This window comes from Cynocephalus volans, chromosome 4 (genome assembly GCF_027409185.1).
Source record: "Cynocephalus volans isolate mCynVol1 chromosome 4, mCynVol1.pri, whole genome shotgun sequence".
NCBI lineage: Eukaryota > Metazoa > Chordata > Mammalia > Dermoptera > Cynocephalidae > Cynocephalus > Cynocephalus volans.
The window spans coordinates 143860847-143932935 of NC_084463.1; the positions used below are offsets into that span (position 1 = coordinate 143860847).

The following is a 72089-nucleotide window of genomic DNA, read 5'->3' on the forward strand; positions in this document are numbered from 1 at the left end:
TCATTAGTCCTATTTTACAGATGATGAAACTGAGGTTCTGAAGGGCACTGAGAGCAACAGAACCCGGGAATCCTGGTTCATGGATGAGTATTATATCTACTCAGCAAGGCTCATATTTTGGACTCAATCAACAATGTGGACATCTTTGTGGAATAACAAGGTAGGAATTCAAAACCTGGCTGCTGGTTGCTTACTGATTAAAGGGTTGGGTCCTGAAAATGGAGGGAGGGAGGCACATTTGCAAAAGACCTCATTTCCTTCTTAAAGTTATCTTCCATGTCCACCTCCATGTAGCCAGATGTAATAGACTCAGTTGTTACCTAAATTCCTCCTGGCATGGCTGGAATGCTGACAAGGGACAGGTCTATCTCAGAGGGTCACTTTGGTGATGCTGGTGAATGGGACAATTAGTACTCAGAATCCTGTCCAGTGACTAAAAGGGGATCCCACCTATACTTTGTCAGGGAAGGTCTCCCCAAGTATAATATAAACTGATTTTGAGATAAAACAATAAAGTTCTTCAATAAAAAGCACAAAAAGCAGGATCAAAAAAGCACAAGTTAAAATATTAAGAATTAAAATAATTAAATAAAAAAAGGAGGCTCAAAATTTCACACTGAGCATTGAGGTGTCCAGTGTTGGAACTGGCTACCCCATCAAGGACTGTGGCTGAAAACTTGTCTGGAATGTTCTAGAAGGAATTTCTCCAAACGCAGCACTCTGACCTCTGCATTAGTGCTTGTTAGCAATGAAGGTTCCTGGATGTGGGCCAGGAATACTGCTTTGGAATGTCTGCAGGTGGGCCAGGAGTCTGCTGGTGCTTCTTCACATACTGCAGTTTGAGAACTGCTCGCCGCGGCCTTGAGAGGGGAGCTTGATTTAATGCTGGCTAAGGTTTCGTCGTATCCGGACAATCTCTAATTCTGTGAGTTGATCCAGGATACTTTCATTTCCTTCATTTTTTTAAATGCTTATTTTTAAAAAGCCAAATTCTTCTTTGCATCCATTTTTCCCCTAATTAAGCTTTCTCTCCATCTGGCCTAACCCCACCTGTAAAACCGACACATGAGTTGTATTTGACAAATGTCTCTTTCAATAACACAGATGAGCAAAATGCATTCCTCAGTGAGACCTGAATGTCCCTTTTCCATGCACTGCCCTTCTCTGCCTTGTATTTTTTTTTAGAAATGGGAGTGTAATGAGACAGGAATAGAATCCTGGCCTTTGCAAATGCGTCTGTCTGTCTTCTGGGCGTCAGAATGAGGATGGGCACAAAAAGGAGGTTGCAGAGGACAGCTGGTGCTGGAAGGCCCAGGCAGTGCCCTAGAGGGGAGTGGTCCAGGTGCTGGCTACAGGTGCAGCTGGTGCCACATGGCGATCTGCCGGCGTGGGTTTTTGAGCATCTCCTCCCAGTGGCTGTGCTCGGAGCCTGAGGCGTGCAGGCCCAGGCTGCAGCGGCCGAGAGTGCAGCTCTGCCCTGCCTCATCCTGGCCCAGCACCTCCAGCTCCACGCTGGAGGCCCGCAGCAGGTCGTCGGGCAGCTCGAACATGATCATCTCATTCCACACGGGGTTGATCTTGTGCTTGGCCCGTTTTGTCTGCTTCTTCTTCAGCTTCTGAGCCTGGTGCTTCAAGGTCACCTTGACAGACACATCTGGGGAAGGGCAGAGGGGAAAGAGAGACAGGGAGAAGGGCCAAGAGTGAGCTTTTGGGGTCTAATGGGGCCCAGGATGATGCTCTCTCCTGAGGCCCCCTCTGTACTCCCCAGTGGACCACGCATTCATTCAACAATGATGGACTGCCTACAATATATGGTGGGTACTGGGCAACACACAAGGACACAGCAAAAGGTTCTGCCTCTGCAGAACTTACTGAAGTGGGAGAAACAGACAATACCATAATAAATAAGGTTGGTCGTGGTTGGGCCATATTGGGACATGTTCAAGTGCCACCAGGGAATGACCCTTTGCTATGACCCCTTCCAAGAGACTTCATATTCTCACAACAAACCTGGTCCTGGACAATGACTCAGGTGTCCTGCAGCTTGATTTTACACTCAGACCAGAAAAATGAAGCCATCCCCATGTCTTCATCCCCTTGATTCTCCATTCAAGCATTTTTGTTTATTGTTAAAATAATAGGTTTCCTGCTGGTCTGCTGGGTTCTTCTCATCTGTTCTTTTGAAAGTTTTACTTGAGGACCCTGATTTTGTGTGGGGAAGATGGGGACAGACTACGGCCCCCCCACCCCCACCCCAACCCCACCCCAGGCATTGTACTGCAGAGCTGCCCTGCAGGAAATCCTCGAACAGGTTACCAGACAAGCTTCCATGTACACTGCAAAGCTCAGGACTGGATTACTCTTTCGTGAGACAAGGTTCCACAAGCTAATGTGAGAATAATTGTTACTTTGTATTTATTGCTGTAATTATCACCCCTGGGTGTTTAGTTTGTTATTTTGGCAGATATCTTTGAGAGGCAAAGTGTTACATTGTAATTGTCCTGACAGGAGCTATAGAAAAAGAGCAAGAGGCAGAGAATTGTCTGGAGCGGATGAGAAAAAAGCATTTATCTCTGACCTTTGGCTCAGGAATCTGCTAACAAGACCAACTCTTCTGATTTCATTAGCCCCAAATCTTTTGCTCAAAGATTCTCAACAGTAGCAATTCTCTATTATCCTGCTATAAACTGGGATTTATTTACATCCTGCTCTGAGCACTGGGCTCCAGTGCAACTATCATGTGACTAACCAAGGCTGCTTTCCCTGCTCTGATAGGAGAGCCTGCTCTGGTCCCCAAGACTTAGGACCTGTGCTGGGTATCCAGAAGGAAAATTTGAGGCTCCTAGAATGTCAAAGAGATGCTTATTTGGGTATATGGGGCACAGATGCCCTAGACCTCAGGCCTCAGCCCATGCGCCTACATACCTTCTGTCATCACCCACACTCGGCTGGTGTGGGGGTGGCTGTTGGCAAAGACTGAAAAGAGAGAAGAGACTGGGCTCGGTGTGAGGAGTACAGTGGTGGCTAGCTGGGCTTCCTGACAGCTGCCAGAGAGATAAGTCCAGCCGTGTCTGGGTGGCAATGGCTGGCCCAGGTTTTCCTACAGCCCAGTCACTCCACTCCATGGCTGTAGTCTGGCCTGTGGCTTCCTGAGATTCATGATTAAGGCTTATTATTATCGTGGTGGGTCTCCAAAGCAGGGATCCCCAGGTAGCTCAGACCTGGGTCCTGATGGATGGGTTTGGCCCAGGCATGAATGGACATGAGCTCAAAGAAGAGAGTGTGCCCTTCAAAATTGGGTTATGAGCTTGGAGTAGAGGACACAGCTGAGGGCAACTCCATAAATATGGTCATGTTCTACCTCCCTGCTCCTCTGTCCCCCTGCCTCCCAAGTGCCACCTCCCAATGCACATATTCCCAAGCAGAGGGACCCTGGCTCTGTCCTCTGACACCTCACTCACCTTTCCCCAGGAGCTCCTTGGACTGGTTAGAGTGGAGGTTCTTGGCTTTAATCAGCACCACCAGGAGGCGGTTGGCAGCTGGGAGGTAGCTGATGGACAGAAGGACCTCTCCAGTTCCTGCAGACAGTTCCTGAAACAGCCGAGGGGACACAGGAGGGGAGTCAGACTTGGGGGCGGCTGCTGAATCATCAACTAGTGCTGAGGCCGGGGTCGCCCTGGGCTTTCATCCAACAGGCATCCTAGAAACTATTTGCCATCAATGCTGCTTTCTCACCCTTGCAGAAGGGAGTAGGACACAGAGGAACTATTCATGACATGTGCTTCAATAGGCGTGTTTGGTCTGCCACAAAATGTGATTTTCCCCCTATTACATATTCAAACCCAACATATAAAACAGAGCAAAGAGATGACATTCAGGATGTGGCAGAGGCAGAGGGCCATGAGCCCCCCTGATCCTTTACTCCTCCCCTCTACAAACTCAGGGGCACCTCTGTAGACCTCTAGGGCTCCGGAGAACACAGTTTGAGAATCATTGCATTGATCGATCAGGTTCCTGGGGCAGTGGGGAGTTGTAATTCATGACTCTGTTTTGAAAGATAATTCCTTCCAGCCCCTGCAGGCTGAGAGTCAATAAAATGATGTCATAATGCTGAGCAGGGACTTGCTTGGTCAACAGTGGCCAACAATGTCAACAGAATGCTGGCGGCATGTGCAGGTGGAAATGCACCAGCAACAACTGTGACGACCGCACTTCAGGGAGGGGCTGATGCTCCATGAAGCACCCAACATGTCTGTTCCTGCATGCAGCTTTGCAGTGTCTCCACTGAAATCCCTGCAAGAGTTTGTCTGGAATTTCAGCAAATTCGTTGAGGGACAAACGACTACCAAAGACTGCCCCCAGGAGGTGGGTGTTTGGTTGCAATGAAAGCTCTGGGGAGACCTAAGAGGGAACAGAAGGGATAAGCTGAAGGTCAAGAACTCCCTTGTTTTGAGCAGAACGCATATGCCCTGCCCTCAGAATCTCAAGGAGGAGGCAGGTCATGCAGCCTGCTACGCCAAGATGGAAAGTGAGCTGGGAAAGGGGGAGGGACCATGGAAGCTCATCCCACTAGATGTCACAACTTTCAGTCCTGTCCCCCCTTCCCTCCAGCTGTGTTCTTTCCCAGCTGTGCAATGAGGGTAATCTGGAGAAGTCGTCTCTACTCTGCTCCTGGTACCAGGCACTGTCAATGGCCACCATGGCTCCCTGTGCTTTCTCTCCTCCTGTCACACCCGGTATGTATGATGGTGTCTGTTCACCTCCACCCTGGACTGTGAGCACAGAAGGGCAGAATTCAGTTTTTCTTTGCTCACTGTGGCCTCCCCAACACAGGGCCTGGCCAGTCGCTGGTGAGAAATGCCTATGTGCTAAATGAAGAAGGGGCCAGTGCAGGCCATGCCCCAGCTCCACCACTCCCTCACTGTGTGATGCTGAGCAAGGTACTTTACTTCTCTCTTAGTTCCCTCATCAGAAAAAAAAGGATTCATTCATTCAGCAAACATGCATAAAGCACCTACTATGTCCCAGATGCTACAATTAAAACCATGAAGAAAACACAGTCGGCCTCCAGGAAGCTTTCAGTCACATGGGGAAGACAGACAGGAAGTGATTTGATTAAATATACTATATCAGGCAGTGTTAAATGCTATGAAGAAATATAAATACCAGCAGGGCTGGGATGGGCACTAGCCTCCCGACTCAAGGTCATGTATCAGAGGTCCACGGTTGGCCTGGGGTGACCAGGCTTGAGCCCTCCACTCCCCCAGGATCAGGTGACAGGAGCTTGCCTCTGTCAGCCCCTGAAGGGCTCTTCCCCTTCATGTAGGGTGAGGCTCTGGACTAGCCCAGGTGGCTGAGTCACAGCCGGAGAATTTCAACAGGAGCTACCCTCTCGGCGCTGCTGCTGGAAGTATCTGCCAACAAAAGAACTCTGGTTCTCCATGAATCATTCCAAGGCTGCCCTCAGAGTGGGTCTCTCTCTAGACCCCTAGAGATGCCCATGCCATTTTCGGCTGAGTGTCTTCTGGCTAAAACTGGGGCACTGCTGGCACGTCCCTGAACTCATCCTGGCCTAGAGAAGAAAAACATCTGGGCTACATCGACTGAAGGTTCCACCAACTTTGTTCAAGTCAGCCACACCCTCCAGCTGGGGCGAGGGGCTCCTAGCCTGGCCTCAGAGCTCTCTCCTGCCACATACACCCGGAGTGGCACTTGCTACTTTTGACTGCATGCCACTCTCTGACGTGCTCACATTTGTGGTAAATAGGCCAGAGGTCAAAGTGGATATGAGAGTATATTTGCAAACAGTAACAGCTACAGTGAACACGATGACTCAGGATGCATGAGCCGTGAGGGCAGGGCTTCATCTTAGTTACTAGTGCTGTGTCCCCAGCTCCTGACACAGTGACTGGCACATGGTAGAAACTGGGCAAGGTACCCGTGGAATGAATGAATGATTTCCACTCGTCTAAGGGGAGGGATGGAAATGGGTGAGGTGCCTGAGATTTCAGCCCTTTGGGGGCTGTATGAAAGCCTCAAGCCCCAGCAGGGGAGCCTCTACATCTCCAGAGAAAGCTAGTTTACTATTTTAATAAACCCCAGTGTTGGTTCCTTCTCCCAGGGCCCCCCTCTGTGTCTGCAATTCCACACAAGTCCCAAATCACACGTTAATTAGAGAGCGTGCTTTGGAACAGCCTAGTTCCATCAGAGAGTAGCTGTAACTGTGATTTTTCTATCAATTTTCCAAAGCTGGGAAAGAGAGAAAAATGGGGCAAGAAAGAAATCGTAGCAAAAAGAGGGGCAAGTAGGGAGTGAGACTGTACCCTTCTCTCCTGCAGTCTAGGTGTCCATTAGGAAAGGTTCCTTGCTATGGGTCAAATATGTCCCCCAAAATTTCATGTATTAGAAACTTGATCTCCACTGTAACAGTGTTAAGAGAATGGGAAACCCATTATGGTGTTTGAAAGGTGGGGTCTTTAACAGGTGATTGGATCATGGAGACCGTGCCCTTATGAATGGATTAATCCATGAAGTAATGAGTTGTCACGGGCGTGTTTCTGCTGGCTTTATAAGGACAGCATGTGAGAAGGTCAGCTCATCATTCTATCCTCACCATGTGATTGCTGGTGGCATGGTACCCTGTGGTGAGTTCCCACCCGGAAGAAGGTCCCCTGGACCGTGCACTTCCCAACTTCCAACACTGTAAGAAATAAATTCCATTTCTTTGTAAACTACCCAGTCCCAGGAATTCTGTTAATACATACCTGCGGATGGTGCTCATACTTGCCAGGTGCCTGCAAGGCTGGGGGTGAGCAGATGGCACAGGATTTAGTTAGAACGAGCTCTTCATGTCCCGGCTGGGTGACCCCATGTGGGTTCCTGAACTACCATAAGCCTCAGCTCCCTCATCCGTAAATGGGACAGTCATGGCATTTCTCTCACTTGGTTGATTTGGGGAGTAAGTGGAAGAACTCAGGTCATGCTCTAAGCAAAACACCTGATACGTGGTGAGTGCTCAGAATAGTGCCCTGATGAGTACATTTATTTCTCTAGCACAGGGGCTGGCAAACTTTTTCCGTTAAGGGTCAGATAGTAAATATTTTGAGCTCTGCCAGCAACACAGCCTCTAGATAAGGCACTGCCCAGCTGGTTGAGAGACTGGTCATCTAGAAGTTTCCCTCATGGTACCACAGTAGAAGGCTCTTGGCTGAGGCTTTGACCCAGGGGCCTAAATAGCCACACACCATCCCGCAGCCCTGACATCCCCTGGCTCCCTTGCTGTCCTTGACTGTGGGGAACAACAGTTTGCTTTCCAAGGATCCCTCTGGGCACTGGGTCTGCCTCCAGCCCCAGTCACCCCTTCAGAGCTCAGCACAAATACCGTGCTCACCAGGCCTTCCAAAACTCTCCATGAGAGTGCTTTGGTTAGGCCCATCTTAGAAGTGTTAAGATTACCCACAGGTCAGATATCATCATCATTGTCGTCGTCGTTATTGTCATCACTGTCATTTGTCTGTGCCAATTCATCCCTCTGGTTTGTACACTCTGTGAGTGGTGGGGCCCTGCCTTCCTTCTCTTGCATTCTTCTCCCCTGGCACAGTAGGAGCACAAGGAGTGTAAATGGATTTAAATGGGGATAATACTGTCATAGCACCAGAACCAATAAACCCACAATGGGGCATTTTCCATGATGGCAGGGGGTCTTTGCATGGCTGGCTAGAAGCAAGAATAGGAGCAGACATCAGGAATCCCAAATCCTAGGCTAGGATCCAGCCCTCTTCCCTGTTCACGACTGCAACCTTCCTTTAACTCCCATGCTGGGAAGGGCTCTGAAGCCTGGTTCATAAGCCCTGGCCCCTAATTGCTTGGAGGATGCCCATTTCTGCCGTCCCCTGCTCCACTCACAGGTTTTACCTTTCTGGCCGAGAGGTAACTCTACCTTAGCTGAAGTCTTCAGCTCACCCCACTGGGCAGCCCCCAGAGGCACAGACACCCCATCCAGGCCCAGGCGGAGCTCCCCAGCCACACTGTGACGGGAGAAGCGATCGCAGGTCCTCAGAGTCAGCGTCAGGGTTGCTGTGGGGAGCTCCTCCTCTGCCAGGGGGAGCACCAGGCCCTCCTCCCAGGTGGTGTGCAGCTGCCGCTTCTTCAGGGTCGTCTGGGCCTCCACAGAGCCAGTTCTGCTGGCCACGCTGCCTTGGACATAGCAGTCACAGCCTCCATCATGGTCACTGGTCATAGCTGTAGGCAAGGAGACAGTGACACATACATGGGCCTTCCTGAGCACAAGGGGAGGAGAAAAGCACGCCCTGTTTAGGGCTGCAGAATCCAGCTTAATAGTCATGACCTTGGGTGTCTGAGAGAACCCAGGGCTGACCACCCCAGACACTGTGGAATCACTTTGCAGTAAGACATTTAGCAAAAGCTATCATTGAGGGGCCGATGTCAGCAAACGCTGGTCTTCCTTGGAGAACATGGACAGGCTTAGTGCTTCCTAGGGCCCTTCCAAACTCATGATTCTGAGATTTCCCCGAAGTGTCAGGGCCCACTGCTGATGACCTTTATTAGTACTGCTGACACTGTAATTCACTTGTTCCGTACTTTAAATATTTATCATAAACACAACCATTTGTGATGTGAATCAGTTGGCTACTACCTCATGAGTGTTGTTTTATATTCTGAATCCTGGTGTTTCTCATGCTTCATGACATGGATTTACCCAGAAATTTGCACCTGTGGTGATTTTATGACTAGATCCTCAGTGATAATTTCAGAACTGGCTGCTGACATTTCACAGGAAGAGAAGGTGAAGAACAGAGGCCATGAGTCTTAATAGAAAGTCCCATGAGCTTCAAGGGACTGTTCAGCCATAACTCTGTCACTAGCTAGTTGGAGTAATCTTAGGTCATATGAGTTGCCACACCTCAGTTTCCCAATCTCTAAATGGAACTATTGTGAAGCCCAACTGTAATAAAGCATATGAAAGTGCTTAAAAATCTTAAAATATAACCCAAAGGAAAAACACTTACTCAAAAAAATTAAATTAAATACAAAAGTCCAATTCATTGACCCCATTGCTAGCCCTGATTCCCTTGCAACATCTTAGCTTTGCTTCCTGACAGTAAAGTCTCAAGGTGGGATGTCCTGACCCCCTCAAAGAGGCTGCCTGGTTCTTGAGTTGCAGAAGCTTTTCTGACCATTCAGAACACCCTCTGTGTCCCGTACAAAACCCTGTCCAATGTCAAAGTCACATGTGGCAGAGACAGCTGGCTGTTCATTGAAAATTCATTTCCTTTGTTCCTGGGCACCCCACTAGGCTGCATTTCCCAGCCTCCTGTGCAGCTGGGTGTCCATATGACTGAGTTCCAGCCAAAGGGATGTGAGCAGAAGTGATGTCTGCCATGTCCAGGTCAAGGTTATTAAAGAGTAATTGTGCCCTTCCTCATTCTCTTTGTCCTTCCACCTGCTAGAGAGATGACAAAGAGGCCGGAGGGCACTATGAGGCCACAGATGGAAGAAGCCTGGTCCTTAAATCACCATTTGGAGGGAAGATGTCTGTCAGCCAGGAATCCCCACTTTGGACTGCTACACACGAGAGAGAGGGAGAAAAGAAACCTGTGTCTGAGCGTCATGCATTTAAGGATCTGTTTGTCAGAGTGCTGATCCAGTGCTCTCTCCAGCTGCAGATGCCCCCTTCCTGCCTGCACAGTAACTTCAGGGGAGAGGGACACACAAAAACCCATGAAAATCAAGTAAGATCATTACCTTCCAGGCGAGTCACAAACAATTCAGCCTTCTGCTGGTCATAGTCCAGGCAGTAGTGGAGTTTGGGGGCCTGGTTCCAGCTGGCAGCCTTCTCTGGGTTCCAGGTCTCCATGACACAGACATCCTCCACCACACCTGTTAAGAGAGGCAAAGCTGTCACTGCCACCAATGCTGGGGTACTGTTTTCCTGATCATATCTTTCCCATCTCTGCCACCTATGGCACGAATCCAAACCCAAAGCTGCCTAGCTGCATGTACAACAATGGTGGCCATGCCAGGGCCACACTTGTGGTCATGAGCACTGCATTTCAAAGAACCATCATAGCCCAGTGGTTAAGATGCGGTCTTTGATGTTGGACATGAACTGCTACATAATAGCTATGTGACCTTGGACAAGTCACTTGACTTCTTTGAACCTCAACTTTCTCATCTTTACCATGGAGGCAATAACAGTTCTTCATTCCTAGAGTGATGGTGAACATTTAATGAAATAAAGCAGAAAAAGTTCTTAGCCTAGGGCCTGGCCTGTGGTGAGCTTTCAGCAAGGGAAGTGTGACAGCCTGTGTGGTTCTGGAGAACCTGTTTCAGGCAATCCACTCTCAACCCATCTCCAGCTCCACGGTGGATTTAACAATGTCTCTTTATAGTTGCACACACGTCTTGAAAGGGATGCTCCACTTCCCAATGGAAAACTGGGGGCCTGGGAGAAAAGCAAAGTGGCTACGTCAGCAGGAATAAAGGACTGTAACTCTGAGGCCCTGTGCACACCCGCTTGCCCAGTGTCAAGTGCCATGGATATTGGTGCTCTTTGACAGCCCTTAACCAGGCCAGACACAGTATCTAGAGAGACATTGACAAAACACCTGAGTGCTGGCCATGGAGGAGTGAGGGGGCAGGAGACCCCTACCATTCTGAGGAAGGATGAACAGCTCCTCTGTGACCTGCCTCTTGAGGCGACTGTCATTTGAGGCCTGAGGGCTGGTAGGTGCCACAGGCTCCTCTGTGGTCCTCAGCATGTAGTCTGCGTAGTTGATGACCTCTGGAGCCGTCACAGCTGGCCTGGGGCCATACATGTCTGGGAACTTGAGGAGGGCTCGGGGCTGGACAGGTTCCGTGGATTTTTTAACATTGAACTGCAAACACAAATCACTGATTAGTCCATGAGGAGACCTCCTGCCTGTTTTCTACCCCTGGAAGTGAGAAGCTGTGACCTGACCTGTCGTGGGAGGCTGCGGGGAGAGGTGTGTTCCATTCTGCTCCAAAGAGCACAGCCTGCGAGGGTAAAATGCCACCTCCAAACCCACCGGAATCCATGACATCACGTGTCATGCCAGGGCCCACTGAGATGGGGACCCTGGTCATCAGCTCCTCCTCCTTCCACCCTATGGCTGTGCCCACTGCACTATCCGGCCTACTCTGACTGGTCCTGCCTCTGGGGCTCTGATCTGCACCTCTCGCCTCTACATTCTTTCTCCTCCCAGTCTCCCTCTCTTATCCCTTCTCTCCTTCCCCTTCTCCACTTAATGGCTCAAAAATGCCAGTGGCTCCCACCACACTTGGAATCAAGTCCAGACTCCTTGCAGTGACACGTGAGGGTTTGCCTAGCTGATCCCTTCTCATTTGTCTAATATTGCCCCAAATCCTTCCTCCTTCACTGACAGCCAGCCACTGAGCTCTCTGCTTCTCAGACAGGCTCAACTCTTTCCTTGGTCTGGCTTCTAGCTCCTACTGTCTTCCCCCAAACCACCCACCCCAACCTGCCCAGCTCTTTGCATGGCTGGCTCCATCTCATACCTGAAGTCTGACTGAGAGGCTTTCTCTGACTCTCCTATATCAATCAATGCCCTCCCCAAGCCTGTCCCTCCCTATCACCACCTTCTGCTCGTTGCTTCGCAGCACTGATCTCACCCTATATTGTTTTGGTCATAGGCTGGCCTGTTTGGTTGGTCTCTCCAACTGTTGGGTAAGACCCATGAGCAAAGGGATTATGTCTTGTCTTCCACCTGCCTAGCGTAGTGTCAGCTCACAGGGAGCACACAACACCTACCTGTGACTAGGGCTGCCGTGTTCATTTGAGTGGCTTGTGCACTGCACAGAAGTGTCTGGATGAGGGCCAAGCACGGCAGTGAATGCAGCCTGCACACCTCTTCCCAGCTGTGTGCCCTGGAGTAGAGTTTAGTTACTTTGGAAGAAAGGGAATCTTTCTTCACACAAAGACCCACCTGCTTGTCAAGCCTCAAGAGCATGGGGCTGCCTCACACAGAGAAGTGAAATCTATCTTTGCCTCCATTAGGGACTTTGTTCACTCCTACTTGAGGGATTCAAAGTTATGAAACAGGCAGCCATCTGGGGACCTGCCCAGTCCCCAGGAAGCTGGGAACCGATGACCAGATCTAGAGCTTGAACCACTGGCATCCTGGGTGGGCAGCCCACAAAATGGTCTTCAGGCTAAGGCAGTCACAGACCCAGGGCACAGTCTCCCAAGAAGCCTTTTTCCTGCCATGCTGGGCCTCCTGCCACTCCCCTCTCAGTGGCTGTGGTGGACGGGGAGTGACATGGCTGGCCAGGGGTTGAGGTTTCTCTACCAAGGGGCAGGAGTGACCCAGGGCAGGGAAGTGTGGGGCAGGGGTGGATGCAGTCTTGGAGGAGAAGGGTGCTTAATAGTTCACACCATTTCAAAATTTGTTTATAATGCTTCCACCCTCTACATTTAATTACCCCAGGATAAATCCTGGACATTCTGCCCTGGTTGATACTCTGTCCCCAGCTATAGGTGACAGGCACATTCCTTGCTTATTTTCATTCACTGGACAAAAGGATGAGGTGTGCACAAGAAGGCATGGCAGAGCCCCAAAGTGCAAGAAGCAGGAGCCAGCCTCCTCTGGATGCCCTCTTCCTGCCGGCCCCCGTCATGGCGGCATCTGGTCTTCAGAACTCTCCGAAGAGGTAGAGATTATCCCTCTTGGGGTAACTGAGGCTTACAGGGGCTAAAACACTCCATTCTCCTCTCAGGAACACCACCCAATAGATTATCATGCAACCCAGTAGGGACCTGATCCAATCCTGTCACTGCCAAGTGTGCCCGGCACCTGCAGGCTCTAAAAGCACTTGTTACTTATACAGGGTGAAGTTTCCTGGGATCACATGGCTGGTGAGGGCAACAGCAGGATTAAGCCTAGATCAGTCTAGTTTCAAAGCCCACTGCCCAAAGGGCTCTCAACTTTGTTTCTGCCTTCACATCTTCTCCAGGCATGACACCCACCTATCAAAAATATTTGTCATTATCTTGTTAGACATCACAACTGGTTGCCCTGGGAGAGACCTGTGTAATTTGCAAACTCAGGTCCCCTTTGCACCTCCACCCCCATTGAGAGTGTCTCTGGGCACCAAGGGGGCCCGCTTCTAGTACTATCCTACCACTGGAGATGAGTAATTTTTGTAGGTCATTTTGTCTCTCTGGACTGTCACCTTAAGTGATGAGTGATTTTCAGGTTTACCCCACCCCACATTCTGAGCTGCTTCTTTAGGCTGCTAAGAAGTGGGAGATGCTGTGCTTTACATGCAGGTACAGGTGAGTTGGAGAGACAATAACAAACAGGAGAAGTAAATAATGAATATATTTGGTGGTTCAGGACCACAGTGCAGAAGTGGGCAGTTGGCAGTATGTATAAATAAGTGATGGTGACCAGGACAGTACAGGCAGGGGCCAATCAGAAGAATCCAGGAGGCCAAGCAGGGCTTCAGGGAGGAGCTAGGGCATGAACTAGTTCTTGAAGAAGAGGAGAGTTTGAAAAGCAGAGGGAGGGGTGGGGAGGAAGTTTTTGCTCCTGATACCACACAGCCCACAGCCCTGGGAGGAGACACAGAGAGCAATGGCTAGTGTCCCCATGTCTTTTTGCCCTCCACAAAGTCACATCCACCTTCAATATCTCATCTAAGTCTGATTTACATTTGTTATACAATTTCACAATGAGGAAACTGAGGCTCAGGAAAATCAAGTTTATGCAACTGATCAGTGGTATATGTAATTGAGCCCCAGATATTTTGGCTCCAAATTTCATGTATTTCCATTGCCCTGCAGCTGCTTTTTTTAAAAAAAGAAAACCCCTTGGTCTAGGATACTGGATTCTAAGTGGCAGTCACAGCATCCTGGATTTCAGGCCACGGCCAGTCCCTCCTGTTCATCAGGACCAATGAGCTCCCAGAGGCTGCGGGGCCACAGTTCACCCCTGACTTAGAGTCACCCTGTTCTGTCACTTGTTGGGACCAGACGGGCTGTTTGGGTGGTTTGGGGAACATTTTTGTGTTTATATTTGGTTTCATCCCAGTTCAGTCATTTTGGAAAAGGGCTAAGTTTAATTCCCAGTTTGGCCCAATTTGCCTGATTTTGCATTTTCAATGGGGAAACAATCACTGGGCTCGGTTCTGAGTGAGAGTTACTCTGTTGCCTCACGTCTTTACAGAGCCTGGGTCTGTATTCCTCCCTACTCAGTGGGTCTCAATTTGTGTGCCCCTGATAACCTCAGGAGCCTGTTACAAGTGCTTGAAATGTACCCCTAGAGCAATAAATTGAGATTTTCTTCATTGTCCACCAATATCCATTTCCTCTTCCCTCCACCTTCCCTACATCTCACCAGGTTTTCTGGGTTCCACCCCATCCCCAGCTCCCAGAGTGAGTTTTTTGGGTCTGATCCTATCACTTCTTGGCATTATCTTGGTGTCTGTTCGGGCCCAGGGGTTGGCACCCTGCCTTGGAGAAGCCAACCCAGATGGGACAGAAAGACTGCACTCTGTAGTGGAAGAGGTTCTCTCCCACTGAACAGGAAGCATGTGGCCCTGTCTTGTGACCGCAAGGTGAGTCAGCCTTGGGATAAAGTTGACACAGTGGACAGCAGAGTGGAGAGACAGAAAGAACCTGCATTCCTGATGATAATGTTATTAAGCCACTGAATCAACCAGTGCTGCAATCAGTCCTACCTCTGCACTTCAAGTTACATGACCAGCGTTGTTCTTATTGTTTAAGCTGGTTTGAATTGGGGCTATTGTGCCTCACAGCCAAAGATCACCCCAAACTGATGCACACCATTTTTAACAAGAGTCACTAGAGATCACAGATGATCCTGGTATAGAGAAACTCAGCCTGGGGTAGGACAATGGCCCCTCTTGTGTCTCTCTGCATCCAGCCAAAGTCTTGCTGTTTATCCTTATCCTGACTTATCCTCTGTGGCAAATGGCTGCCTTTAGCTGAGAATGATTTATAGCCCTTGCCCAGGCCAAGAGCAGAGTCTGATGACAGCTACATGAGTCTCTTCAAGGAGCAAAAGCAGCAGTGATTACTTATCTCGTACTCTTGTACAATCTTATTTATTGCATTTCAGAACTCTGGTTCCACCACATCTTTCAAATGCTTCTATGTTTCCATTTAAATAGTTGAAACTTCAGCACCCAAGAAGCAGAAGAGAGGTTTGGGTATTGAGGAAGGAAGCCTGGGAGAAGACAATCAGCAAAAAGCAAGAATGCCTGAGAGGAAGGAGAGCTCGGGTGAGCACAGCCCTGTAGGAAGACCTGTGCTCAAGCCCTGCACTGTGCATGCAGGAGGGGCAGGACTTAGAATCAGGATGTTCTGTCTACTTGAGCCCAGGGAAGAGGACCTGGGAAGTATATTTGCAGGATAAGCCAGGGAAGGTTTCCGGTGGGGACGGGCACCCAGCAATTAGGGAATGGGTGCCCAACTATGCTTGGTGCTGTGTGTCCATCTAGACAGGAGAAACACACCCTCACATGGTTCATCAGACCCCTCTGACGTGCCTCCTTGGGGTCTCCCAGCTGCACCTGTCTCCAGAATCTTCGGCCACATATTCCTTCACTGTGGTCCCTCTGCCTGGACCCCAACAGCTTCACATGAGCCCAGCCAATGGCACCTCATGTCATGGCACTTGCTGTGCCCACTCCCCTCCTGACCTGGGCGTCTCTGTGGCTCCTGAGGTGTGAGACATCAGGGACACTCTGTTCACCTGAGAGCAACCCAGATGTGCAAAGACATAAAACTCCATGGGAGAACTCAACAACAAAAATCTAAACAACGTGATTCAAAAATGGGCAAAGGACTTGAATAAGCATTGCTCCAAAGAAGACATATAAATGGCCAATAAGCACAGAAAAGATGCTCAACGTCACAGTCACCAGGGAAATGCAAATCAAAACTGCAATGAGATACCTCACACCCGTTAGGATGGCTACTATCCAAAAAACAGAAAATGACAAGTGTCTCTGACTACGTGGAGATATTGAAACCCTTGTGTGCTGTTGGTGGGAATGTAAAATGCTGCTGCTGTTGTGGAAAATAGTATAACAGTTCCTTAAAAAATTAAAAATAGAATTACCATGTGACCCAGCAATTTCACTTCTGAGTGCACAAACCTTCAAAATTGAAAGGAGGTCTTCGAAGAGGTCTTTCCACACCCATGTTCAAAGCAGCATTATTTGCTGTGATGGATTGAATTATGACCCCACAAAACTCATTGAAGCCTGAATTATGTCCCCCAAGTTTTATGTATTAGAAACTCGGTCCCCACTGTGACTGTTAAAAGGGTGGGAAATCCTATTATGGTAATTGAAAGGTGGAGCCTTGAAGACGTGATTGGATTGTAAGACTGTGCAGTAATGAATGGATTAAAAGTGGTGGTCAAGGGCATGGTTCTGAGGGCTTTAAAAGGAGAGTGAGTCTGTCTGTCTCTCTCTCTCTCTGCTCTCTCTACTTCCACCATCTTGCAATGTGAGACCCCTAGGTCACTGTCACCACCACCAGATGAACTTTGGACTTTCCAGCCTCAGAAACTGTAAGCAAAAAAATTTATTTTCTTTATAAATCACCCAGTTTCAGGTGTTTTATTCTAAGCAACGGAAACAGACTAATACATTCGCAAGAGCTGGAAGGTAGAAGCAACCCAAGTTATCTAAGAACAGGTGAGTGGATAAGCAAAATGCTGTACGTTCAGACAATGGAATATTATTCTGCCTTAGAAAAGAAAGAAATTCTGACACATGCTACAACATAGATGAACCTTAAAGACATTATACTAGGTAAAATCAGCCAGTACAAAAAGACAAATACTGTATGATTCAACCTAGATGACATACTCAGAGCAGTCAAAATTATAGTAAGGAGAAGGGTGGTTGCCAGGGACTGGGGGAGGAGGGAATGGGGAATTACTGTTTAATGGGTACAAAGTTTCAGTTTTACAACCTGAAAGGGGTTGTGGAGATGGATGATAGTGATGTTTGCAGAATGTTATGAATGTATTTAATACCACTGAACTGTACACTTAAAAGTGGTTAAGATGGCAAATCTTATGTCATGTATATTTTACCACAATTAAAAACATAGGAAAAACAAAAAATCACACAGGTCCATGGGTAGAATTTGACCTCCATGAGTGGGAAGCCAGAAGCCTTGGGCTCTGCTTTCCAGTAGTTCAGGCTGAGACAGATGGCATGGGGTGGGGGGAACCTGAATCTTCACTTAATAAACAAATGTTTATTGAGCCTACCACAGGCCAGGTCCTATGTAAATGTTAGGAATACAGGAGTGAATAAGACAGATGCTCTCCTTCCCTTATGGGGCTGATGTTGGAAAAGCAGAAATCAATTATGTGCCTAATGATCTGTAAACAAACGCTTCACTTTACCAGAGACTCTAGGTAACCCCTTTCGTGACATGATTAATTTTTTTCACCTAAAGGCTGTTTATTAATTCAAGATTTCATGCTGGGACATCCCTCTTAAAGTAACATTGTAGCACCCAGGAAGTTTCAGGTGGGGGAAGCAGACCTGGATGGAAAAGGGGACAGGTTTGCCCCTTAGATGTGAACTTAAAAAAAGGAGAGAGCAGAGAGGAACAGAGTTGGGCATAGAGTATTCAGAAGATGTCATACACAGGCCACTGCTGCTGCTGGGGTCTGCAACTCAGCTAAGCCCCTCTCAGAGGGGAAGCTGGACCAGGGAAGGGGGCCTACAAGATTCTGTTGCTCGGGGCTCTAATACTGCTGATTATGCACATTAACATGTATATAAGAGTTTCAATTTGAAAAACAGCCTGCTGGTCATGTATTCAAGCTCTAAAACAAAAGTTTGGTTGGAGTCTGGGCTCTGCCAATTACTTGCTGTGTGATCTTAGGTCTGATTAATTAACCTCTCTGTGCCTAGTTTCTTCATCCATAAAATGGGGGTACTAACAATAGCTTCTATCTCCTCGGGTTAGACTGAGGGTGAGATAACCCACGTAAAGCTCTTAGCACAGGGGCTGGTACAGCAAACCCTAGATAAATGCAAGGAATATTTGTTTACCCTGGGTCTAGATCAGGTACTACACGGAGTGGGGTTTGTGCACTGGGGTCAGTCAATGAACTCTTTTTACTCTTTTGTGATGAGAAGTATAGAAATTGAGTATAGGTGTTAAAACTGAATTAAACAAAACTGGTTCCTCTCTCACAGATATTCTGAGAAGCTCTGGTCTAGACCAAGCCTTCTCACGTAGACCTGCTGAGGTTGGTAGTATCTACAACAGGATCCTTCAGGGGTCCTGTCTCTTGGTATCAACACCCCTGTGTCATCCCCTCCCCCAAATGTGGGCTGGACCTAGTGACTTGCTTCTAAGGAATAGAATATACAGAAGTGATGAGCTATCATCTTTGAGGTTAGATTATAAAAAAATTAAATTCCATCTCATTTGCTTTCTGTCATCTGCTCCCTCTGATAAAACAAGCTGCAATATTGAGAGATGCCCTACGGAGAGGCACATGTAGCAAGGAGCTGAGGGCAGCCCCTGAGGAACTGAGCCCTGCCAATGACCAGGTGAGTAAGCTTGGAAGTAGACCTTTCCCTATTCAAGCCTGAGATGACCCCAGCCCTGGACGAACCTTGACTGCAGCCTGCGAGAGACTCTGAGCCAAAGGACCCAGCTAAGTCACAACCAGATGCCTGCCCCACTACGAGACAATACATGCTATTATTTGAAGCCTCTACATTTTGTGGTGATTTGTTCTGCAGCAATAGATAACTAAAACAGCTGATCATGAGAATTATCCAAGAATACATAAAAAAGTATAGACATCACTACACACCCACTAGAATGTTTAACATTAAAAAGACTGACAACACCCGTGTTGTCGGGGATATGGAACAGCCAGAACGATCGTCTATTGCTGGTGGAAGGGAAAATGGCAAACCACTTTGGAAAACTGGAAGTTTCTTAAAAGTTAAACATATATCTACCCTATGACCCAGCAATTCCACTCTTAGGTATTTACCCAAGAGAAATAAAAATATAAATCCACAATAAAAAAATAAAAAATAAAAAAATAAAAATAAAATAGCACTATTCAAAAAGAAAAAATATATATATAAATCCACAAAAAGACCTATGCATGGCTACTGATAGCAATTTTATTCATACCAGCTAAAAACTGAAAGCAGCCCAGGTGTCCATCAGCAGGAGAAGTAAATGGTGGCGTACTCTTACAATGGAATATTCATTCCTCAGCAATAGAAAGGAATGAATTTCACATACACTGAGCAGTATGGAAGAATCACAGAAACATGCTAAGTGAAAGAACGCAGATATGAGGGTACTTGGCAGATCCAAGGTACCTGGCAGATCAAGGACCTGGCAGATCCGGTGTCTGGTGAGGACCTGCTTCCTCATTGTGTCTTCACATGGTGAGGAGCAGAGAGGATCTCTCTCAAGTCTTTTCTTATAAGGGCACTAATCCCATTCATGAGGGCTCCACCTCATGATTTAATCACCTCCCAAAGGTCCCACCTCCTAATATCATCACTATAGGGTTAGTATTTCAACATATGGATTTTGGGGGGACACAAACATTCAGTCCATAACACCCCTACAACAAAGAATTATCAACCTAAAGTGTCAATAGTGCTAAGGCTGAGAAACCCAATTTATATGAAGTTCCAGAACAGGTGAAACTAGTCAATGGTGATAGACATTAGAACAGTGGTTGCTTCCAGGGAGAACTCACTGGAAAGACACGTAATAGGGGTGTGGGTTACAACCTAGGGGATAAATACTTGTCAAAATTGGTCAAACTGTAAACTTAGGATGTATGCATTCCATTGCATGCAAACTCCACCTCAATTTTAAAAAATAGACAAATATAAATACACACACATACACATGCACATGCACCTCTCTATCCAAACTGCTGAATTAGGCTTTCTGGGGTAGGTGTAAGAATATGAATGTTCAGCAAGTTTCCCAAGTGATTCCTGCATACAGCCACCCCAGAAGCTGTCTGTGGATCTGCATTTACGATCCACCAGTCTCCGGACCAATGTTTCTCAAACTTTCTTTCCAAAGTTGCTTTAGGGGTAGAGGAAAGTAGTGTGTCCTCTAGCGCACAGGAAATAGTCTGGAGCAATTGAGAACCTCCAGTTGTATCTTACAAATTCATGTGACTCTTTGTATTTGATTCCGTATGATTGTTTTAATGTTAAAATGTTTTAAATTACCACCAGGAAGGAATATTTTCCCTTGTTTATTTCGTGACTTGGGTTATTTCCCAGGACACTAGCTGGTGTAGAGGAAGACACATCCAACTGGTTGTGAACTCGCAGACACCCACAACTGGTTGAAACTTCATGGCTAGCAGGCCACTTATTAATAGCCCTGTATTAGTCAGAGAAGACCCACTGCTAAACCTCAGTGGCCGCACAAAATAAAAGTGGGTTTCCCACAGTCTGCACAGGGTCAGCTGGTTCTTCTTCAAACTCAGGGTCTCCACCATTTCCACCTTGCTGTCCTAGCCACCTGTACCCTGCACAGTTCACATACGAACTCACTGAATCCTCATGATTATTCTGCAGAAAGTACTATTATTGTCAACCCCATTTTACAGATGAGAAGGACATTGAGGCAGGAGAGAACTCAGTGTCTTGGCCAAAGTCAGCTAGGGACTGAAAGAGGCTCCATCCAAACCCAGGCTAGTTCCAGGGTCCCACAGGGGACCACTCTGCCGCACAGCCTTCCAGCCACTTTACCTACCTCCTCACATTTCTAGTGATCCTGTACTCCTTGCCCATGTTTTTGTGTCTCTTAGTCTGAGGCCCAGTCACTGCCTGGCCCTACCACCCCCTACTCGGCCCCTGCCCACCCTCTAGTCAGGGGAGCAGCCTGTCAGTGCTGGTTCCCATGCTTTGAAGAGCATCAGTCTCACCTGTGGAAAGAACAATTCAGATCCCCAGGCCTCCTTCCCCCTACAGATTTGACTCAGTCTGTCTTAGGTGGAGCCTGGGGACTCTGCATGTCTAAGGAGTTCCCCAGGGTGACCGTGATGTGGATGGTTCCCGCATCTCCCTTGGGAACACCATGGATTGGGGGAGGCCCCAGACATCTAGGTGGGGTAGGTGTGGAAATGCCCTCCTGTGTGGTGAGCTGCTCACAGACACGGCCCCGCCGGCAGCTCTCAGCCAAGGCCTCTCAGCTCCCCACACACGCTGATTTGTCTAGTGGTTCTTCACCTCCTGAGAAGCTGCCAGTGTCAGGATCCTCTACTTCTTGGCTACTTATGGGCAAACCCAAGGGTTGCATCCCAGGGCGGTAGTATATTTCAAGCTGCAAAGTTGAAATTCACCTTGAGGAAGCAGCTTGTCTTCTAGTCCAGGCGCCACGCAGTGTTTCCACGGTAACCTTACCAGTGCTCCATCTCTTGTTATCCCTTCCAACACCTCCCCTTCTGTTTATTCCAAGTCTGTGTCCCCATGCCTTTCTCAAATCCCCTTACCTTGGGACTCTCCTCTTCCTATTCTCTTTTCCTTCTGTGGTTATTTTAAAATCTAAAAAGGCGGGCCAAGCCCGTGGCGCACTCCGTAGAGTGCTGCGCTGGGAGCGCGGAGACGCTCCCGCCGCGGGTTCGGATCCTATATAGGAATGACCCGTGCACTCACTGGCTGAGTGCCGGTCACGAAAAAACGACGAAAAAAAAAAAATCTAAAAAGGCTAGTTTGTGGTTAACCCAGCACACTCACTGCCCTGTTGCTGGTACCTAATGCAACAGACTTGGAGATGTGTTGATGGGTTAGCCCTGCTCTCAGCCAGGTACATGCACCTGTCCCAACCCAGCAAAAATGAGACACAACTGGCAATAACAGCCAGCCCCAACACAAACCCTCTCTCTGCTGTTATTCATTCAATCATTCGTTCAACATTTATTAGATCTCCAGATGCTGGCCAGCTGCAGGAACGACACTGTCCAATCATTTTCCTCATAGAGGGGACATTTCCAGTGGGGCAAAGAACAAGAAACCAGTAGACCCAAAAAGGCAAATTTCAGGTAGGAATAACTATTATCAAGACTGGGACAGACGGTAATAGGAGTGGGTGAGAGGGGAAGTTGTGTTCACTAAGAATTTGAGGGTCAGAAAAGGCTTCCTAAGCTTAAATTTATTAAAAAAAAAAAACAAAAAACCAAACCTATCTAGCATTAACCATGTGTCAGATCCAAGTCTATGCATTCTAGGGCTTCATTTAAACTTCACGGCCTCATGAGGAAGGCATTATTGTTATCTCCACTTTACAGAGGAGGAAACTGAGGCACAGAGGGGTTAAGTCTGAAGTCACACAACTAATAAGATGCAGAGCTGGGGTTTGGACCATGTGACTGTGGAGCCTGCAGGTTTTACAGCTCGTCCCTCTGCTTCCCTGCCTGGGCAAGGCCAAGGAACCAAAGATGTAATGTTCAGTTATCTTTCTAAGGTCTTGAGTAGATGTAAAGAGAGCTGGGGCTGAAGGAAAGATGTCCCACTTCCTAGCTTGGCCTTTCATTCATTCATTCCATCAATCATCATTTGATACTGAGAATCTGATGGAAGGCAGGGCAGACACTGGTCTTTGCCCTCATGCACAGTCTGTGTGTGTGGTGGGGGGGAGTCAACAGGTGGGGGATTATTATAATAATAACTGCTATGGTGTAGACGAGTAAAAACAGAGTATATAGGAGCAAACAAAGCTTTGCTTGTGGAAGGGTTGGGTGGTGTGGGACAGGATAGGGGAGAAGGGAGAGGAGCAGGAAGATTCACTGAGAAGCTGACTTTAGGTTGGGTGCCCCTGAAGCATGGGCAGCAGTTTGGCAGGTGGAGGAGTGGGAGAGGACATCCTGGGCCAATCCTTATATTTTGGCATGAAAGTTTACAGTGTGTTCAGAGAACAGTCAGTTCACAGGTGCAATGAAGCTGAAGCCCAGCGAGAAGAGGAGAGCCAGTGACTGTTGCCAGAATCCCAACATTTCTGTAGGGAACAGAATTTAATAACAGAATTAAAAACAAACAAACAAAAAACCCCCCAACTCTGTGGGACTAGAAACCACAAGATGGAAAGATCCCATGTAGAGATTTACTTCTTGTTAGTGGTCCCTGCATTGATTTCAGCAGCCACGTCACCATGCCCTAAAGGGCAATGTGGCCACCATGTGTTTAACACTTGCTATGTACCGGATGCTCTGCAGAGCACAACACAAGCTTTATCATATTTAGCCTTCACACAACCCTATAGGTAAGTGCCTAATATTTTCTCTATTTTATATATCCTAATATTAGTAAATAAAATAAATAATCTAATCATTTTCTCTACATTGAAGGAAATTGAGGCTCAGAGATATTGAAGCTTGTCCAAGGTCACACAGCTAATATATGACAGCTTTGAACACAAGCGCACCACGAAGCTGCTGCTGCTAACCACTATACTACACTACACTACATAGTTCCCTGGGGTTGTGCCTCTGGGTACCAACCGTAACAATTAAAAATGGAAAAGCCTAAAGCATTGCTTTGATTTTCTGGCAGGTGCCACATCATGATACTGATGTCCCATCCACCCCCCTGCCCCCACCAGTCATCTGGTTGCTTTAATGAATTGCCTGGATGTTTGGGCATCAGCTTTGTTACTGTTCTCAGTTCTGAATCCAGGTTTGACATTCTTTGTGCAGAAAATGTGTTTCACTTGCAACCTGAGCAGAGACAGTGTCAAGGCCATGTTGTAACCTTATCCATACTCGTCATAAACTGGGATATTTTAAAAGGTTGGTAATCTAGGTCTCAAACAGTCTTCCCAACCCATCCAGCCCGTCCTTATCCTCCCGTCTCCATTGGCCACCACAGGGCTGTTGGCAACGTGTTTTATCTCAGAGCAGTCTCTCAGCCAGCCTTTAACTTCCAAAATTTCCACGTGGGCCTCCTCCTCTGCCTACTGTATTGGTTTACTAAGGACTCAAAAGTCTTTCTGTTAAACTGAGACCATGTATAGAAGAAGGATTTCAGTTTGGCATCATCAATAACTTCTATAAGATAGAAATACACATGTTTACTATTGGTCTCTGTGGTCTTAACCAACTGTCATTTTGAATCCTTTAGACATCTTTTTTCTCAGTTTATTTGTGGTGGCCATTATTTTAATGTTTGTTTTCCTAAGAAAGTCATGTCTGTATTAAAGGTTGAAAAATTTGGTTATATGTCGTTTTCCTTGAGACATTGAATTTAGGATTTGGGGCTGGCCAGTTAGCTCAGTTGGTTAGAGCATGGTATCATAACACCAAAGTCAAGGGTTCAGATCCCCTTACTGGACCAGAAAGAAAAAAAAAAAAGAATTTAGGATCTTCTTCTAGAGTAGCTTAGATAATTGATGAAACTGTTGACTAACAACAATTTTCAGCCCTGTTACCATGCCAGTATATTACAAATGATAGTTAAAGTACTAAAATTTGATATATTTTTACCCATTTAAAAACTGATTAGAGAACATTTAAGGTTATCTTTATAACAATACCTTTTCCACAAGTTTGCATTCTGATAAGCTTTTCTTAGTGGAAGGGAGAGGAGGTGAATTCTGCAAAATGCTTCAAGCATGTGAATATCATCCACCAAGGACGACACAGTGTGGGAAAACAGTGCAGAGAACCACTGATCTAAGACATTCATCTGCTTATGCACACGTAGAAAGCACATCAGTTTCTAACCTGAAAGTTCAAAGAACACCTATTTGGAAAGTGCAGCTTCAAAACAGGACAGAGGCTGTTGCACTAGAGTCTCCTTATATTTTGGTTTAAGCCAAAACCCTCCACATAAGATCGCCATCCAATCAAATAGAAATCAGCACACACTTGCTGCCCACCAACTATGTAGTCACTCACCCCACATACATGAATAAGTCCCTGCCCCCAGGAAGTTTACCATCCAATGGTGGGGATGAGGTATTCCATAACTGGGTAATATGAAGTGCTTCTGCTATAGCTCTCCTACCCTGTGCTCATGGCAGATATGGCTAATCCATCAAATCATTCGTTCCTACTGAGCTCAGACGTATGTGTTCAGCTCAGGGCTCCAGGAAGCCACTACCAATTAATAGGAATTAATATGCAAGATGAAAGCCATTTACTATTTCTGATGCATATTTATAAAAAGATAAATATGTATGAAAGGTAGTCTTACAAGGTCAAATGTCTGGACTGTGTGCTGCAGAAGACCTAAGGAGGAGCTCCGCATCGATGTGATCAGAGAAGGCTTCCTGGAGGAGGGGTTTCAGCCCAGCATTCGAGGGTTACCAGTGATGGGAGACAGGGACGCTCCTCAAATGGGAAGAATGGCAGTAGCATCGGTCCAGAGGGGAGCTTGCTTGGGGCCTGGTAAGTCAGCTAAAGGTTGGGCTTGGAGACTGGAGATGGAAGGGAATGGGTGAGGCCAGGCTGCAAAGAGCCTTGAATGCCAAGCCAAAGATTTTGAATTCTATTCTATAAACAGTGGAGAGACTGGCAGTTTGTGAGTAGGAGAATGACATGAGCAAAACAGTGTTTTCAGTAAATCAAACTAGCGGGGACATGCAGGAGGGACTGAAGCAGAGGGAACTGGAGGTGAGACCAGCCCAGAGATGTGGTGGGAGTAACAGGCAGGAGGAGGCCAGGGACAGGGCAGGGTACGGCTGTCAAGAGTCAAGGTGAACAAAGGAAGGTGGCAATGCATGAGAGTTCTCCAAGGAAGGTTTGACAGTGCTGAGGGGTGGGACGATGTGTTAGGAAAAGGAAGGAATCCAAAAGAGTTGCAGCAAGGAAAAGGTACTTCCATTATTACTTCTCAGGTCTCCCTTTCCAAAAAAGCAGAATCCCTGAGTGTTGTTGGATGTCTACAGCCACAGCCATGTTTGGGCAACGGGTTGGTTCCTCTGTATGAATTTCATGATTAACGAGTAAGAAGACTTCAAGCGGAGGCCATTCATGTGCTGCTTTTAACGTTCTCCTCCTGGCTGCCATTCGGGCAGACTCCAAGCCAGTCAGTGTCGCCCATAGATGTGGCTGTCCCTTCTTTTAAACAAGATGCAAACCTATTCCATTTCCCTTCTGCATCACATGGGCCAACATTCAGTCAGTCTACAAAATGTCAAATAAAACATGATGTGATCATGGAAGGTCAGTGATATCAGAGTACTTGCTCAAAATCACTATAAATGTGAAACATTGTTCCTCAGCTCATTTCAAGCTTTTTGGAATGAGAATAACAACCCCAAACCTTCCTATCACAGGTGTATCTGTTCCACAAGCCGCGAGACGTGCTAAGGACCATGCGAGTTGCGGGATCAAATGGAAAATGAAAGTGGTTTCTAAACAATCAATCCTTGTGCAAATAGAGGTTTTATCATTGGTGGTCCTGATCTTCTCCAGTTTCATTCGCAAACTTTCTCTGACTCACAGACTCTCACTTTTTAAATAATAATAATAATAATTATTATTATTATTATTATTATTAGGGTTATTGTTAGGGTTAACAATAATAGCTAACACTGACTGACTACCCTATCTATCAAGAAGGGTTTTGGCAGGAACAGATGGCACATTCAAACTGGGTAATTGAGGAGAGTCACATAAAGCAGATATTTACAAGATGTGGAGGATAGGGAAACTGACAAGGGATGGTGAGTGTCCTGGGGCCAGCAATGGCTGTGCACTGTTGATACCCCTCGGCCTGAAGGGGCAAGGGCAGGAGAGGTCACTGGTCAGTTGGGGGATGCAGCAGGCCCCAGCAACCTGGCAGGGAGGGAGCCGCAGAATAAATGCCCTCTCACTCTCCTCTGTCCTCAGACTCCTTCAGGGCTTTCCTCAGGCCACCTGGACCTGATACCAAAGGGCGGGGAATCTGTCCATACAGCTGGCAGGAGGGGGCCTCTTGATAGGAGGGGGCCTGCTGGGGCCAAGGGAGGGGTGGATAGGGTTGGCTCAGGGCAGGGTTGGGGAAGGGGTAGGTTGGAGTTAGGGAGGATGATTCAGAGTGGTTCTGGACGCACAAAAGGACAATTTCTAGCCCAGCACTTGCTACATCCCAGGCACCATCCTTGGTGCATTCATTTGATTTAATCCCTGCAACAATTTAGTGATGACAACACCGTTAACAGGTGGCCAAACTGAGGCACAGAAAGGTTAAGTGAGTGGCTGGTGGTGAATTAGACCTGGAACCCAAAGCCGAAGTGCCTCACCTCCTGCACTCATCTAATGTGTAAAGTTGAAACATTTCACAATAGTTGTTTATGGACTACCTAATTATTAATATTATTTATTAATCCAATTACCATTTCGTTTACTCTTGCAATTAGCGCAGCCTCCCACAGACCGCCTGTAGGAGTCACCTGATCTGGGTTTCTTTCTAGCAGCATCAACCAGAACTACTCTTCTCTGTTCCTGCAGAGGCCATGTGCCCTGATGTGCCTCCACCAGGGACAATCTGTGAGTTGTAGACATTGCCTGGATCTCAGGCAGTGGTGTCAATCCACTTTTCCGGACCTTAAGCCACCAGTATAGCCAGGCACCAGCTCACTGCTGCAAGTGCCCCTGTCTGATCCTCCTATTGGCTTCAGAGGTTACAGAATCAATGTTCTCCTTCTTTACAGAGAGTCTTGTGTTTTCCTAAAATAAAGAATTCCAGAAAACCACACGGCACATTGCCTGCTGACAGGCTACTGACTTATCTGCCCATTGATAGCTTGTTCTTAAGATAAACTTTAAGTACACCAATTGTTCAAACACCACCCCCTCACCCTGACCCCATAGCTCTGGCACTTCTGACCCTGGTGGCATATTGTTCTCAGGGACCCCCGAGCATTGCACTCTGGCCACAGCCTTCCCTCCTTCCAGCTGGCTGGCAGCCCTCCACACCCATCCTCCCACCGCTAAGACCAGGGAGCTGTCTACTCTCTTCTCGTTCTTCTCTTTCCAACTTCCCTGATTTGATTCCATGTTCTGTCATTTCAACACCACCTTATTAGAGTCTAAAGACCCCTCTTGGCTCCTCATCTTTTCCCTGGTGCCCTCTGGCAAAACTCCTGCATTGGACCAGCTATACTGTGATGCCTGCATTCAGCTAGAGAGTCACTCAACAGGGCGATGATTCCAGGATAAAGTCATGATTACCAACCTCAAACAGGCTCTCCGTCCTGCCTGGCAAGCCTACTGTTTCTTGACTCTTCCCTCAAGCCTACATTTTGGCTTCCTTCACAGAGAAAAAGGAAGCCAAGAGAATGGAGGCTCCTTAGTATCCTGCTACCAGACATATACACCTGACATCCTTCATCTGCACGGAGTCTGTGCACTGTCCCCCTCCTTTCATGACAGGAAGTGCATCCCTCCCTCCAAGATGCACTGCATCTGAGCCTTGCACCCCATTCCCACCTGCATTTGCAGGAGCCTTACACTAGCTATTTTCTATCTTTCTCCCTCTGTCTTGAATGCTCTTTCAAGAATTTCTTGAATGTCTTTGCTCTTTCAACCGGCTCCTTCCCACCAGCTTTTAAATGTGCTCAAAATTCCTTCGACTTCTTGTCCCCTGCTCAGCTACTGCCCCCAAAAGAATCACCTGTACTTGTTGCTGTCTTCACTTCCTCCCTTGCAACCCACTCCACAGCTCATTCCCGCCAGCCCACTGAAGGTCACCAGAGGTGGCTAAAGTCACCAATGACTTTCATGGTCCAATTCCTACAGATTTGTTCAGTCATAACTTACTTGACTCTTCAGCCATGGTCTTCCCAGCTGATGATTCTCTTTCTCTTAGAAAGCCTTTTTCTCTTCTTGTTATTTTTGACATTTCAATTCCTGGGTTTTTCTCCTTCCTCTCTTATCAGACTTCCTTGTCTCCCTGTAGACACTCATGCCTGGTCTTTAAATATTGGTGTCCATCAGTACTTGCTCCTGGGCCTTCTCACTGTCTCTCTTGCTAGGAGGTTTCAGCCATGCTCATTGCTGCCATTGCTGCCTCCTGCAGACCACTCCCCAATGTGCATCTCCAGCCAGACCTACACTCTGAGCTCAGGACCTGCAGAACCACCAGCACAAATGACATCTCATGGAGATATCTCAAAGACCCCTCACATTCCCCACACAAAAATGAACTGGTGACTGACTTACAGCCCATGACTTCCTCTTTTCTGAGTGTTCCCTGTTTCACTAAATGCTACTGTCATCTGGTTGGATAAGTGAAAATCTCAGGTGTCATCCCTAACTCTTCTCTCTTCCTGAAGCCCATGTCCATCCAACCCACAGGCAAAGCCAGTCTATCTGCTAAACTTCTCTCCAAACCACTGGCACCATCCTGGCCCAAGTCACCATTGTCTCTCTCCAGGGCTTCCCCTGGTCTCCCTATTTCCCTCATCCAATCTCTTCTCTACACAGCTAGAAGGATCTTTTCACAACCCAGATCTGACCATGTTATATCTTGCCTGAGAACTTTCAGTAGCTTCCATGGCTCTTGGGATAAAGACAAATACTTACAGTGGCCCAGAAGGTCCTGTGTGACCCTGCCCTAGCCAGACCCATCCCCTCTCTCATCACTTCCTTCCTGTACTTTTCAGGTTCTACCCACCTTGACCTTCTTTTGGTCCCTCCTGATATTTCTTCTCTCCACAGGGCCTTTGCACATGCCTTATGCCTAGAATATTTCAAACCCTCATCCTCAAAGTTTTTATCTAATAAATACTACTAAATTCCAAATGGGCTATCTTGCCACATAGGTGTGCAAGATAGCCCATTTGGAATATGGGAAGAAAATAACAGAATTTTATTTTATAATTAATTTTTTCTCCTATTGTTTTGAAAGGTCTATTTTTGTGCATGCTTTATTATGTGCATGACATATTAGTTCATATGTATATATAAGCAAATACATACTTTACAAAGAATTAAATGTACATATATAAGGGGTATATACTTAAAGAGATGTTATATACCCAAGAGATGTAAAAGATCAGAGCACTAATCAGTTATTACTTCCTTGGGAGGCCCCCTGAACTCCTTCACCACACATAGCACAGTCATAAATTTATATTAATTTGTATAACTGTATGATGAACATCTGTCCCTCTAGAATATGATGCGTGAGGTCAGGGATGTTGTGTGCCTTGTCACTGCAGTGTCCTCAGTGATAACTCCATGCCTTGCACATAGTAAGTGATCAGTAAATATTTATTGCACTCATACGTGCAATAAATAAAAGAAAGAAAGGAAAGAAGGAAGGAAGAAAGAAGGAAAGAAACAATCACAATAATACATTAAACTTTCAAAAAAAAAGAGAACAGAACTGTGGTTATTAGAGGTGGGAAAGGGGGAGTGGGAGGGAGATGGCAAGAAACTAGTTAAGATTGATTATGTTTTGTAAACATGAGCATACTAATTATCCTGATTTGATCACCACATACTGTATACATGTATTGATATTCAATTCTGTACCCCACAAATATATGTAATCAATAACAAATATATATTTATTGAATGAATAAACATACTAGAAGTGAACTGTTTATACTCCCCTTTCTATATTAACAGAAGCATTTTATTTTTCACATCTGGAATGCTTTTAATAGACTCCTACAAGGTGAACATACAGACAAGTCATTGCTTTGGTAAAAGACAAGTAAGAAAATGATGCAGAGATGCCTAAAATACACTTTGAATAGTGGCCAGGTGCTGAGTCTGTTGGATGCTTTCATAAGTGTTGTCTCCTTCAGTGCTCGATATTACCTTAGAGAATCTTATTATTATCTCTGTTTTATCAATGAGGAAAGAGGGATTCAAAACGGCCACGGTCATCTGCTGGAATATGGTGGAGACTGAATTCAAATTTTAGGTTTCTAAGTCTCCTTTGCTTACCATTATTGCTCAGCATCTTGATCATAAAATGAACATTTTCCTCCAAGAGTCAATTTCCTCTTTTGAGGGGTCTCAAAGATTGTTACCTAAAACTAATTCCAGTGGGTATCCAAAATCACGTAGAAGGCTACAGTGCGGTAGGATTAGGCTAGCATGTCTAATCTCGTGTTGTGTTCATTACTTTTCATTCTGTCTCTACATGTTTTGTATTGAGGCTGTTGCACAAAGGGCGACAGTCATGTTGCTGCTTAAAGGATCTGTTCCATTTGTGTAGTAAGAAGCAAGCTCATTAGATGACGCATTGGCAGAGAATGTGCAAAAAAGCCCTCCAAGTCATGTGGATGTCTTCCCTTGACGTAACATCACTGCTCATTGTATTTCTCTCTGACAGCCTTGCCCTTTCTTCTATGTGAAAGACTATGGTGGAAATGAAAGTGTATTTTAAGATGCTCGGTGATACGCTATGAGAAAGGAGGAGGGGACTGGAAGCACAGAATGAGCTTATAGCTAACAGAAAACATCCTACACTTGTGGCTGTTTTGATCCGTGTTTCCAATTCCCCACCAAAGTGCTTTTCCCCAATTTTACCTTCATCTTCAAACACCATCCTCTCCAAATTCCATCTGAAAAGCAAAGTCTTCACTATCCTGCCGCAATGAACCTACATCCCTCTCATTATGCCATTGTTAGCAGCAATGCTTTTCCAAGTAAAACGTGGTCTCCATGGGTATGATCTCAGTGGCCTTGCAGCTGAAGATTTTAAAAACTCTCTCCAATGTTACACACACTCCTCACTTGTCCTGATTCCTTGATATGTCACTAAAGACAAGCACAGGGGTTCTTCAACAAACTCAGTGCCCCCCCCCCCGCTTCCCTGTGCTTGTAATTTTTATTTTTGTTGCAAGCAAAGGTTTGAATTCCCCCCTCCCATTCATTACCCATCCACCCACCGACACATTCAGTCATTCAACATGGCTCCTCACTTTTCCTTGCTATCTGCTCAGCTCTGCTCAGCTTTCTATGAGGGAAAAGTATGTCTCCACTGAATGAGTGGATGTACAGGTTGGAGACATCAATGAAATATGTCCGAATATTCTAGGGTCTGTGCCAGATGGACTAAGACTCAATTTCACAGAATTCCCATAGGATCCGTCTGTCCTTTCTCCTTGTTCATATTCATGTGTGCGAGGACCCCTCCTTATTTGACTCTGGTCTGTTCCTGGAAATGTGCTGGCTAGCAAATTTCAGAAAGCAGGTTTACACTCCATTATTTTAATGGGAAAAATCATAATGTGTTCCAAGTCCACCCCAAAGCCCCAATCAACTTCCCAAAAAGATCACTGTAAAACTCTTAACACTGTGTAAAAACCTCCCAGGACTTTTCTATAATATAAAGCAATTAAAACACCTCTACCTAATGAGTTAGCATTTAGTGGACTCCCAGGTGGGAAGTTCGTTCATTCATTCATGCCTTACACATTTATTAATTTTAGACCTGTCTGTGGTCTAAAATACCTGGTTTGCCAGATGGCTGCCTACCTCCCCAGCCTCATCATACATCAGGCTCCCCCTTGCTCTCTGCCCTCCAGGCACACCAGCCTTTCCCCAGGCCCACCTAAGTGCTAGACTTCCTCCTGCCACAGGACCTTTGCATGGCTTCATTCCTCTGTGTGTAGCCCCCGACTCTCCTCCCTATTGCCCTGATTAACTTCCCCTCCAACTCCAGCCTTCAGCTTGGCCATCCCTCTCTCCAGGAAAGCCTTCGTTGACATTGCCAACCAGTTCCACTTCACCTTATACTCTCACAGCACCAGAACTTTATCTGAAGGTCACTTAGGACCAGCACACATTTTCATTTATTTGTGGTCTTCTTCTATTAACACTGGTCTCTCCCATTACACCATGTTTCATGAAGGCTGAGAATGGATAACTGTGTCATTGAAGAGGGGACAGTTACTACTGTATCCTCACACCCAACCCCAGCATAGTACCTGGCATGGAGTATATGCTCAATAAATACAATCAAGGGAGGGATGGAGAAAAAGAGGGAGGAATAAACCTCTTTCATCTGTTTTCCCTTTGAGCTCTACTAATGCTTTATTTCTTATCAGATTGGCTATAAGGGGGCCTTTTGCATGCACCTGTGTGTGGATTTTGATATGCACACACAGTATCCCTTAATTCTTAGAATCTCAGAAGCCCTTCCCAATGCTGTTAGCAAGAAATCAGCTCTGGAGGCACTGAATACAGCAATACTTGGGTAGAAGTAGGAGGCAAACTGCTACTGGTTACTGGGAAATTGTACGTCAAATGGCCTGGACAGTAAAGGCCTCATCTCCATGTATTCTGATTTCTCCTGTTGGTCTCTGATGCTGGGATGGTCATATCCTTATCTTTTCTCCTCTTTATCTTCTGGGTCTGATGCTTTCTGGTCCTGCTGGTCTCTTTCTGTTCTTTCTACTTTTGCTTAAGCCCCCTCTAATTTCTTTTCCAGGTGTTTCCTTCACAGAGGCCCAATGGCCTCTCTGTTCCTCTTCCTGCATCCCAGGCACTTAATCATAACCTGGACTGTATCTGAAAATCTGAAGAGGATGCAGCAATGTTTTCTGCTGGAGTTAACAAAGGTGCTGGTGAACTATCAACTCCATAAAGAAAAGAGCCACGCTCCTGAATTATCTACACGCTGTACCAACAGGAGAAACTAGAGAAAGGAAGGAGATGTGACTGGGTGGGACCTGCCATTGGAAAGAGATGGAAGGACACTGACATAGGGGTCTACATCATTGGTGCTTTGAAGAACCTAGTGTTTCCAGTAGGTGTGTGCTCATCTTCCTGAAATAATTTATGCTAATTTCTAGATGAAAAATTCATACTGTCTTCCACATTGCTAAGCAACCAGTCCAAACATGTTTACTATGTAAAATCTTTCTTGAAGGTCCTGGGCCATACCTTATGCCTGAAATGTGATGGACAGAAGAGGCAGCAAAGCAATCCAAAGCACTGGGGAAGGTTTCTGAAGCTGACCTGCAAAGATGCATATTCACAGACACTTTTATGCCACATTTAGGGGAACATTGTGGCTTGAATAAGATTTTGACTAGTTTTTTCTGCTAATCTCCAGCCTAGTGGTCAAAAGCGTGGGCTCTGGAGCCAGACTTCCTAAACTTGATCTCCAGCTCTGCCACTGAAGCAGTTATTTAAGCTCTTTGTGTTTCACTTTTCCCACCTATAAAATGGAAATAATGATTATGAATATTTCATAGAGTTATTATGAGAACTAAAATAAATATGGTCAAGGTGCTTAGAACAGTGACTATGAGTTATAAATAACTCAATAAACGTTAGCTATACTATCACTGTTATTTACTACTCTGTGGAAATGGATCTTCTTTGTTGTTCTTGTTTATATGAATAGAAGAGTTTATCAGCCAGGAGATCAGCTAACAGTAAGCTGAGAATTGAATCCTTTAAAAGACTGAGAATCCATGGAGGTGAGACCTTACAGCAGCCCAGAGTCAAATCAGTTCCAGGAGTGGGGTTATCAATTCATGGGGCCTCCTATGATCACTGAGGTATAGGAGAGCCCTCAGGAAAGCAGAACTGGAGAAAGTTCCACTTTTGGCTGATGGGAATGCCCCTCCTAAGGTTTTCCCATCCCCCTTCTGCAGCACTGTCACATGCCCCATGGCAATTGCTTGCTTCATTGTCTGCTTCCCCACTTATCAGGAACAGCAGGTGTCTGTCTTTTCATTTCTGTATCCCACTGCCCAGCCTGTGCCTATTAACCTTTAATAAATGAACTAACCAATGAAATGCAGCATCTGTGCTCTGGGCTGTCTTCACTCTCACAAGTATGAATTAAGACAAGTGATCTGAGAGGGTATTGCTCTAGAGGATTAAGGAAGAGAACAGGTGGGCGAGTTAATAGGGCCCCACCGATGGTCTTGAGGCACCATTCCCGAGGGGGCATCTTTTATGCCACAGGAGGTAGCCACAGGAGAAACAGCAGAAAGAAGAAAGGACCAGGGAAATAGTTCATAATAGAACACAAAAAGCAGGACTATGCATGTCTCTTGAATATAGCCCAAAGTCCTCCTGGTAATAAAAATCCTGACTTGATACTCAATTAATGTCCACAAACATTACATCACAATATGACAATTTTCAATAAAAACCTTAGTGACATATAACAGAAAAGTACACAAATCATAAATGCAGAGCTGGATGAATTTTAACAAAATGGACACACCTGTGTAACCAGCACCCATGTCAAGATGCAGAGCATGAACAAAAGCCCAGATGACCCCACCCCACCCCAGGCATTACCTGCCCCAGGATAACACCATAAATAGATTAGGCCTGTTTTTAAGCCATGTGTACATGGAGATTTGATAGTCTGTCCTCCTTTGTGCCTTTCTTCTCTGATTCAGAGTTAGATTACGATATAATGGTTTCATTTAAAATAAATACTGAAGGGTTATCATGTGGCCAGCATCACACCAGACATTGTAAGGGATACAGGAAAAATGAAAGACATACTCTCTGACCTTGGCAAGAGAAGACTCCACTGCATGTATTATTGTTTGATACAAATTCAGCCCTTATTTATGTTATTTCATAAAATCTTGGGGTCTATCTACTATCAAAAGCCACTTCGGTGTTATCAATTCTATTGGCAGGAGGATAGGATTTTATAATTTGGTAGCATGTGACAGTGGGGGCTGGGGGATGTGGGCATAAGAGATGTGGGGACCACTGTGGAGGGCCAAGCAGTTTTGCTAAAGCCTTTGGCCACATGTTACCTTCCAGGGGACAGATATGGGGGTCACTTGGGGGTCTCTCAGGCATTTGCAAAGATTCACTTAAGGGCAGAACAAAGTAAGCACTGTGTGGGGAGAAAAATAGGATGCTAAAGTGAAAGCTTTCTGATAACAGGACCAAACGCCTGCTGAGCGGTAGGTGCACAGGGTACTGAGCCATGGGGAAAGAGCAGTTCTCTCTGCTGGCTCTATGCTTCTTTGGGTTAGGCCAAAAGAGGACTTCCTCTGAAATGACTCTGAAATGGACTGAGTGGCAGCCTGTGCAGACAAGCGTGGAGAGGAAATTCAGAGGCAAGAATGCATGGGTCTAGCTGCTGCTCACTAATAGATTCAGAAGTAACAGCGAAGGGAAGATAATGATCCACACTCTGCCTCCCTGCTCTGTCTTCTGACTCCAGCTGCCAGGTCACTGCATAATAACCAGGCGTCCTGAGCTGGGCTGATGACAGGGAGGTCCCAGGTGGTCCTGCCAGACTGGAGTAAGACTGAATTCCTTGCATGCCCCAAAAGGCTGCACACATTTGAGAGTGAGGAATTGTCTAAGAAAGCAGGATAAAGGGTCCAGAGTGTATACTTTGGAAAAGCAAAAACTGTGAATTGAAGCTGCTGGAGGCATGAAAGGTGATGAATGACTGAGGCTTCCACCCTTACCACTTTGCACTTAGCAGGTGTTCTTGACCTATTGGTTCCATGATTCCTTTAGCTGTCTAGAGAAGCCTATGGACACTTCCTCAGAATGTTTGAAAAAGGAGAAAATAAAAGACATAGGGCTATAAAGGAATATCTAATAAAAATAAGCTTGAGAAAGAGCTATATGTGTGCTTCTTGATTCATTCATTAAATAACAGGGTCTAGCAGGAGATTTAATAAGCGTCATATTTTAGAATGAGAGATGAGCATAAATGATACTGAGATGTATCTGCAACAGCTGTGGTGTGCTACGAAACTACCTGTGATTTCCCATGGGGGCAAAGTCACAGGTATTGGTAAACCACTATTGTGGTTTCTTATTTATATTCCTACTTACAGGAAATGTTAAGTTTCAGTTAGAGAGCAGTGAAAATAAAGATGTAATTTTTTCTCTATCCAAGACTATGAAACTCTACAGACCCTTGGGTGGGGGGCAGGGGAGAGAGATGTCTACAGACCCCAGGTTAAGAACCTCTGGGAAAACTTGAAAGCTCTTTTCAAAATCACTAAAAACTTCAACTTCATCTAGCCATTCAGAGCCAGAAATCAGATTCCCAGACATGCCTACCAATTCAAGGAATTTTTCCAGCAACGAGCAGGAGTTACAGAGACATGGGCAGTAACTCCATATCCTACAAACATCCCAGTTCTCAGTGGGACATACTAAGTCTGGGAAACCTGTGTTGGGGCTACAGAAATCTAGAATCTTATTCCCCATCCCCCATACCCTCTCTCTTCAAAGAATATTTTCGAAGAGCCTTCCTGCCTCTTCCTTTCCTTGTCAACATGTGCCACATACATCACCCTACTGTCACCTGCCACCCCTAATGCCACCTACTTTACCCTCTTTGAAATGTCAATTGTGTTGCCTTTTTTTTATTTACCGTATCTGGGTCAGTGGCTGAATGGGTCTGAGCACAATGGCAACCAAGCCATTGTGAGGTCCCAGCCTCACCACATTCACGCTATACAATAAGCCCTAGGTTGCTCAAGTCCTTGTCACTGAAGGAACCAGGTGAGGGAATGTGGATGGGCCAGTATCGTGTATCAACAAATATTTATTGTGCCCCTACTGCACTTGCACTGGGTTGTAGAGATATGGCACATGCACCCACATATGAAGAAATAACTCAGACAAAAATCCCAGCTGGCTGGATGTTGGGACACCTTTATTTGTGAACAGTTTCTTACTGGGCACCTACTAGTTTCCAAGCACTGAGTAGGTTCTGGGAATAAATAAACAATTGAGTGAACACAAAAGGTCACATCCAGTCAGTACAACTACTATTAAAGAAGTTGGAAGGAACAATATGGGAGAGTGTAATGGAGGAGGGGGGTGCTTTGTTTCACGTTTCAGTAGGCAAAATCATCCTTGGGATGGTGACATTTAGATAGAAAGAGAAGAAGCCATCTGTGTGAAAAGCCAGAGAAACACAGGAGAGGGGCAGGACAGAGCTTGGTGTCTTATAAGAATGATCATAAAGCCAGGGAGGCTGAGACTGCCGATGAAGGGGGGACTGGCACGAGCTTGGCTGGGGAGGTCGGCACCTGCCACATCAAGCACGTCAGGGTGTGGAGTGGAGTGGCTAACAGCACGGACACCAGAATCAGACCAGCTCAGCTAGAGTCCGGCTTTAAAACTTCTCTAGCTGCGTATCCTGGGGCAAGTCACTTACCCTCTCTGAGCCTCAGTTTCTTCATCTTTAAATTGCGATCATCATGCATCTATCTCCTTCATTGGGTTGGTAAATGCACTAATAGTGTATAGCACTCAGAACAGTGCCTGGCACAGAGTATGTGCCGCGTCACAGTTTGCTATGATTTATTCCAATGAGTTGTGAAGGGTTTTAAGCAGGAGAAAGACACAATCTGGTTTGTCTTTAACAGATTATGGACCATTGTGTGGGCTACTGGCCATCAATAAGACAAAGGGTCAGAGGGATCCTAGAGGTCATTTATAGCAGCTACTTTTCCAGTGGTTCTCTCTGGGAAGGGGAGGGGACAGCACCACTGACAGGCAGAAGAGTGGGCGTCCCTCGGGTCCCTCAGGTGCACTGGGCAGGAGAGAAGTTTGAGAGGTGACTGGCCACAACTTCTGGAGAAGGGTTCATCTAAATCTCTGCCATTGGGGAGCCCAGATCATTCCAGGTCCCCCATCCTGCTGCCCAGCAGCTCCTATTTAGCCAGTGACAATGTCACTTTTCTTCAGTTGTAAGTGCCTCAAGGACAGAAGCCATTTTCTTCCCGCTCTCACTACTGAGTGACTGACACAGGCCCTGCACAACTGGGTCCTCCAAGCTTTTGAATTGTTGTCTGGAAAAAGGAAGGTGGAGTCACAGCATTTAGTGCTGTTCCCAGAACTCTAAGATCTATAAGGAATCTAGAGGGCCTTGGGAGGTCGTTTAAGTCATCCCCCTGCCCCATGGCAGGCTCTCTTACTTCCCATTCTGCACTCCCCGCTGGGAGAATGCCTCCTGGAGGTCACAGCCTGTGGAGGGAAATCCCTCCAGCCCCCTTCCGCAGACCCCTTTGCTGCACTGCACAGTGGGGAATACCGCCCATTTCCTGCTCAGATGGGCTGTGGGGACCAGCAAACACGTGGGATAAAAGCCCTCCTGTCCCCAGGGACATCTTCTGAGCCACCTTGGGAGAGGCTGCAGCAATCCCCTCCGGCTGGCTGGCCGCAGAGCGGGGCGATGGGGGGTCCTTCAGGCTCCTCCCCTCCCCGTTCAGTTGCCTCTCCAGACCCCAGGCCTCCCTCAATGGCAGCCACCTCCCCCCGTCCCCCCTGGTTTATGGGGGGGGACCCCTTCTCGGCTATGTCAGTGTTTGCCCGACCCCAGCCCCCAATTTCCCACCCCTCCTCCGCCTCTCCCAGACCCTATTCCTCTCCCCCTAATTCTGCAAGCTTCTCCCCCACCGTTCCTCTGTCTCCCCAACCCTCGCAGTCCCCTCCCAGTCTCCTCACGTCCCCCCATTCTCTTCCCAGCTCCCTTTCCCTTCGCGGCCCCCCTCTCTTTTTACTCCTCCCAGCCCCCACTCCTATCCAAGTCCCTTGTCCCATCGCATCCCCTTTAACTCTCCCTGCTGTCCCCCAATCCTCTCCTAGTCCCCTCAAATCCCCGCCCCCCAATTATTCTCCCTCACCTCCCCCCGACCCCCAAAGCCCTTCCCGGCCCCTCGGCCGGCCCTCGAGCATATCCGCCGTCCCCCTCCCCACCGAAGTCTGCCTAGAAAAAGAGACCCGCGACCGCCCCCGCTCCGCAGGCCCCGCGACCCCACCTGGCCGGGGCAGGACCGGGGCGCCGCCCCCGCTCACCTGTTGGACTGGCCGCAGCAGGCCGGGTCTCGCCTTCTCCGGGTCGGGGTCCGGGTCCCGCGACCGCAGCCCCTTCTTGGGGTGCATGTGCCGGCACAGGCAGGTGACCCCACACAGCGCGAGGATGCTGGTGGCCGTGCCCAGCGTGGCGCCCAGCGCGATCACGGGCACCGACAGCACCATGGTGCCCGCTCCCCGCGCGGGGCTCAGTCCCGCCGCCGCGCACCTGCCCCGGGCCCGGCCCGCCACCCGCGCCCCGCCGCCCGCCGCCAGGCAGCTCCCGGGATCCGAGCGAGCCGGCAGCTCTCCCGCCGCCGGAGGGGCGGGGAGGGAGGGAGGGAGGGAGGGAGGACGCGGGGACGGCTGCGGGGACGGCTGCGAGGACGTCAGAGGAGGAGGCTGGACCCCGAGCCACGTCAACCAGTAACCCCACTCCCCGCCAGCATGTGACCCGACCCGCCACCCCAACAGGAGCCTTAGGGTTGTCTCAGGCCATTCTTAACGCTTTACATACATATGGGGACAGCCGGGCCCAAGAGGGGCTGGTGCTCTCCGAGGTGACACTGTGTTACCTGGGGAACCAGGGCTGGAACTTAGGCCTGCGACTCGGTCTGGGCAGGGGTTCACTTTCCCAGGCTACGAATCCTTTGCTCACCCTCTTTGTCCCCCAAGGGGCTGCCAAGTATGCTGTAAAATTGGGTCCTGTGGGAGCTTTTCGAACCCGGGAACGCACAAAGCTGAAGATACTCCATCTCCAGAACGCAGGAGTTGTTCCCTGCATGGGAGAGGCTCAAGCAGCAGGTAGAGGGCACTGATGGCTCCTGGTGAAGGCAACTACAGCGATTCCGCTTACATCTGCATCCCCCTCTTCCTGATTTGATCAGCAGGCATTCTCATCTCTACACATAGATGAGGGAGCTGAGGCCCAGAGGGCATGTGCCTCATCCTGAACCCCAAATCCCAAAGCCCCACCAGAAGGAGGACTTGTCTTAGGATAGAAGGTATCAAATGCAGCAGCGACCAGTACACGCTTGATTGGGAGAGGGTGAGAATAAAGGACGGTACTTACAGGGGGAAAATCAGAATTCCAGGCATGAGGAGGACTGTCTTAGATCAAGAAAAGAGTGACTTTTCAATGGTCTTCATTATGTGCAGTGTTTAATTTCATTAAGCAAACAGTTGCTGTGAGTCAGCTGTGCTCTAGGCGTGCTGGGCATGTGTGTGAGAAGGGGTGTAGGTGATTTCATTCACAACAGGGCTTTCAAATTCCCGTGAATGACTCCCCAATTTATGATCTCTCCAGCCAAACCTTTTCTGCTGAGCTGTAGGCATGACCACCACCTGGTACCTCCAAGTTTTTCAGTTACCTACACCTTCATACAAACCCACCCATAACTTAGTGGCTTAAGCCAATTATTTTATTACTTATCGTTATTTTGTGGGTGACTGGGCTCAGCTGGGTAGTTTTCCTGCTCAACATAATGTCTTCTAGGACTGTAGTCATTTAGGTTTCAACTGGGCTGGAAAGGCCAAAATGGCACACTCGCATGGCCCGCAGTTGGTGCCGGCTGCCACTGAGGGCACAACTGGGCTGTCCACAGTGCACTTTTGTTCTCCTTCATGTGGCCTCTCTATGTTGCTGGAGCTGCTTACAGCATGGTGGCTGGGTTCCAAGAGGAAAGAAGCAGAAGCCACTGGTAATCTTAAGGCCTTGGTTCAGAAGTTCTAGAACATCATTTCTTTGGTCAAAACAATAGTCTCCCTCTAATCCTTTTCCTACAGGGCATCAAAAAGGATGTTTCTGAAATGCAAAGCTGATCCTGTCACTCACATGCATAACAGCCTTCAAAGGTTCTCCAGGGATAAACCTAAGAGACTCACATTAGTCCAAAGCCTTTTGTGATGTGGTCCCTGCCAACAGCCAGCCAATATCTTTAGAGCCTCCATGCCGTTACCCATGGGAACATAGAGCGGGCACTCAATAACTGTTGAATGACTCATATTATCTCCTGCAGGATTTCCAGTGGCTTAGAAGGAATCCCATCTGCTATATGAGCTCCTTTTTAGTAAACTGCCTCTTCCACAAGTATTTATTGTGTGCCTGCTGTATGCCAGGCACCTTTTCCAACTGAGCCTCATTTGCTGCCAACTACAGAGCTGAAGCGCCTCAGTCTCTGGCGTTAGACTTAGCAATCTCTCTCATAGGAGCTTCCCTGGGAGGTTTTCTTGGCTCCCAGGCCTGGCAGTGCAAAATGTTCTGGGGAAATAAGAGGTTTAATTAATGCTGTAAACTCCAGGTCTCCCATGCCTGAACTGCTGCCCTGGGAGACCCTCAATACCACCACTCCTAACAGGATCTGGGGTGGAAGTCGAGGGAGGGATGAACACTTAATATCAGAAACTCTCTGATGGGAATCAGACATTTGTCATGTGGTTCATTGTTACTATGGTTACTGGGATGACAGTAGCTGCAGTGGCCTTTATTAGTAACAAGAAAAGGGACCCCAGCCCAAGAAGAGCTTGCCTTTTGCAGCTTTGACACTCATGCATCTCATCAAAGATGTGACTTTTGCTTTTTGGCTATGGTGGCCTCTAAGGACAGCTCTCTAAGAAAAGGTATAGCTGTGTTCCTTTGAAAAACGAGGCCATGTCTATTGAGAAAGGCGGTTGAAAGAGTCAGCTGAGCAGAACAGTTGAGACAGTCTGAGGAAGAGGCCTGCAAATAACTGGGAATGCCGGAGCCACCAGGCTGCCAAGGGCAGACAGAGCAAGATGCTTGGGGAGCATCTGCAGGGCTGAGGAGTAAATCTCTGAAGGTTCCCCAGCCTCTTGATGAAATGTCACATTGTTATTTTGATCAATATTGTACATGTTGGATGTTTACTTATTCTGAGTAATCATTCTGAATTTCTAAGGTATTAAAATACTTTTATCTAGGGGAAAGGATTGCAAATATAGATAGTTCTCTTATGTAGCAAATATCTATGGTGTCCGTGTATGCTAGGCAGGAGGGAGGAAAATATAAAAGAAGAACAACTGAATTTTAACATTGGAAGGATTTCAGAGACCGCCTTGTGGAGTCCTTTAATTTTACCAGTAAGGAAACTGAGGCCCAGAGAGATTGTGGCTCACCCAAAGGGTAGAAGGAGTTATAATGACAGAGCTGGGAAGATTAGGGTAGATTACATTTTGCCGCAGTAACAAATAAGCTCAAAATCTCACTTAGTACAAGCATATCTTCCTCCTATCTCAGTTCAGGGAGGGTCAGGTGACTCACCTGGGCAGTCAGTGACTAGGAATCAGGGCTTCTTCTATTTTGTGACTCCTTCACTTCCAGCCACGCAGAAGAGAACCGAAAGAGCACTGGGTACTGCTTGTGACATTTTAGAGGCCATGGCTGGAAATAGAGTACATGTTCCATTGGCCAGGATTTGGTAATGGGACAGACATAACAGCAAGGGAGGCTGGGAAATGTAGAGGAGAATGTGGGAGATATGTGAGCAAAAGCAGTCTCTGCCACAGAAGCAAAGCCTAGGACTCCTTGTCTACTGTATATTTCTCTAATTCATTCATTCAGCAGATGTTGTGAGTTTCTACTACCACGCACTGTGCCTGATGATGGAGCAAAGATAGTGAGCAAAACCAGGCATGGTCCCTCTCGCCATGGAGAGTTTACATTCCCATGGAGAGATGGACAATAACTGTTCATCACATGCTTAATATTGCAAGTGTGATACAAACGAAGAAAAAAAGGTTTATGGTAGGATTTGACTTATTCAGAGTTGTCAAGGAAGGTCTCACGAAGAAGTAACAGTTGAGCTGAGATCTCAAAGATTAGCATTAACAAAGAAGGAGGAAAGCATATTCCAGGCAGAGGAATAGCATGTGCAAGGGTCTTGTGGCTGAATGGCATGGTGGGCATGGGGAGCAGTAGACCAAACAACTGGCTCTCCAGGAAAAAAAAAAAAATCTCATTTTTAGCATTTGTTGATTTCTCTGGTGTAAAATATTCCCACCATTGTTGATTTCCTGCTACCAACAAATTCCTTAATATTTGCCAATTGACTCTTGGGAGCTGTAGGAGCCAACTCCAGCACACAACTGGGAGAAGTTCAGTGTAAAATGAGCCTGAAGGGAGATGCAGGGGCCAGATGACAGGGCTTGTGGGCCATAATGGAAAGCCATTGAATGTTTTCAGGCACGGGAGCATGATAGGATCAGATCTGTGTTTTGAAAATATCCCTCTGGCTGCAGTACTGAGAACAGATTGGAGAGGGGCAGAGTGGATGCTGGTGGACTAGAGAAGAGGTCACATTAGGCATCCAGGGGGAGGGGTCCAAGCTTCCCTCCAGACATGTGTAGTCATATGGAAGCTGAAATTGCTTATGGTACAGGGCAGGTACAGTGTGGACAGGTCACTTTCTCCTGTGGCCCCCAGTTTTCAGCCCTGTGCTGTTCTCTCTCTCATTTGATGACTTTGTGGTTCTCCAAGCTGGGCCACCGCTAACTGGAAGTTCTCCAAGTCCAGGTCCCTGCCAAAGATGGGATGTGCGGGAGCAATTTGCCTGAGAGAAGGGGTGGAGATTCTGGGCCCTACAGCAGGGTCTTGCAGAGCCCAGGAGAGCTGAGACACTGGCAGCAGGAGGAGCAGGCAGGGCAGTTCAGTCCAGGCTCAGGAGGGAGGCCCTCTCCCAGGACTCCTGTTGCTGGCTCTGAGAAACTCTGGGGCCACAGCTTAAGACAGAAGAGAGAAAAGTGTTGCCTCTGGGGGTCCATGATTCAGAAATCCAAGTCTACAGATAGTAGAAAAATATCCTGGAGTTAGAGCAAATTGCTGCACAGTTTATTGACCATTACTTGTCATCAGCTGCCTTGGTGAGGTCTTTTCAATAACCCAGTATTCTTTCAAACCCTGATTCCCTCTCAGCCCAAGATGAAATACACATTCTTATTCTTAGAGGCATAGCTCCTTGATTTCATCCAATTTCTTTTGGAGCTGATCTAAAGGCTCCATTTCTCTCTTGGTTTCTGAAATAAAGATTATGGGATGTTGTCTGGAGGGTTTTGCCTGCCGTATTGGGAGGAAAGTCAGCCCTTTTTCAGAAAGGTGGTGCTTAACTTTGTGGGGGTCATAGACTCCTTTAAGAATCTAATCAAAGCTACTTCCTTTCTCAGAAAAACGCTTGAATGCAAGAGATATATACAGTTTTTCATGTAACCCTAAATTGTTTAAGATCGTGTGATGCCTTTTCGAAGTTCATGGACCCCAGACTAGGAGTCTTTAGTGTGGCTGAGAGAATAGTAGACTTGAAATCAGAAGGTTTGAATCCTTTGTCTTTATGTGCACTAGGCTGTGTGATCCATTGGCAAGTAACCTTAATATTTCTGAGCCTTGGTTACCTTATCTGTAAAATGAGGACAATTATCTCTACCTCATATGGATATTGTGAGAGTGATCTAAAGTGTAGTGCTGTATAGATAATAGTAAATTCTCAACTAATGTTAATTTTAAAATTAAAATGATCCCATTTGCTCCCAACCTTTTAATTTCTTAATAAAGCAGCTTAGCCTAGTGAAACAATAAGTATTAGAGTCCCATAGGTATGTATTATTCTAGCTCCATTGCTTAACAGCTGGGAGTCCCTGGATGGACAAGTTAGCTTAACCTGCTTCAGCTTCAGTTTCTTTATTTGTAAAAAGGGTGTGATACATGGTTTGCAAAGATGGCTGCAATTATTCCTTTTCCTGTGTCCATACCCCTTTGCAATGTGACTTTGCAAAGAGGTAAAATCTATTGCTCCACCTCTTAATCTGGGCTGACTTTGTAACTTGATTGGGCTAAATGACTATAGCAGAAATGACATTGTGCCAATTCTAAGCCCAGGTCTCAAGAGACCGTGAAAGTTTCCATTCTTCATCATGGAATCCTGCCCCACCACGATATGAAGAAGCCCAGTCTGTCCTATGGGAGGATGAATGATCAAATAAGCTAGTTATTCCCATGACCTCAACCTACAACAAGCCAATTCCCAGAAGCAGAGCTGCACAGCTGACTGGCAGCTCACCATAGACCCATGACTGAGCCCAGCTGAAACTAGAAGAACCACTCCACTGAGCCCAGCCAAAGTGCCAACCCACAGAATTATGAGCTAAATTAAAATTATGGGTCATGTTAAGCCACTAAGTTTTGGAGTGTTTGTTAATGTCAAGAGCCAACTGATACAAATGGGAATGTAATATTATATTCTTCAAAGGATTACTGTGAAGATGTGTAGTGTTAGCTTCTGTAAGGCACCTGGTATAAGACCTGGTACATGGAAGTTGGACAATAAATGCCTTTGGTTATTATTTCTGGTTTCCAAAGGCAGTCTTATCAAGCACTTCCAGCAATGCCTTATAGGTACACCACCCCATTAGCAATTGTGTAAGAGTCAATCTTATAGACCCCAACACTAAAGAAGGGTATAGTACTGCCTGTCTGAGCCAACTTCCATTGAACCAACCTTCCAGATTAGCCCAAGCTCTCTACTCCTTCTGGAGAACTTGCTGCCTGATGCCCACAGTCTGATGAAGCCTCATGGCTCACAGCCTGTGCTCTCTTTGCCCCTGCTTTCTCACGCCTCTAGTCAAGTGATAGTTGTGCTTGTCTCTAACTCTTTTTATGCCAATTGATCTCATTATTAAATTATATACTTTAATTGATATGTGAGTTAACAAAGTAGACGTACGAAGGAGAGTTAGTTTATGAAAACTAAGGTGAGTACTTTGCAAAGACTCTTAAAGGTAAGAGGCTTTCAGAACTGCTATTAAAATAGGTATGAGCAAGTTATCTGTAAAAGGTTGGGGAAAAGTCGTAAAATTCTAGAAGGATTCTGCCATCAGATTGCTGGGAAAATGTCAAGATTTTTCCCTGTCAAGGACTCAAGACTGGAAATCATAAATGAGGCATGGTGGGAATGCAAAAAGAAATGGTGTTCGTGTTTATTAAGTGCTTCGTACACATCAGGCACGGCTCTGAGCATTTTGTCTGTATTAACGTATCTAATAAATCTTAATAAACATGACACAGAGCTCTGATCAGCAAGATATGGGCAAAATAATGCAAACTGTGATTTAAATTAAAATAAAATGTTTGAGGTGAGTGTGTGATTTGGAGCTTATTACTGAAGCATAACCTACAGACGAAAAGTGCATAGGTCATGTGTACAGCTTGGTGGATTTCACCTGTTTATCGGCCACCTATATTAAGAAACAGAACAATATTCACACCCCAGAAATTCTTCATGTATTCTTTCTAAGATTCCTCCATTGTGATCAGCATCTTTATAAAGTTCTTTTTTGGGGGAGTGCTGACCAGTACTGGGACCTGAACCCTTGACCTTGATGTGACAAGGCCGTGTTCTAGCCAACTGAACTAATCAGCCAGCCCTGAGTAACCAACATTTTTAGATGCACTGAGCAGGGCTACTCCTCCAGGGTGAGGAAGAGGAAATGCCTGTCCTGCCCCATGGATGGGAACATGCTGCCACCTAGTGCATGACAGAGGAAATAAGCCCTTCCCTGGTTATCCTGAGCCCTTCTCTGCCCCTTAGCTGAAATGACCAGCTCTCCACCCTTGGCCCCATCACACCAAGTTCCCCTTCTGCCTTACTTTTCCAAACCATTAGCATTTATCATTGTTTAATATTCCATGTAGTTCTCTTTACCTGTCTTATTTGTCTCGTTCATGGCCTGAGTCACCCTTTCGGAATACAGCCCCTAGAAAGGCAGGGGTAGGAGTCTGTGTTATCCATTGATGTATCTCCAGCCCTTGAGCAGTGCCTGGCACAGCATAACACCTGGATAAGTACATCCAGTGGACAGAAGGGCGCCCTCTCCCTGTCCCACAGTCCTGCCTTGTGGGCGTTAACCCAAGTCCTGAGGCTTTACTCCACCTCCACTTCACAAGCTCATTCCTCTACTCGCCTCCCACTGCCACTTCTATCCCCACCCAAGAGATGGCCCAGAACCCCCTGGCACTGTTTAAAATGTTCCAAGGCTGGAATAGGAGGAGCCGTGGCCAGAGCCCCTGGACACTCTGGTCTGTCACAGCCTGGGCCAGAGGTCAGGAAAGCTGGGAAGTAGCATTGGGTCATGGTCAAGCCAGAGGCTGTGGCACCAGTCTACCCCAGAGTGAATCTGGGTCCCACAGGGGAACCAGCGGGTGGTCTCGGACAAAATACTTGATCTTGGTGAGGCTCAATTTTGACATCTCTGAAATGGAAAGAATGAAGTGGTATAATGAACGTGAGGTGCTTGGCCCAGTGCCTGGCACATGGTTAGCACTGGACTGCTGGAAATCATTACCATTACTTTGAAATGTTAGAACTGAAAAGAAAACTGGAGGTCATGTGGCTTAAGAGAAGCACATTTCATTGTTATTTGAATAGCTTCCCCACCCCCACCCCATAGTTTTATGTGGAAATTGTTTTATTTATTTATTTATTTTAAGATTTTTTTTTTTATTGAATCATAATTGATTGTACATATTTTTGGGATTCAATGTTGACATATGTTCATCAAATCAATATTACTAGCATATATATTGTTACGAATTGTACTTATTCTTTATGCTCCTTATCCAATCTCTCCTCCCCCTCTCCTTCCCCCCTCCCACCTCGGATAACCCTAGATTTCTTCTCTCCCTCTGAAAGAGTAATGGTTACTCTGTTGATTTGTTGCCTCGATGATCTAATGCTGAGAGGTGTGATCAGGTCCCCCAATATAATCATAGAGCAGATGCTTCTTATGTCACTCTGGAAAGGGCTTTGTGGAGAGAGACATCCTATTCTTTTCTTTGGATTCTGCTGGTGACTCCTTGTATCAATGCACTCCAGTGGCTGGTGGGCCACCTGTGTGGTGGTTGTGGCATCTAGCCACTTTTGCAGCAGCTGGGGTTACTGTGGTGGATGTGGTGGGCCACCCATATGGCATGTTTTTGGCATGTTCCTTGGTGCTGGCGGTGTATCTAGTTGTGGTGGGGGGTCCAGTCCCTGTCTCGATGCCCCAGGCCTCCGGGTGGGGCCCCAAGGGGCTGGCGGTGTGCTTGGGTGTGGTCAGGGTGTCCAGTTCCTGACAGTCCCTGGCTCAATGCCCCAGGCCCCCAGGCAGGACCCCAAGGCACTGGCAGTGTGCCTAGCTGTGGGCAGGGTGTCCAGTCCCCAACTCCATACCTCAGGTCCCCTGGCAGCCTGATGCACTGGTGGTGTGCCTGGGCTGGAACTAATTTTTTGTCCTTTGCTTACTTCTAACATGGGGGAACTTCCTGTGGGAACCAGTACTTGAGCTGTGTTGTTGAGCTAAATTGCTGCTTTGCTACTGTTTCCCAAGGGAAAGCTTTTTGTGCAGCTCAGGGTTTAATGGCTGACCTTATAGGTACTTCCTGCTCGTGGGTTGTGTTGAAACTCTGATCTGGACCTGAATCTTTTCATTAAACTGCACCCCATGCAATCCTGCATTCCCGACCCGTCTCCTCTGAGTGATCCTGTGCTGACTGAGGGGCAGATCAGCTGTCCTTGCTGTGCCCCAGTGTTCTCCTGGAGGACCCGTCTCCCCTACTGCCCATGCTTCAAACACTTCCCATGGGACGGGCCCTGCACCAGTCCCTTGCAACCTCTGACCCTAACTGACCTCTGAGTGGCTCCATATTTTCAGTTGTTCTGGCTCCTTGCTCCTGCGTGGGTCCATGGGAACCCTATTAGTGGTCTTGCTGTCCTAGGGGCCACCAAGGCCCTCTTCTCCCCTGCTGCCTCCAAGCAACTTCATCCAAAAGGCACAGCCGTGGCTTCTGCCGGCTCCTGCTCCATGTGCTCAGCAGCTCCAGCATTAAAGCAGCTGTGGCCTGAAACACTCCGAGCAGTTTTTTCTTTCTCTCATTGAGGCTTCTCCCTGAAAGAAGGTGAGCCAAAACGCCAGATACTGATCAAGCTTTATTAAAGGAAAAGAATCTGCCAGGCTGCACTCAAAATGGAGAGCAGCAACCAGCGTCAGGGTGGAAGAGCTCGTATAAGTTGTAAGGAAGGCTGACATAATCAGCGAGGGGTTTGGTGCTGGTGTGGAAGAGTTTCTATTTCTCAGAAACCACGAGGTTTCTCATAAGGGAAAGGCTGGTGGCCATTTTGTGCTGAGTGTGTGTAAAATGGCGCCGGTCACATCTAAGATGGTGCTGGTCACATCCAAGATCCATCACTTCCCCTTCATGAGCTCTGTAGGTCTCGCCTCCTCTTCCCCTGAGCTCCAGCAGCCCCAGCTTGGCTGTTGTTACATTTTTATAGTTGTAAATTGGTTGATTTGTGGGAGAGAGTGATGCTGGGAACCATCTTTTCTGCCATCTTGACTGGAACTCTATGTGGAAATTCTAACAAAAGACTAGTTTCTCTGGTGGAAGGGAGAGTGAGGAGAAAAATCACCTGGGGTCCCACCATCACCAAGGTCCATCCTCCCCACCATACACCCCATGCACCCCTAAGGCACTCCAAAGACCAGTGAAGTCCCTGATGGTGGTCCACAGCCTCGTTTTACAGACAGGGACACAGAGGTCCAGAAAGGAAATGGCTGTTCAAGCTCCCAGACCTCTGACTCCATGCCCAGGGTTCATCCAAGCTGCCTGTGTCCCCCAACCTTTCACAGGTTTACTTATTGGCTGATTAGTGGAGGGTCTAAGCAATCCTCATGAGCATGATCTTTCACCTCACTCAAACAATGGGCTTTCAGGTGGAACAGGAGGAATTCAGGAGACTTTCAAAGGAGACTTAAGAAATCTCAGAGGCAAAATCAAGTTGGTAAATTTGAGGAGCTCTGTAGGCAAAGCCAGGGCCAATCTGATGTCACAGAGCAAAGACAACAGGAGGAATTTGGGGATTACTGTGCGAATAGAATCAAATAATCAGTGAAAATTGCTAAGTGCTCAATTAATGACAAGATGCTTATTGTTATCAATACCATCATTATATTTTATATTAATCAACAGGCCTTGAAGAGATTCTAATAATTAGGAGGAGATGAATTAATACTATGAATAAAAATTATCTAGTGTACTCTGCAAAATGCTGGCTTCTGGGTCCCACTTCAATAGCAGCTGATTCAGGGATCCCCCGTGGGCTTGGTGTTGAAGACTAATGAGACCTGTATCTTATATCGCTGCACATAAGTCAAGTCCCTTCATCTTTTGCTCCAGTTCCATCATCAAAAATGAGGGTTATTTATTTATTGCTTATAACACTAATTACATTCCAGGTCTTGACCTTGAAATTTCAAGCGTTCAAAATTAACAAAAGTGACTCAGGAACGATTGACTGCTATACTCCCTCTCTGACAGCTATAGTGGGAGGGAGATCTTTCTTTTTCAAATAATCTGATTTAATCTGGTGTAAAACTGAGGTGACTCATGAGAATATCAACCTTGGTTTCTGTTTAGTGTGGAGATGGTGGGATGTGGCTGACAGTCTCCAGAGATGACTATCGATTCCTTTCCTGCTGCATGTGCACGCTGCCCCACATGGAGAGGTGAAGCCTAATTTCCTTCACCTTCAATGTGGGCTAGGCTTGGTGATTTGCTTGGTCAACAGACTGTGGCAAAGTGATGCTCTGAGACTTCCAAAACTAGTTCACAGGAAGCCTCCCCGCTTCTGCCTGGATCCCTTAGAAGGCTCACTTGGGGTGTTCTCTCTTGGAACCCAGCTTCCAAGTTCTGAGAAGGCCAAGCATATGGAGAAGCCATGAATAACAGCTCTAGTCCATAGCTCCAGCTGAGCTCCCAGCCAACAGCCCCAGCTAACTGCTTTGTGAATATCCATCTGGGATACCCAGCCCAGTTGAGCCTTCAGATGACACCAACCCCAGCCACTATTTGAGTGCAACCATCTGAGAGACTCCAAGAGAATTGTCCAACTGAGCCCAGTCAACCCACAGAATCATGAGAAATAATTATGAACTATTGTTTTAAGCCACCAAATTTTGGGGCAGTTTGTTACATAGCAATAAATAACCAGAGTATGTTAATATTTGATTACCTGTTACCAATTTATTCTCTCTCCTATTAACATAAATCGGCCTACAGAAATATAATTTGAACAAAAGGGTCTTATAAAACTCCTCAGACTTTAGGAGCAGCCAGATTTATAAAGCAAACACTATTAGATCTAAAGAATGAGATAGACACTAACACCATAATAGCGGGCACCTGAACACCTCACTTTCAACATTGGACAGATCATCTAGGCAAAGTCAATAGAGAAACACAAAATCTAAACAACACTTTAGACCAATTGAACTTGGCAGATATCTATAGAACATTCCATTCAACAACTTCAGAATATTCATTCTTCTCATCAGCAAATGGAACATTCTCCAGTATAGACCACATGTTAGGTCACAAAGCAAGTCTCAACAAATTCAAAAAAGTTGGAATTATTCCATGTATTTTTTCAGATCACAAACGGATTAAAATTAGAAATTAATAACAAACGAAACTCTAGAAACTATACAAACACATGGAAATTAAACAACATTCTACTTAATGACATATGGGTCCAAGAAGAAATTAAACAGGAAATCAAAAAAATTCTTGAAAATAATGACACATCATACCAAAACCTATGGGATACCACAAAAGCAGTACTAAGGGGGAAATTTATCACATTAAATGCTTACTTCAAAAGAGTGGAAAGATGGCAAATAAATAACCTAACACTTCGCCTTAAAGAACTAGAAAAACAAGAACAATCCAAACCCAAACTTAGTAGACGGAAAGAAATAATTACAATCAGAGCAGAACTAAATGAAATAGAAACCCAAAAAATGATACAAAAGATCAATGAAACAAAAAGTTGGTTTTTGGAAAAGATAAATAAAATTGACAAACCATTAGCAAGGCTAACTAAGAAAAGAAGAGAGAGGACCCAAATAACAAAAATTAGAAATAAAAAGGGTGATATTACAACTGATATCTCAGAAATACAAGGAATCATTAGAGACTACTATAAACAACTATATGCCAACAAATTTGAAAATTTGGAGGAAATGGATAAATTTCTGGATACACACAAACGACCAACACTGAGCCAAGATGATGTAGAAAATCTGAATAGACCAATAACAATAAAAGAGTTTGAAGTTGCTATCAGAAAGCTCCCAACAGAGAAAAGCCCAAGACTGGATGGGTTCACTGCAGAGTTCTACCAGTCAAAGAGGAAATGATAACAATTTTCTGCAAACTGATCCAGAAGATTGAAACTGAGGCCATTCTCCCAAACTCATTCTATGAGGCAAACATCACCCTGATACAAAAACCAGACAAAGATTCATCAAAAATAGAAAATTACAGGCCAATATTCTTGATGAATATAGACACAAAAATCCTCAATAAAATACAAGCTAACAGAATACAGCAACACATACACAAAATTATACACCAGGATCAAGTGAGATTCATCCCAGGGATGCAAGATTGGTTCAACATATGCAAATCAATAAATGTTATACACCACATCAATAAAAGCAAAGACAAAGACCATATGATCATCTCTATAGACACTGAAAAACATTTGACAAAATTCAACATTCACTCATGATAAAGACTCTCTACAAGTTAGGTATGGATGGAAAGTATCTCAACACAATTAAAGCCTTATGTTATAAGCCCAGTGCCATTATCATCCTGAACAGGTAAAAGTTGAAAGCATTTCTCTTAAGAACAGGAACTAGACAAGGATGCCCACTCTCACCACTCCTATTCAACATAGTATTGCAAGTACCAGCAAGAGAAATCAGAGAAGAGAAGGAAATAAAGGGCATCCAGATTGGAAAAGATGAAGTCAAAGTGTCCCTGTATGAAGATGATATGATCCTATATAATGAACAGCCTAAAGCCTCTACAAAAAAACTCTTAGAATTGATAAATGATTTCAGCAAAGTTGCAGGATACAAAATTAACACACACAAAAAAACAGTAGCATTTCTGTAACTCCAAAAGTGAACATGAAGAAAAAGAAATCAAGAAAGCTAGCCCATTTATAATAGCCACCCCAAAAATAAAATACTTAGGAATAAAGTTAACCAAGGATAAGAAAAATCTCTATGAAGAGAACTACAAACCACTGCTGAGAGAAATTAAAGAGGACACAAGAAGATGGAAAGATATCCAATGCTCTTGGATTGAAAGAATTAACGTTGTGAAAATGTCCATATTACCCAAAGTGATCTACAGATTCAGTGCAATCCCTATCAAACTTCCAATGACATTTTTCTCAGAAATGGAAAAAACTATCCAGACATTTATATGGAATAACAAAAAACCATGCATAGCCAAAGCAATCCTGAGAAAAAAATAAAATAAAATAAAGCTGGAGGCATAACACTACATGACTTTAAACTATACTACAAAGCAATAATAACCAAAACAGCATGGCACTGGCATAAAAACAGACACACAGATCAATGGAATAGAATAGAGAACCCAACAATCAACCCATACACCTACAGCCATCTGATCTTTGACAAAGACACCAAATCTACACACATTGGGGAAGAGACTGCCTCTTCAGCAAATAGTGCTGGGGAAACTGGATATTCATATGTAGGAGAATGAAACTAGACCCGTACCTCTCTCCATATACCAAAATCAACTAAAAATGGATTAAAGAATTAAATATGCATCCTGAAACAATAAAATTCTGTAAAGAAAACATAGAGGAAACACTCCAGGAGGTAGGAGTGGGTACAGACTTCATGAATAGGACCCCAAAAGCACAGTCAACTAAAGGTAAACAAATGGGATTATATCAAACTAAAAAGCTTCCACACAGCAAAAGAAACAATCAACAGAGTTAAAAGACAACCAACTGAGTGGGAGAAAATATTTGCAAAACATACATCAGACAAAGGATTAATATCCAGAATATACAAGGAACTCAAACAACTTTACAGCAAAAAAACAAATAACCCAATTAAATGGGCAAAGGAGCTGAATAGGCATTTCTCAAAGGAAGATATACGAATGGCCAATGGACACATGAAAAAATGTTCAACATCACTCAGCATCCAGGAAATGCAAATCAAGACCACTTTGAGATACCATCTCATTCTAGCCAGGATGGCTAATATCCAAAAGACTGAAAATGATAAGTGCCGGAAAGGTTGTGGTGAAAAAGGAACTCTCATATACCATTGGTGGGACTAAAAAATGGTGCAGACTTTATGGAAAATGGTATGGAGGTTCCTCAAACAATTGGAGATAGATCTGCCATATGACCCAGTGATCCCACTGCTGGGAATATACCCAGAGGAATGGAAATCATTATGCCAAAAGGATACCTGCACTCCCATGCTTATTGCAGCACTATTTACTATAGCCAAGAGCTGGAACCAGCCCAAATGTCCATCATCAGATGAGTGGATAAGGAAACTGTGGTATATCTACACAATGGAATTCTACTCTGCTATTTAAAAAAAAATGAAATACTACCATTTGCAACAACATGGATAGACTTAGAGAAAATTATATTGAGTGAAACAAGTCAGGCACAGAAAGAGAAATACCACATGTTCTCACTTATTTGTGAGAGCTAAGAATAAATAAATAAATAAACATGCAAACAAATAAAGGGTGTGGGGGGAAGAAGATACAACAATCACAACAATTCCTTGAACTTGTTAAGACAAGTGAACAGATATGATGTGGGGGGGGGAAGAAAATGGTTAAAAGTTCATCCATGTTGCTGCAAATGGGAGTATTTCATTCTTTTTTATGGCAGAGTAGTATTCCATAGTGTATATATACCACAGTTTCCTTATCCAGTCATCTATTAATGGACATTTAGGTTGGTTCCATATTTTGGCTATTGTAAACAGAGCTGCAATAAACATGGGAGTGCAGATATCTCTTTGACACTATGATTTCCATTCTTCTGGATATATACCCACAAGAGGGATTGCTGGATCATATGGAAGATCTATCTGTAGTTGTTCGAGAAACGTCCAAATTGTTTTCCAAAGTGGCTGTACTCATTTACATTCCCACCAAAAGGGCAGTAGTGTTCCCTTCTCTCCACGCCCTCACCAGCATTTGTTATTCACCGATTTTTTTATTATAGCCAGTCTAACTGGAGTGAGGTGGTATCTAAATGTGGTTTTAATTTGCATTTCCCTGGGGGAGTTTCAAGATGGCGGCGGCTGCGGCAGCTGGCGCGGAGTAGCTGAGGTGTAAAAGGCGGCCACTGGGCCTCAGGCAGCCGGGAAACTTGTGGACCTTCCTCTCACCATCTCTTAAGGGAGGACTACAGCTGCTGGCCGGTCGTGGGGGCTCAACGCCACTTTGCCCCCGGCAGGAGAGGCTGCCTCATCTACAGGCAACAGCTTTGAAGTGTGGAGCAGGAAAAGAACTGATTCTTAGCTGCAAAAGCGAGTCTTGAAACAGGGAACACTGCGCCAGGGCTGCTGTGGAGGCAGCCAGGATCCCGGAGGCTGGGGCCGCACTGAAGGCGGCCAGCTGCCCTATTCAGGATTCGAGGTTTCAGGCTGGCATTAAAGAAGACTCCTGGGAGCGCACGAGCCGCGCCGCGACTGAACAGCCTGAGGTGGCAGCGCCGAGAACACGGAAGGCGACAAACCAGAGACAGAGAGCGAACACCCGACCTGGCACAGCACTGTGAGTGATCCCTGGCACAGCTCTGTTCGGGGGGTGGATGCCCACGCGGCTCCCGCCTGCACCACCAGGCCACTCACCGCCCCGGTGCTGCCTCCATTTTCCCAGGTGCGGGCAGCTCCACCCTGCTCGGCCATCACTGAGCCCATTTGCTTGGCCTGGCGCGGGGCTTTCCGGAGCCTGCGGGCCGGCCTCCTCTCCCACTCCCTCCGCGGTTCTCTGGCAGGGCTGGGGGCGTGGGGCGTCCCGATCAGTGTTGGGAGGGCAAGGAAGTACGGGTGGGCCGACTGTCACTCCACCACACCCTGGACTCCGGCCCCGGTAAACTTCCTGTTACTGGGAGACAGATACCATCTCTGCGACCACCAGTTTGGAAAAAAGCCTAACGAATTTCTGGTTGGGAATAGTGTGGTAGGAGAGTTCCCAGGTCCGCTTGAACCTGCCGGAGACCAGGCTGCAGGCGGGCACTAGACTCGGTTTATACCGGGGGGGATACAAAGGTGAACAAGACCCGAGAAAGATCTACACAGTGCTACAAAGGCACCCAGAGAGACCGGTCGTCTGTGCCCAGCAGAAACCTGGTAGACTTCCTGGGCGAGGCAGTGCTGAGCAGGGTCTTGAAGGCCCAGCTGATAGATGAGGGGTGCAGAAGACACACCCCAGCCCAGCACAGTGTGCACAGAGGGGGGAGACATGCGGCCAGGGAGGCGGAGACTCGACAGAAACCACACACCCGGTGGGGTCGCCACTGCATGATCTAACAGCCTGGGCCAGAGCACACGGAACGGGGAGAAGTCCTGTACAGGAAGTGAAAGCTCAACAGAGATCACACACCCTGTGGTACGTGATCCACCAGCCCAGCAGAGTCCAAGCTGACCAGAAAGGTGGATCCCTGGAGAAGCCCAAGACCCGAGGCAACCACACACATAAGACACTAGAGGCCAACTGAGCAGTTACGGCGGGAGCCATACCAAATTGGCAACCACAGCAACATCCTAGTTAGTCATCAGTCTCAAACCGGTGGACTGTGAAACCCCCTGCCACAATGAATAAACACCAAAAAAAAGACACCAGAAATACAAAAAATCAAGAGAGTACACCACCAAAAGTTAATAAATCTCATACTCTAGATCCTATAGAACAAGAAGCCCTTGAAATAACTGACAAGGAATTTTGAGTGATAATTCTAAGGAAACTGAATGAGATACAAGAAAACTCAGCAAGACATCATGATGAAATGAGGAAAAGTATACAGGATCTGGAAGAGGAAATATACAAGGAAATCAATGTCCTGAAAAAAAATGTAGCAGAACTTGCTGAACTGAAGAAGTTATTCAGCGAAATAAAAAACACAACGGAGAGTTTAACCAGCAGGCTTGTCGAAGTTGAAGAGAGAACCTCTGAACTTGAAGATGGGCTGTTTGAAATAACACAAGCAGACAAAAAGAAAGAAAAAAGAATCAAGGACATGGAAGAAAATCTGAGAGAGATATCAGACAACCTCAAGCGCTCAAATATCCGAGTCATGGGTATTCCAGAAGGGGAGGAAAATGGAGATTCCATTGAAAACCTATTCAACAAAATAGTGGCAGAAAACTTCCCAGGTATAGGAAAAATCACAGATCTTCAGATCCAGGAAGCTCAACGATCTCCAAACGTATTCAACCCAAAAAGGCCTTCTCCAAGACATGTCATAGTCAAATTGGCAAAACTCAGAGACAAAGAGAGAATCTTAAAAGCTGCAAGAGAGAAGTGTCAAATCACCTAAAAGGGAGCCCCAATCAGGTTAACATCAGACTTTTCATCACAAACCCTAAAAGCTAGAAAGGAATGGGATGATATTTTCAAAATACTAAAAGACAAAGATTGCCAGCCAAGAATACTCTACCCTGCAAGGCTATCCTTCCGAAATGAGAGGCAAATAGTATATTTCTCAAACAAACAAAAACTGCGGGAGTTCACTACCACACGACCACCCTTACAAGAAATCCTCAAGGGAGTACTGGGTTTGGTTCCTGAAAAATAACTACTACTGCCATAAAAACCCAAGAAAAATCTAAACCCGCTAGAACAATAAAAATGGCATTCATGAAGAGAAAACAAGCTAACAAAAACACTATCTACAACCTAAGGAACCAACAAACAAAGAAACCAAACAGTAAATCAGAAAGCAAGGAACAAAAGACACCTAAGACAACCAAACAACCAATAAAATGCTAGGAATAAATCAACACCTTTCAATAGCAACTCTTAATGTTAAAGGCTTAAATTCCCCAATAAAAAGACACAGACTGGCTGACTGGATCAAAAAGCAGGACCCAACTATATGCTGCCTACAAGAGACCCACCTCACGCATAAAGATTCACACAGACTAAGAGTGAAAGGATGGAAAAAGATTTACCATGCAAACAGAAAAGAAAAACGAGCTGGAGTAGCTATTCTTATATCTGACAAAATAGACTTTAAACTAAAAACCATAAAAAGAGACAATGAGGGACACTACTTAATGATAAAAGGACTGATCCATCAAGAAGACATAACAATCATAAATATGTACGCACCCAATGTTGGAGCAGCCAGATTTATAAAACAAACTCTATTAGACCTAAAGAAGGAAATAGACACTAATACCATAATAGCAGGGGACCTGAACACTCCACTGTCAATATTAGACAGATCATCTAGGCAAAGAATCAGTAGAGAAACACAAGATCTAAACAAGACTCTAGACCAATTGGAATTGGCAGATATCTACAGAACATTCCACCCAACAACCTCAGAATATTCATTCTTCTCATCAGCACATGGATCATTCTCCAGGATAGATCACATATTAGGTCACAAATCAAGTCTCAATAAATTCAAAAAAATTGGAATTATCCCATGTATCTTCTCAGACCACAATGGATTAAAACTAGAAATTAATAACAAACAAAACTCTGGAAACTATACAAACACATGGAAATTAAACAGCATTCTACTTAATGACATATGGGTCCAAGAAGAAATCAAGCAGGAAATCAAAAAGTTTATTGAAACTAATGAAAACAATGATACATCATACCAAAACCTGTGGGATACTGCAAAAGCAGTATTGAGGGGAAAATTTATTGCATTAAATGCTCACTTCAGAAGAATAGAAAGATGGCAAGTGAACAACCTAACACTTCACCTTAAAGAACTAGAAAAACAAGAACAATCCAAACCTAAAGTTAGCAGACGGAAAGAAATCATTAAGATCAGAGCAGAACTGAATGAAATTGAAAACCAAAAAACAATTCAAAAGATCAACGAATCAAAAAGTTGGTTTTTTGAAAAGATAAATAAAATAGACAAACCATTAGCATGGCTAATAAAAAAAAGAAGAGAGAAGACTCAAATAACAAAAATTAGAAATGAAAAAGGCGATATTACAACTGATTCATCTGAAATACAAGGAATCATTCGAGACTACTATAAACAACTATACGCCAACAAATTTGAAAATCTGGAGGAAATGGATAAATTTCTGGACACACACAAGCTCCCAAAACTGAACCGTGAAGACGTAGAAAATTTGAACCGACCAATAACAATAAAGGAGATTGAAGCTGTTATCAGAAGGCTCCCAACAAAGAAAAGCCCAGGACCAGATGGATTCACAGCAGAATTTTACCAAACATTCAAACAGGAATTGACACCGATTCTTTACAAACTATTCCAAAAGATTGAAACGGACGCAAATCTCCCAAACTCATTCTATGAAGCAAACATCATCCTGATGCCAAAACCAGGTAAAGATATAACCAAAAAAGAAAACTACAGGCCGATATCCTTGATGAATATAGATGCAAAAATCCTCACTAAAATACTAGCAAACAGAATACAGCAACACATACGAAAAATTATTCATCACGATCAAGTGGGATTCATCCCAGGGATGCAAGGTTGGTTCAACATACGCAAATCAATAAATGTCATACACCATATTAATAAACTCAAACACAAGGACCATATGATCATCTCTATAGATGCTGAAAAAGCATTTGATAAAGTTCAGCACTTATTCATGACAAAGACCCTCTATAAGTTAGGTATAGAGGGAAAGTATCTCAACATAATTAAAGCCATGTATGCCAAACCCACTGCCAATATCATCCTGAATGGGGAAAAGCTGAAAGCTTTTCCTTTAAGAACAGGCACTAGACAAGGATGCCCACTCTCACCACTCCTATTCAACATAGTGTTGGAAGTACTAGCCAGAGCAATCAGAGAAGAGAAGGAAATAAAGGGCATCCAGATTGGAAAAGATGAAGTCAAACTGTCCCTGTTTGCAGATGACATGATCCTATATATCGAACAGCCTAAAACCTCTACAAAAGAACTGTTGGAATTGATAAATGATTTCAGCACAGTAGCAGGATACAAAATCAACACACAAAAATCAGTAGCATTTCTTTTCTCCAATAGTGAACATGCAGAAGGAGAAATCAAGAAAGCCTGCCCATTTACAATAGCCACCAAAAAAATAAAATACTTAGGAATTGAGTTAACCAAGGATGTGAAAAATCTCTATAATGAGAACTACAAACCACTGCTGAGAGAAATTAGAGAGGATACAAGAAGATGGAAAGATATTCCATGCTCTTGGATTGGAAGAATCAACATAGTGAAAATGTCCATACTACCCAAAGTGATATACAAATTCAACGCAATCCCCATCAAAATTCCAAAGACATTTTTCTCAGAAATGGAAAAAACTATTCAGACATTTATATGGAACAATAAAAGACCACGAATAGCCAAAGCAATGCTCAGCAAAAAAAATAAAGCTGGAGGCATAACACTACCTGACTTTAAGCTATACTACAAAGCTATAATAACCAAAACAGTATGGTACTGGCATAAAAACAGACACACTGACCAATGGAATAGAATAGAGAATCCAGAAATCAACCCACACACTTACTGCCATCTGATCTTTGACAAAGGCACCAAGCCTATTCACTGGGGAAGGGACTGCCTCTTCAGCAAGTGGTGCTGGGATAACTGGATATCGATATGCAGGAGAATGAAACTAGATCCATACCTCTCACCGTATACTAAAATCAACTCAAAATGGATTAAGGATTTAAATATACACCCTGAGACAATAAAACTTCTTAAAGAAAACATAGGAGAAACACTTCAGGAAATAGGACTGGGCACAGACTTCATGAATACGACCCCAAAAGCACGGGCAACCAAAGGAAAAATAAACAAATGGGATTATATCAAACTAAAAAGCTTCTGCACAGCAAAAGAAACAATTAAAAGAGTTAAAAGACAACCAACAGAGTGGGAGAAAATATTTGCAAAATATACATCTGACAAAGGATTAATATCCAGAATATATAAGGAACTCAAACAACTTTACAAGAAGAAAACAAGCAACCCAATTAAAAAATGGGCAAAAGAGCTAAGTAGGCATTTCTCTAAGGAAGATATCCAAATGGCCAACAGACATATGAAAAAATGCTCAACATCACTCAGCATCCGGGAAATGCAAATCAAAACCACATTGAGATACCATCTAACCCCAGTTAGGATGGCTAAAATCCAAAAGACTACGAACGATAAATGCTGGCGAGGCTGCGGAGAAAAAGGAACTCTCATACATTGTTGGTGGGACTGCAAAATGGTGCAGCCTCTATGGAAAATGGTATGGAGGCTCCTTAAACAATTGCAAATAGATCTACCATACGACCCAGCCATCCCACTGTTGGGAATATACCCAGAGGAATGGAAATCATCAAGTCGAAGGTATACCTGTTCCCCAATGTTCATCGCAGCACTCTTTACAATAGCCAAGAGTTGGAACCAGCCCAAATGCCCATCATCAGATGAGTGGATACGGAAAATGTGGTATATCTACACAATGGAATACTACTCAGCTATAAAAACGAATGAAATACTGCCATTTGCAACAACATGGATGGACCTTGAGAGAATTATATTAAGTGAAACAAGTCAGGCACAGAAAGAGAAATACCACATGTTCTCACTTATTGGAGGGAGCTAAAAATTAATATATAAATTCACACACACACACACACACACACAAACCGGGGGGGGGGAAGAAGATATAACAACCACAATTATTTGAAGTTGATACGACAAGCAAACAGAAAGGACATTGTTGGGGGGGAGGGGGGGAGGGAGAAGGGAGGGAGGTTTTGGTGATGGGGAGCAATAATCAGCTACAATGTATATCGACAAAATAAAATTTAAAATAAAAATAAAAAATAAAAAAATAAAAAATAAAAAAAATAATTTGCATTTCCCTGATGACTAGTGATGTTGAGGATTTTTTTAGGTTATCTGTTGGCCATTTGTATATCTTCCTTTGAAAAATGTCTATTCAGCTCCTTTGCCCATTTTTTAATTGGGTCATTTATTTTTTTACTCTATAATTGCTCGAGATGATTATCTCAATAGATGCTGAAAAAGCATTTGACAAAATTCAACATTCCTTCATGATAAAGACTCTCAACAAATTAGGTATAGAAGAAAAATATCTTAACACAATGAAAGCCATTTATGACAAGCCCACCGCCAGTATTACTCTGAATGGGGAAAAATTGAAGGCCTCCCCGTTAAGAACAGGAACGAGACAAGGATGTCCACTCTCACCACTTCTATTCAACATAGTACTGGAGGTATTAGCCAGAGCAATCAGGCAAGAGAAAGAAATAAAGGGAATCCAGATTGGAAAAGATGAAGTCAAACTTTCCCTATTTGCAGATGATATGATACTAAATATAGAAAAACCTAAAGACTCTATCAAAAAACTCCTAGAGCTGGTTAATAACTTCAGTAACATTGCAGGATACAAAATAAATGCCCAACCAACTTTCTAGCTACGTCTACCTGTTCCTCCTGTGTCTTAATTAACCCCATACAGCTTTTGGAAGGATTGAGTGAGTTAACATAAGTAATGTGCTTAGAAGGGCAGTCACTGCATGTGAAAGGTCCTGTGTATACTAGTTGTCATTATGACTGTTTTCGTTATTATTAATCAGAGTTTCTCCAACTTTCCCACCATATCTAGTAAGTGCCTGAAGGGTGTGAAGTGACAGCAGTAAACATGCATTTCTTGGGAGTCTCTATAGAGTTTTACCATAAGAAAAGTCATGTGAACTCTCCTAGATTTTTATCGGCCCTGAAATAGAGTTTCACATTACACCAGGAGGAGAAACAAAAGTTGATCCCGGGTTTCTTCTATGGCTTCTGACATTGCCAGCCCAGCACCTCAATTTGAAAAGCTCAGCCTTGAGCTGGCTGGTTAGCTCGGTTGGTTAGAGCACAGTGTTAGAATACCAAAGTCACGGATTCAGATCTCCACACTAGCCAGCTGCCAAAAAAAGAGAGAAAAGCTCAGACTTAAATAGCATTTCTTTCTCTAGTTTTCCCTATACCTTCTGGATATCAATGATGTCATTACAGTGCCATGTCATCATGATCCTGGGGGTGCAGTACACAGCAGTTAACAGGGCCAGGTCTATATTCAGATTGCCTGGGCTCAAATCCCAGCTACTCTCTCTAATAGTAGCTATGGCATGTTGCTTATTAATTTATTTTAAGTCTCAGTTTCCTTATCTACAATATGGAGAAAGAATGGGGGTTGTTGTGTTGTGAGGAATAACTGAGGTAATCTGTGTAGCTAGCCCTAGTTAGCTGGAGACCTGATGACAAACATTGGGACCCAAGGCTTGTCCAAGACTGTCCCTACAGTGAGCTTCATGATTACTGTATTGTTAAGAGGGTGTGTGCATGAGTGTGTGTGTCTTCCCAGTTTTTACTATGTTAGGAGATAGTTTTGGTGGCCACAGCTGGGGGAGGGGAGTTACTACAGGCATCTGGTTAAAGGGTAGAGATGCTGCTAAACAAAGCACAGTCCTACAAAGCACAGGACAGCCTCCACCACCAACAAAGAATTATCCAGCCCAAATTATCGATAGTGCCAAGGTTAGGAAACCCTGCCCTAGCTAGAATATAAGCCCCCTGAGGGCAGGTCCCCTATTTCTTTTGTTCGCTGCTGTATCCCCAGACCATAGCAGAGTGCTTAGTTCTCAATAAGTACTCGCTGCATGAGTGAGCAATTAACATGAATGAATTACAATCTAGATTCTCAGGGGGAAAGGACATCTGTGGAGCTGAGTGAGCACATGGTTCGGCTACAGACCTGTTCCCCTCCCTGAACAGCCACCAAACCTGGGAGAGAGGGTCCCAAGGCTGGGTGGGGGCAGGAGGTGGGGTAGGTGAGCTCCAGGATGCAGGGCCTCTCTGGGGGCTGGATGGTGGATCACAGGTTCATGCAGGCTGCATCAGGCATGCCGTTCCAGGTAAGTGATCAGAAAATTCTCAGACAGCAGTCATCAAGGGTGGGGACTCCCCTCAGTGTCTCCTGGAGGCAGGGTCCATGGGAGCCCTCTGGACTACAGGTACCTGGGAGACCTCATCCAAGATATTTTGTCAACAGCAATTTTGAGTCATTCTGGTGGGGGCTGCAGATGGAGCTAGGGCTGCTTTGCAAAGCACTTAGGGCAAATCCTCTGGGGGTCTGTTTACTCTAGCAATTTCTGTGCATCTTCTTTTTAGTGATCACTTCCTGTCCTGGAAAATGCTACCTTCCAGCATTTCTGCAATTTTGCAAAGAAGAGAGTCTACACCAGCAAACTCCAGCAACCCCCTAACTCCAGCCCAGCATGCACTTTGTGGAAGTGTGCAGGCAGAGAGGCTGAGTCCTCACTTTTTCATCCTCTGCTACTTCCCACAGGGCAGTGAAACCTAGAACACGGTGAGGGTAAGGCCAAGACTTTAAAGGGTGCTGTCCTCGGAAACCACACCTTCATGAGCCTCCTAACAATGTCAAGTCACAATGGCTGATGGAGAGGACTTGGAACCAGAGCATTCCCCTGCCAAGTAATGGCTGAGGGATTTTCATGCTGGCAGTGGGATCCCACTTGAGCTTTTCCAGGGGTATGGGTGTGAGCTGGTACCTCCAGGCTCTGGGAAGTGAAAAGAAAGCTTTGAGATCAAAATATGTGCTTTTTTAAAAATTTTAAAAGGTACTAAATTCAATTTACTTGAATTTAATAGAAGAAAAAGAAATTGAAGGTACACTAAAGGAATTTCCAAACTTCACATAAATTCTATTTTTTGCAAGCTATTAATTTGAATGATTCCTTTAATGTTAAAAAAAGATGTGAAAAATTAGAAGATTAGAATCATTATAGTTCTTTTAATTTTAAAAAAGTTTTTAGTTGACTCATTGTAATCACACATATTTATGGAGTACAATCTGATGTTTTGATACATATATATGTTGTATAATATATATACAACAAATTAGGGGTTAGGGTAATCAATGTATCGATCTTCTCATGTATTTATCATTCCTGTGATGGTGACCTATTTTTGTTTCTCTCTGGAAGTTTCCAAGATCATCTCTTTATCACTGGTGTTTGGAAATTTTACCACAATGTACACGGGTCTCTTTTCATTCACTGGGACAGGCATTCCATGAGTCCTCTCAGTCTATATGCTCATATCCTTCAGCCCCGGGAAACACTTTTGTGCCTTCATTTCCCTAGTTCTCTTCCTAGAACTCCTGTTAGTCAGATACTGTGCCTCCTGGATCAATGCTTCATCTCTCTTATTTTTCTCATATTTTTCATCTCTTAGTATTTCTGTTTCACCTTCTGGGAGATTTCCTGGACTTTCAATTTCAACCTTTTAATTTAATATTAAGTTTTGGCAATTGTCCTTTTACTTTTCAAGTGCTCTCTGTTGTTCTGTCTTCATAGCAACTCCTCATTTCCTTGACTGCAACATCTTCTCAGAGCTTTCTGGAGAAGTTTTGAAAACTATTGCCTATAACCCAAATTGGCTCCATTTCTTTTATGGTCAGTTTTACCATTTATTTATCTTATGTTTTCTCTTCTATGTTACAAGTTTTTTTACTTTTCTTCCTGAGGGCTCATGCAGTTTTTAGGATGAAGCAATAAAAAGCTGATGGGGACCTGTTGTAATGGTTAATTTTAGGTGTCAACATGACCGGATTAAAGGATACCCAGACAGCTAGTGAAGCATTATTTTGGGGTACACTTGTGAGGGTGTGCTATAATCTGACGTATTCCCAAAATACATGTGTTTGAAACTTCATCCCCAGTGCAATGGTGCTGGGAGGTGGAGCCTTTTGGGAGGTGTTTAGGTCATGAAGGCTCTGTTTTCACCCATGGACTAATGCTGTTATAAAAAAGGTTTGCAGGAGTGGTTTTGCTCTCTTTTGCTCTTCTGCCATGGAAAGACACATCATTGCTCCCCTCTGGAGGATGCAGCATTCAAGGCACCAACCTGGAAGCAGAGAGAAGAGCCCTCACCAGATGCTGGCAGGACTTCCTTGCCTCCAGAGCTGTTACAGCAGCACAAGCATACTAAGACAGGGTGTTTCCAGAAAAGATTGGCATTTAAATTAGAGGAGTGAGTGGGGAAGATCTGCCCCCACCTGATGTGGGAAGACACCATCCAAGCAGCTGAGGGCCCAGACAGAACAAAAAGGCAGAGGAAAGGTGAATTTGCTTTCTCTCCTCTGGAGCTGGGGCACCCTTCTTCTCCTGCCCTTGGACATCAGAACTCCAGGTTCTTTAGCCTTCTGACTCTGGAACTTGCACTAGCAGTCCCCCTGGTTCTCAGACCTTCAGACTCAGACTGAGAGTTGCACAGTTGGCTTCCCTGTTTCTGAGGCCTTTGAACTTGAACTGAGCCATGCTACTGGCCTCCCTGGTTCTCTAGCTTGCAGACAGCCTATTGTGGGACTTAGCCTCCATAATCACCTGAGCCAATTCTCCTACTATATCCCCTGTCGTATACATATGCATATACATATACACATATATATACGTGTGTGTGTGTATCCTACTGGGTCTGTCTTTCCGGAGAACCCTGCCTAATATAGCTGTATTGATTGCATGACTTATTGATTGGTGAGCCTTGTTTCATTGTCAGGGGCAAAAAGATAGTCTTCTTACTGGAATACACCTTAAAGCCAGGCTGCAGAGCCCAGCAACTTCAGGAGTAGCCACAGTCCCAACTAACATAACTAACCAGTTGCCCACTGACCTTCGGCAAGTCCTCCACTTTTGAACCTCAATTTCCTCATCTGTATAATGAAAGTGACAATTCTTGGCCTTTCAAGGATTGTGGTGAGGACCAAGTGAGTGAATGAGTATGTTTGCCCTTTAAAAACTGTAAAATGCTATAAAATTTAAGCAATTGATATTGTGATGATCCATCATTTTATTTAATCCCTTTGGTGGGTGTTATGGGTTAAATGTGTCCCCCCAAAGTTTCATGTATTAGAAACTTAATCCCCACTGTGACAGTGTTAAGAGGGTGGGAAATCCTAGTATGGAAATAGAAAGGTGGGTCCCTGAAGAGGTGATGAGATTGTGAGGACCATGCCCTGGTGAATGGATTGACCCATTCATGGAGTAATAAGTTGATGACTTAATGGGTGGTCACGGGCTTGGTTCTGATGGCTTTTTAAGGAGAGTGAGCAGGTCACCTCTCTCTTGCTCAGCCATCCACTGTGTGACACCCTGCATCTCTGTGGAATCAGCACCAACAGGAACAGACTAATACAATAGGATGAGTTTTTTTTTTCTTTTTCTTTTTTTCTGAACAGAAGAATCATTAAATCTTTGTTTTTCTGGAAAACAAAAACTAACTAAACCAGACTAAACTAACTTGGGCCTTCCCGCTCCCACTGCAAGGAAGAAGGGTTAGGTTAGAGTATCTGGTAGAGGCACTTCTCTGAAAAGGAAGTGGAACAGATGGCTTTCTTACTTAATGTTTGCTTAGCGCTTTGGGCTTATGGAGGACCATGGAGTCCTCTAACTGAGTTTAATTGTTGTGGATGTTTAGTGGGCCATAAAACCCTGATTTCCTGCCTGTACCCCCAGCCATAAAATAATTGTTTACAGCTGCCTATAAACGCCCCTTGGTCACCAGGCTCTGTTCCCAGTGCCTGTGGGGCTGGTTAATGAGCATGAAGCAAAGGCCTCCTGGACAGCATTTCCCTCTCCTCCGTCCTACCTCACTGGCTCCTCTGGCCGGCTCCCCACCTGGGCCTCCACAGGTGAGGCAGTAGAGCTGGATGTCTCAAGGGCCCTGAAAGTGGAGCATCAAACTCCCGTCCTCACCACTCAAAGCTCAAGTGGGCTCATGTCAGGGCAAGAGCAGAGCAGGAGCCACTGACCCCAAGAAAGCCTCCCCCATTGACCAGGACTTGCTCAGGCTTCACCTGTTGGCTTCATTCTGGGAAGGTCCATTGGGGAGAAAGGTCTCAGAACCTTCAGCCTCTCTCATAGGGCCCTACCTTCTGTGGCAGGCCCTGGGGTGACATCTTTCTCTCTGCACATACTCCCCTTCCACCCTGCAGCCTCCATGGCCTCCAGTGGAGTCAGTCCTATTTTGTGCCTTCCAAACAGGCGTGATGCTGACCGTCCACCTTCACAAGAGGATTGACCTAGGCACTCACTGTGGTTTCCCTGTCTTCTGCTGCTGGATTGAGGTCACCTAAGGGCAGTGACAGGTCACATTCAGCCCTGCACCTCGTTGTACCTAACTCAGTGCCAAGCCTGAACCATGTGCTCAGTGCCTTTCTGAGGAAGGAAGAGATGGAGAGATGGAAAGAGACAAAGGAGGAAAAGAAGTAAGGAACAGCCTGAGCCGTAAAGAACCCACCGGATTCTAAGACTGACAGGTGTCTTAAATATTCTTTACTTCTTGGAATATATTTTTTTGGGGATACAAGAAAGAGAACATTTGCTGTACAGTGGAAGGCATGCTGGACAGGGAGTCAGGAGTCTCTGGTGACTTTGGGCAAGCCATCTCTCTTGTGAGCCTCAGTTTCCCTGCTTGTTGAGGTTGGAGAGTTTGTCTCTAGAGCCTCCTATGTCTAACATTTTGAGAATGAATAAAGGATGGGCAAGGGGGCCCACCTTTATTTGTTTACATTTCAAGCTAATCAGAGTTTATGAAGCATCTTTAGTTCCAGCAGCTCAGACCTGACCAAGGTGGGTATTTGGCATGCATCTGAGATTTGCTCCCTTTCACGGATTGGAGAAGCCAGGGCCCTGGGATGTGGATGTAGGTGGCCTTCCATCCTGTCACTGCCCACAGTCCAGTGGAGCAGTTTGGAACACAGGCTTTGGAGTCAGGCAGACCTGGGTCAAGTCTAGCTCTACCTCTTACTAGCTATGGAAGCCCTAGCAAGAGGCATCTCTTTGACCCTCAGTTTCCTCATCTGTTGAATGTAATAATAATATCTACCTCACAAAAGTGTTGCCAGGATCAAAGGAAATGATGTATGAAAAGCTCTCAGCACATGTCCTGGCACATAGTTAGCACTCATAAAAATGGTAGCTACTAGTACTAGTGTTGGTGCTAACTGGACATTGCAGTGGTGGGGGGTGGGGCGGCAGAGGAGCACCTGTCCTGTAGAGACTCATACATGGGGCAGCTGGGATGTGCAAAAGAGTCTCTGCTTTCCTGCAGACTCTCAGAGACCTTCCACCAATGTCTTTTTGCACACATGGCACCAGCCAACGTCCCAACAGTAATGAGAAGGCAGCAGTGGAAGCCCCACTGCATGAGAGATGTTGAGAACAAGGCAATGTAATGCAAGAAGAGGAGGCTGGGGCAGTCTAGAGTCCAGACAGTCAGAGCCAGAGGGACTTTAAGGCCACCATGTCCACAGGACGGCAGCCTTTCCTGAGAGTGAGGGAGGGTATTTGCTCCCCATGCCTCCAGAGGGATAGGGAGGAAGTGTTGGGGGAGGCAGATTCTGGCTCATTCCAATCTGAGGAGGAAATTTCCAATGATCTGAGCACACAACATGGTACGGCCTTGTGGGCAGTGAGTTCCCTGTCATGCTGAGACACAAGGGACAGAAACCCACCTTAACCTAGTTTAAGCAGAGCAGGAAAACTCTTAGCTCACCTGCCTGAACAGAGGAAAGGCAGGGATGGTGTGGTCCTGAGGGCCTGTTAGACCCAGTGGTTCGAGGAGGATCAAGGTACTTTCTTTCCATCTCCCTACATTTTGGCTTGACCTCCTCTGTTCCTCCAAAACCCTTTGGCAGCTCTTGAGGCCTATCCTGAAGCTTATGATTGACCAGGAGAGAAAGTTCTTCCCTTTTCCAACATCCATGTATACAGTTCTAGGGAAGGTATCTGACAGGCCCAGCCTGGGCTGCATACCCATTGCTCCATGGAGCAATCACTGGGGCCCCGGGGGTAGAGGCGCTATTGGTCCCCTCATGCGAAACATGCAGGTGGCAGCAGAACCAAGCTTGGAAGAAAGGTTCATGCGTGTGCTGGACAGAGGGCCGTGAAGCATCAACATACGGAAGCTCTAGACACCTGCAGAGGAGGCTGCGGGGAACTCCTGCAGGAGGGATGTGGCCTGGACATCCTGAAGCCCCCTTTTGATCTCAGAGTCTGGAGTCACTTGCAGAGTCTGGCGTGACATCCAGCCCTCCCGACTTCACATTTCGGGCTCTGCTGATGGATTCACCTGCCTTCCTCCCTGTACCTGCCCCAGCACTGCAGGGATGAAGGGAAGGCAGTGAGGGCCGGCCGGGGATCTGTGGACAGATGGATGACCAGAGTGCTGTGCTTGTGTCATGATCAGAGAGCAGAAGGGAGCCCAAAACTGGTGATGCATTTCCACCTGCAATCCCAGTGGTTTCGCAGCGGTGAGCCGTGAGGAGTCCCCAGGAGTGAGTTTGTGCCTGCCCAGGGTCCTATGCCCAGTCTGAAGGAGCCACGAGCTGTGCAGAAGCTGAGGTGCCCTCAGGGGCAGGGCCCCTCTCCACACAGCTCCAGGGGCACCACCCACGCCATGGAGAGTGAAAGGTACTCTGCAGCCATGCGTCATGTTCAGAGCCTGCACTGCATATCTTTTTTTTTTAATTGAGGCATAATTAACATTCAGTAAAATTCAGTGGCCTTGCTCAACAGAGCCCCAGCCTTTGGGTTCATTCTCACAGCCATCCAAGGTGACCCCTGCGGGGCCCTCTCTTATGCTCTAAAGCCAACAGTGGCAAAGGAAATAAACTCTCTTTTGTTCTCTCTCTCTGGCCTTCATGCTGGCAAATGGAGGGACTTTTTACAAGGCAGATGGGGTCGATGGACAATTTACATCTACAGCCAAGCAGGTGGTCATGCCAGGACACATTCTTCTGTCCTTGTCAAAAGGAGCACATTGTACACCCAATCTTTTAAGCTGCACTTTTGAGTCCTGTGAACTAGTATGTGGCTACTTCGGCTACCTGGATATGATGACTTTTTCTTACTTTTTCTTTTTTGCGGGGGGAGGGTGGTTGGCTGGTACAGGGATTGAACACTGGGCCTTGGTGTTTTCAGTATTGCACTCTAACCAACTCAGCTAACCGGCCAGCCCAACCTCCCTGACTTTGAATACCTCTTTTAACTCTGACACCTAAGAATTTCCTTTTCCTGCACTCACATTCAGCTCTGCATTCCTCAGAGGTGGGAAGAATGGCATCTTCATCTAGTATTCTCTGTGTTTGGAGTGGGAA

At 45.7% G+C, this 72089-nt stretch overlaps 1 protein-coding gene across 1 annotated transcript; it reads right to left on the reverse strand.

Moving 5' to 3' along the window:
- Positions 1-1349: 1349 nt before the first annotated feature.
- On the reverse strand, positions 1350-39962 carry SYT13 (synaptotagmin 13). Its single transcript, XM_063096000.1, has 6 exons — positions 39780-39962; positions 10673-10898; positions 9766-9900; positions 7940-8241; positions 3462-3591; positions 1350-1654 (listed from the first exon to the last, which is right to left on the reverse strand). The coding sequence occupies exons 1-6, from the start codon at positions 39960-39962 to the stop codon at positions 1350-1352; spliced, it is 1281 nt and encodes a 426-aa protein (XP_062952070.1).
- Between the last annotated feature and the right edge of the window lie 32127 nt (positions 39963-72089).

Bases quoted from the DNA above. Each gene is read 5' to 3' on its own strand.
- SYT13 (XM_063096000.1), bottom strand. From the start codon at position 39,962: ATGGTGCTGTCGGTGCCCGTGATCGCGCTGGGCGCCACGCTGGGCACG. The intron at 10,899-39,779 runs GTGAGCGGGGGC...TTGTGTTTGCAG, and splicing joins TGCTGCGGCCAGTCCAACAG to TTCAATGTTAAAAAATCCAC. The intron at 9,901-10,672 runs GTAGGGGTCTCC...CTCTCTTAACAG, and splicing joins GTTCATCCTTCCTCAGAATG to GTGTGGTGGAGGATGTCTGT.